This window comes from Helianthus annuus, chromosome 11 (genome assembly GCF_002127325.2).
Source record: "Helianthus annuus cultivar XRQ/B chromosome 11, HanXRQr2.0-SUNRISE, whole genome shotgun sequence".
NCBI lineage: Eukaryota > Viridiplantae > Streptophyta > Magnoliopsida > Asterales > Asteraceae > Helianthus > Helianthus annuus.
The window spans coordinates 82184545-82253276 of NC_035443.2; the positions used below are offsets into that span (position 1 = coordinate 82184545).

At 39.0% G+C, this 68732-nt stretch overlaps 1 protein-coding gene and 1 long non-coding RNA gene across 2 annotated transcripts; one reads left to right on the forward strand and one right to left on the reverse strand.

The window, feature by feature from the left end:
- Positions 1-41975: 41975 nt before the first annotated feature.
- Positions 41976-49421, reverse strand: LOC118483767. The gene is made up of 3 exons (XR_004871447.1): positions 49139-49421; positions 42668-42748; positions 41976-42110 (listed from the first exon to the last, which is right to left on the reverse strand). It is a non-coding gene; the product is annotated as an uncharacterized LOC118483767 (long non-coding RNA).
- Positions 49422-59909: 10488 nt separating this feature from the next.
- Positions 59910-60631, forward strand: LOC110901602 (zinc finger protein ZAT12). The gene has a single exon (XM_022148415.2). The coding sequence runs from the start codon at positions 60086-60088 to the stop codon at positions 60530-60532; it is 447 nt and encodes a 148-aa protein (XP_022004107.1). The 5' UTR covers positions 59910-60085; the 3' UTR covers positions 60533-60631.
- Positions 60632-68732: the final 8101 nt, after the last annotated feature.

Sequence of the window (68732 nt, forward strand, 5' to 3'; positions counted from 1 at the left end):
TTGAACTGTTTGAAGCTGAAAACAGTCTTGGCAGCATCCTTGGGAGCTTCAGTTCTCGACTCCTCAGATGATTTGCTGACGTTTTCGTAAACATCGCTCACAGCTTTAGCTACTTGTTTGGCGATGATAGCAGCAAGACGTCTGTCTCTCTTTTCTTGGCGAGTAAGTGGGGTTCGGTGTCCGGATGACGACATGGTCTGCAACAGACATCGTCGTAGGTCTCAGACACATCAAAATCGAATCTCACCTCACACGTCTACTACTTACTAAAGCTCAGGAACACGTCGAAACACGTATCACATAAACACATGGGCACATAACCACAGATACATGTAAGCACAGAAGCACATAGGCACGTAGGAACTTAGAGCACAAAGTCACATAAACACAAAAGCACGTAACCACTTAATCACAGAAGCAGTCAGGAAACAGAAACCTATCCTTCAAAGCTCGCGTGTCGTTCGTATAGCGATCGCGTTTAGCATACTGGATAGCATCGTATAATATAGTCTACCTTAGTCATAGCATAGCATAACACCTGTCTAGATCGTAATTGGATATCGAATTGAGATAGATTAGCAATGCGAGTCGTGTGTGTTGATTGAAATGGCAGCAAAATCGAATAATATCCAGGGTATAAACACACAAACAGATAAGGCACATATAAACACATAAATCAACGAGTCAAAACACCAAAAATCGGAAATTGGATCGTCTGCGGCTACTAGACATCGACTACCCAAAGCGATTCGACTATTCACATTAGACTTGTCGTCACTTTCGACTGTAAGGGTCATGTTTCTGCCTCGATTCTTGGGCATTCCACACGCATCCTCTAGGTCATACTCGTGAGTTCAGGTCGTTGGAGTCCGTCGAAGCTTTGGTGAGATGAAAACACACCTGGAATCAATTGCCAAGGTTAGGGTCTCACCCCTGGCTTAGCAATTTCTTCCTTGTTTTTAGAAATCTAAGGAGAATTTTCATCAAAATGGGGATTTCACTCCTGATTTGGTATAATTCTCCTCGTATGTTATTGAAAATATCAGGATAAGCATGAGTAAATGGATAAAATCAGCATAAGTCAGACAATTTAGTCGAGAGTTTGCGGTTTTCACACCTATTCCTGACCAAATTGCTTAACTTTTATTGAAAATTCGAGTGCGGTGATAGCGAAGAATTACGGATTAAGGCACATAAACTTGGTCTTGATGGTTCCTAACTATAGTCTAGGTCTCTATGACAGCGACCCGGACGAGGTTGTGTCTTACCTAATTCCCTATAGTTATGGCTCTGATACCAATCTGTCACACCCCAACCGATGGCGGAATCATCGGGGCGCGACACTGAGCGAAACAGATTGTCTAGAAGTTTCCACAACAACTATTAATACAAATTCAGTTGAAAGTGATACGTCCCATACCGTATCCCGAATAAATAACAAGTTATTAAAGATAACATCCAAACAATTAATCCTGTTCCGATAACTCAGATTCAAATATAAATACAGCAATTGTTTATCTGCTTCTAGACCCCTATTCTGTTGACTTTCTGGCTGTATTGCCAGAGGACAAGATCTACAGACAACTATGCCCCAGACGCTTGTTCTTGGCAGACAACTATTTGTTGGGGGCTTCTAGAAACTTATTCTAGCTTCACTTCCCTAGCAAGCAAATATCCTAAACACCTGTCACATACGTTGAAATAAAGTCAACACATAAAATGTAAAGGTGAGCATACAAGTTTGATAATAGCATATAGAGTTCGAATAGTTTACGCATAACCAGCACATACACAGAGGGAAATGATGCATGTTAATTATCGACATGGACCTATCGATACCAACGACTGCGGGTTGACTGTCCGAGACAGTTCGCAATACATGATTACCACCGTAATCCATGCAAGTAATTGTCCTTAACAACCCCCGTATGAACGGGTGCTGAGTCCAAACTATAGTACTACGTTGCTAAGGCAGGTAGACAGCATTCCACGTGTAAACATAACAACAAGCATACATTTAGTCACGTAGTACATGCAATCGGTGAGCGTTCAAATAGTTTTGAATAGTGTGTTCGATTGTGATTTTGATAGGTAACGTATGTAACACCCAAAAGTGCTAAAGCAAAAAGGGTTCGAGTACACTCACAGTGATTGGTTATGGATTGAAGGGAGCGCTGAGAGTAGGGTTAGCCTGAATAGTTTGATAGCATAACGATGAGTAACGCGGAAATGCAAACAAGTGTAAATGGATCGAATAGCCTGGTCAATCGAACAGCAGGTTCGATCGAACGGGCTGTTCGACCGGCTTGAAAGTCCGTTTGAACAGTCCTGTTCGATCGGCCGGTAGGCTCGATCGGCTGGTCCATTCGAGTGGATTGTTTCTTCCTCAGATGTGTTTGTGTATGATGGTTTGAACTTTTGAAGTTTTTGTTGTAGCATTTGAGAACACTGAAGTGTTCTTACCTTTCAGTTCGATCGATCGAACGGTCTGTTCGATCGGCCGGCTTAACCGATCGGTTAGGAACTTCAGAAATGGTTCTCAGTAGAATGTTACTCGATCGAATAGCCTGTTCGATCGGCTGGCATTCCATGCTACGAACGAGTTGCAAAATCGATTAAGTGTTGAAGCATAGTATCTCATGATCCGAAGAGTAATGTTTACCAATCGAGTAGCATATTCGATCGAACATCAATTCGTCAATAGCATACTTCATGAAATTTGAAAAATGTGGAACCATGTGCTAGCCGATCGGCTGGCCCGGCCGATCGGCTGGTATGTTCGATCGACTGGGCTGTTCGTTCGAACAGCCTAGCCGTTCGGCCAGCGGTTCTGACCTGGTCAGCCTTTCGTCTAACACTTGGCTGTTTGATTATTTGTCATGATTTTTAAGGTATTCTGATAGCGAGTTAAGCCATAGAACGTGGGTCCTTACTTGCTTCACCGGTTCGGACAGGAATCACCCAAGTCCGGCCGGTGAACTATTCGGAACGGCAGTTTGACGTTTAACCCGAAATCGGTGAACCTTGTAGATAGTATCCGAATCTTGAACCTTTTAACCGTTAGAATAATTAGTTAGTTAGTTTGAGCTCCATTTCTATCGGTTTAAGGTTTTGAGTGTAAAATGTTGAAGAAAAGTTGGAAATCCTTCCATGAAAATGTTAAGATTCTTACAAATCTTAGTTTGTTTATGTGGAAATCGGTCAGATCTAAGCTATTCATGGTTGAATGAGGCCAAGGCACGATGTTCTTCAAGAACACCATGATGACATCACCCAAGAACACTTAGATCTTGGTGATTTCACGGTTAGAAATCAAGTTTTGAAAGATAGAAAGGTGTAGAATCATGTAATGATAAAAAACGTACAAGAATTAGAGTGAAAACTTACCGGAGTTGAGAGAAATATGAGAAATGGTGAAGAACAAGGCTGGTTCGGTCAGAGCTTTCCAAAAGTAGAAAGAGTGACAATGACAGGGCTATTTATAGGCTCCAAAAGAGGAAAGTGTCAACCGATCGGCCAGGACCTCCGATCGAATGGCCTGCTCGATCGGCTAGGAAAGTGCTAGCCGATCGGCTGGCCTGTTCGATCAGGATGCTTCTTGTTCGATCAGCAACCCTTTTTGAGTGTTTCGCGACGGTTTTCGATATTTCGATTTCGGTAGACGGGGATACGAATACGATGGAGTTCCTAGTCAAATCACTTTCAGTCCCAACTACTATATCTAACATACAATGATCAATAAGTCACGTTCCGATGTCGATTTCGATTGAGTTAGATGCTTTTCGAGTTTCGATTCGAGTTTCGATTGAATACCACAAAACATAAAGTAAACATGCACAAGTAGCACATAAGGCACACACACACGTAAGTATTACCACACCAGTTTCGCATAGTTCGAGTCTCGAGTTCGATTGATTGATTTGGTTAACTTGATTATTGATTGATTAACTTTATCGCATTGTTACTTCCTATCATTCACAGTCGTAAATCGGTCGCATTGATTAAACGTTCGATCATTTCATTTAGACAACACTTACTCCACATAATACAAATAAAACACAAAATCGACTAATTACAGTCAAGAAGTCAAAGTTGACTTGGACTTTGACTTTTACTTTGACATTCGAAAACACGGGGTGTTACACCTACGTATTGCATACCTAGTAGGACTCATAACCTCCGTTAGGCAAAACGAGACTCGTGAAGCCTTTTGCCTAACCAGTCTCCTCACTATACTTGGTCTCATATTTGTGGTAACAATAGTTTGCAAGGTAATATTTTAGCTAATATTGTAATTTTGAATCCACTAATAATAATGATTTGATATTGGGTGTTAATTTTTGTGACAGTGTAGCCACTAGTAAGCAACTCGTGTGCCCACGCACACATGTATAAAAGGTTTAAATGGTCGTGCAAATGAAAGGGATGCTAGACAAGAGTTGGAGCAAAGAGTGCAATAGTGCAACATATGGAGAAAGAAATGAAAGAAAATAAACAAAGGAGACAAAAATAGTTTGAAGAGTTTATTAAAAAATTTCAGCATCCTGTTAGTCATTAGTGGTAGTTTTTTTAATTATTCCGGATCTTTATATTTAACAATGATGGTTTTTTGATTTAAGCGGGCTTAGAAATTTTGTTATTGTTGGTGCATCTAGTGTCTGTTAACTTCGTCTTAATCGAGTCTTATGTCTAGATAGGATAGATCAGGGCACGGAAAACTAGAAAGTGGTATTTAGGGGTGATTCCGCTTGAAAGTGACATTGGTCATTTCAAGCGAAATCAGAAACATTGTAATTCCGCTCGAATCTTACTTGATGATTCTGCTTGAACGGTTTGGAGCGGAATCAGGATCCGCTTGAAGCTGCTTAAAGCGGAATCATGTCAACTATAAATAGGTATTATGTGTTGTCATTTCAAGCGGAATCTGGTCATTAGTTCTAAGTTGAGGTGATGTCCGTTTGTCATTCGAACATGTAAAAGCTCAGGAAATCATTAATAGAAAAGGAATTGAAAAGGAACAAGTTGTTTGACATTGTTTGCATTGATTCTGCCTTTGTAAATGATGATGAACTACTCAACTTGACTGTTTAGGGTCACCGGAACGATCCAACAAGTGGTATCACAGCTCAGGACGAGGAGTTCATACCAATTCAGCTTGATTCTACCGGATTCTCTCACTTCTACTCATTCTTTTCTGATTTGGACAAAAGTTAGTGGTTAAAATGGCCTGATTTTGATGTATAACAAGCGAAACATAGTTCTAACTAATCCTTGAGAAAACTAGACATTAATTCGAACAAAATTGGACAAAATTGTTTAATTTCGCTTGAAATTCATTCGAAATTGCTGACATCATCATCTTATTCTGCTTGAAACACTTGTGTAATTTCAAGCGAAACCTGCATAAAATCATATTCCGCTTGAAAAATAGTGTCTGATTTTGCTTGAAATCAGATTTCGCTTGAAAGTATTGTATGATTTCGCTTAAAGACATATTCCGCTTGAGAGTTTAAGCGAAATAAGAGATTTCGCTTGAAAAGGCTTATTCCGCTTGAAAAGTCTATTTCCGCTTGAGCAGTATTTCGCTTGAAAAAGTGATTTCGCTTGAAATTGTTGTTTTCAAATTTTCAAAAATTTTCTAAGTGTTTGTTGATTGTTTCAGGTACTTGGAAATGGATGATTTGTTCATGAATCCGTTCTGTGATGTGTTTGCTTATACCAGTGGATCGGGAGATGGTACGACGAACAACACGAATGAAACTACACCAATACCGAGTGTGAAGAAGATTCTTTCTGATGCAATGAGCGTAGAAAGTGCTTATGGTACATACAACAAGCCTCCTAAACTGATGGCAATCGAAGATTATAATCGGTGGGCTACGAGATTTGAGGAGTGGCTTAAAGCATTCGCATATTTAAGCTGGAAAAGTTTAAAGAATGGTTATACTTCAGGAGATCAAAGTGGTCAAAGTCTAGTAGAACCTGATGATATTGAAAGATACGTTGCTGAACAAAAATGCATAGCGTTGATTCATCAGTCAGTCAGAGATGATATAATTTCGTTGATCGAATATGAGAATTCAAAAGATCTTTGGGAGAAACTGAGGGTTAAGTGTGTAGGTAGTGCTGAGATTGTGAAAAACAAAAAGAAATTGTTACGTAAAGAGTTTGATTTATTTGGTTGTATGAAGAATGAATCTGTTTGTAAAATGATCGAGAGATTTGGGCATCTGAAGATGGAGCTGGCTAGACATGGAATCACTTATACTCAAGAGGTGTTGGTCGACAAATTGTTTGATTCGTTGCCAAATGATCAAGACTGGCAATACTTTGCTTTGATGTTGAATAACACTATCAAGCCGCCAGAAGAGTTGACTGTGGATTTGCTTATTGAAAAACTAGAAAGCCACGAGTTGGAGATAAAGAAATCTAAAGTCAACAACCCAGCTTAACAGCAGAATGTGGAGCTGTACTACAGAGGAAATCTACCGAAGACTGGGTCTCCAAGAACAGCGTTTTCTGCAGAAAGCTCAAATACTGTGAATCATGAAATTCCTTATAGTGGTTTTCACAGTGGATCTTCTTTAACAACTTCAAACCAATATGCATCAAAGAACCTATTTTAATGCAACATCGTTGTAGACTTGAAGAATGGTCAAAATTTCAGCGAAGAATCTGCAAAGCAGCAGATGGTTTTCTTAGCTCCTGTGCTTGAATCGTATGAGAGCCTTGTGGCAGGCAAGATAGGCAACACCAACCTAACAAAGGAAGACTATGATCAAATAGATCCTGAAGAGATGGAATTGATCGACATAAGGTGGTGTATGGCCAGTGCAGTGAGAAGGGCACAACGTTTCATGGAGATCACAGGAAGACAGTCTATTGGTGGACCTTCTACCAAGTTAGGCTTTGACAAATCAAAAGTGACATGTTTCAAATGTAAATAGAAAGGTCACTTTAAGTGAGGGTGCAGAAATGCTTACACTGATGATACTGCAAATCCGTTTCGAGAGGATTATTACAAGAAGGCAATTTATCATCAGAACAAGGCTGAACCCCCCAGATTAAAGCAGATTGAAGACAAAGAAAAATCCAGAGCTCTTGCCGTCATTCATGACGATGAAGGTTTTGACTGGAGTGAGCTGCTACCTGAGGAAGACGCAGTAGGTTATGCATTTGCAGCAACAACAGAAATTAAACCCTTCAGAGACACCAGAACAGCAGCAGAGAAAGCAAATGATAGACAATAGAGAGCTCAATACAAAATGATCAGAATTTCTCGTGTATACAGTGAAGCTAAAAATGCAAAAAGATGGGATGCGGATAGAGAGTGTTACCTAGATCCTGAAGGAAACATTGCTATTGATCCAAACACTCTTAGTCTTGAAGCTTTTGCTGAGGAATTTACTGAACTAGAAGAGTCTCAACAGAGAGAATGGTGGGGAGGTGGTGAAGAAAAAGAGAAAAAGAAAGAGAAAGAAAAAGAGCAGGAACAAAAGCCAAAGAAGATTGATGAAGGAATCGTTGATACGTCACAAAAGTTGAACGCTGAAAATTTGGGAAAGATGGCTGACAAGGTGCTGGCTGCTAAGGAACTTGAGGTAGACTCTAAGTCTGTATCTGAGTCTAAAAGCCAGGTCAGTTCAAATGCGTCGTCGAGTGAGTCAGGTAAGAAAGTCAAAGGTGACAGTGACTGCAAACATTGCATGAAAAACTGCGAAGTTTGTAGTACACAAGCTTACCTCAATGATACGAAGGATAATGATCTGACAAAAAGAGTCAGAAAGGTTGAAGATCAGATTCTTGACCGTGACAAAATGCTCAAATATTCAAATGATCAAGTTAAAAAATTGACTGAGAAAATTTACAATGATAAAATTGAAGTAGAAAGAATTAGGAAACAAAATGAGAAACTAATTCATGAAAATCGTCAACTCTCAGAAAATTTTAACAAGTTAAAACAAACAATTCAAGATTCTGATGAACGAAACAATAAAACAAGAAAAGAAAATGAGCATTTAACTTTAGTTCTTAGACACAAAGAAGAACAAATCAACAAGCAACTAGATGAGATTGCTAAGTTGAAGCTTCAGTTTGAAGAAGCTAAGATTGAGAATGAGCGCATCCATCTGAAATTGACCAGTTACAACTCCGCAAGCTTTGTTTTGCAACACATTGTTCCCAAACCTATCGGGAAAAACAAAGCAGGCGAAGATGTATTCTCTAATGGAATAGGGGTGGGTTATCATCAAGTTCCACCACCAGTTCTAAACAATTTTTCAAAGAAACAATCAGGGTTGGTTAATGATGATAATGAAAATGAGGTGAAACTTCCGGACACGATTGATGTCATGTTCACTTCATCTTCCGATGACGATAATGACCAAACTGAAGTGGTGAAAAGTGTGGTTGAGAATGTTCTAAAATCTGAAAGTGACACTACTGAGGAAGATGAATGTTTCTTGGACAAATACATTCCGAAATCACAGTCCAAGAACAACTTAAATGAAGGACCTAATCTTGCCATGTACAAGATGTTGGGATCGGATAAGTTGTTTTTGGATTCTGAATTTCCATTGGAGAATGTAAATGTTGCTAAACTGACAAATGTGTTCAAATTGATTGAAGTTGATCTGTTAGAAGTGAACAGTTTAAAACAAACAAAAAGGCAAATGAATTTTGAAAAAGATAAAGCTTACTACAAGAAGCCTGTTGTTCTACCACGTTTTTCTAACAACAATCGAAACAAATGGTCGGGTGGATATCAGGGTGGTAAGACTTATCAGAAAAAATGTTCAAAACAGAAGGTTTGTTGAGAAGAAAGTGTTTGTAACAAGTTCAAGTTCACTTTCTGATGAAGAATCAAAAATCTTTTCAAAATCAAACAAAGAATTCTTTGAGAAGAAGGCCTCACAGCCTCAGTCTGAAGGCACAAGTCGAGTAGTTGACACTCGAACATGCTTCAAATGTAATCAAATTGGACATATTGCACTAAAGTGTACCAACTTGAAGCCTAAGACTGAAGTCGTTTAAATTCAAAAGAAGAAAGTTGATGGAAAAGGAAAAGCTCCATTGGTTGTTGAGAAAAAGATTTTGAAAAATTAAAATATCAAAGTCAAAACTGAACCTGTTAAAAATGTCGTAACTAAAAATGACAAGTTTTACAAGTGGGTTGCGTCACCTCAACAAACATGGAAGCCAAAAGTGGTTGAAAAGAAAGCAAGTGTTCCAAAACCAAAGGTTTCTGAGACTGAAAAACAGTCATCTTCTACCACACCGGTAAAGATGAATGTTCCTTTGGATTATTATGTGAAACTTGAGAAAGAAATGCAAAAATCTGAGAAGAAAGATGTTCAAAAGAAAGACCAACCATCTGGTCAACCTCAAAAAGATGAGTTTTTCTTATATAAAAAGGTTGAGGTTGGGTCTGAAGAAAACCTAAAAATGAATGACAAAAATTTTCCTCCACTTTACACTACAAAATCTCACATCAAAATTGAACTACCTGAGTCAAAAGAGGCTTGGGTAGCAATTAAATCTAACTAAGTGTTTGTGGTATGTGCAGGAGCTTCGAAGATCCGTTTCAAGATGGATTATGGATAGTGGAGCTTCTCGGCACATGACAGGGAAGACAGCATTGCTGTACGATGTTAGAAATTTCAATGGAGGTTATGTAGGGTTCGCAGGAAATCAAGGTGGTAGGATTATTGGTGAAGGAACGTTATCCAATGGGATTGTGACGTTTGAAAGAGTTAATTATATTGCTGAGCTGGAGAATAATCTGATGAGTATCTCGCAGATTTGTGACAGGATGTATACCACTCACTTTACTGACAAAGAATGTCTGATCTTGAAGCCAGGATTTGTTATCCCTAAAGAATGGTGTAGGATCGTTTGCTGACCCGATGAGTCGATCAGAAGAGCACTTAGACTAGTTCAGAGGCGGAATTCATTGAATTAGTCTTCGTAAAGCTTGATTTCACTATTTAACTGTCTCCTTTATTGATCCGCTAACAAATTACAAGAATGTGGAGACAAACGGACAGAGCTTTGCCTTTTTTACACACACATCCGTACCCTCTCTATGTTCTCTATCTGGAACCGCTCATTGGGACCACTTATATAGAAGTTATGGGCCGCTCATATGGACATGTCCATATGAGCGATCCACATGACTACCATATAAGCGGTTCACTATGATGACCACATAAGCGGTCCATCATCATGCACTAAAAGCGGTCCTAAACCTAAATGGACTAATAAGCGGTCCAATTACTTTAATTCTATACAAACTTTTCTCACTCTCCTATTCCTATACAATTAGCTCTGCCGTAAGACTCGAACTAAGATGTAGTCGACAGACAACTGCACCAACAGACTCCCCCTTGAATGTTGACGGAATCTTCAGTGAGAGTCTTCAATCATTTTCAGCTCTTCACTCTTGTTCGGTCTGCTTCAGGAACTCTGCCTGGAATTAACTCTTTTTCTTCAGGAATTTCCTCCTGGAATCATATGCCTGAATCATTCTCTGGCTCTAACTCTCATCAGACTCCCCCTATCATCATACTGGGATCTCTGTCTGGAAATCGTTATCACCATTGAAATCAACTCCTGGCTTTCTCCATTTCAGATCTTCTCTGGTTCTGATTTATCTCCTAGCTATCCGAAGCAACAGGATCAGAAACCTGCAAAACTTAACCACACTATCACAAACTAATACAATTTGCAATTCAACTTAATGAATCAGCAAATCATATAAGAAAAATTATGAAGATCAAACTGTTGATTAACATTAACTATAGTCATCAAGTTAATGAACCACTTTTGCATTTTAAATCTTCACAATCTAACACTCTCTCCCAAACCAAACTGACTGTTCATCAAGTTTAACCTTTGAGATTTTGACAATCAGCTCTTCACCATCAGTTGTCGAAAATCTTTTTGGATTTTTGAAAATATGAAACATAAATGCAAAAACAGAAATTAAATGCAACCAAACATATTTTTGTGAGTTTGTGCAAGAGGATCATATCAGTTTTTGAGACATAACACAAACACCGTTAAGCTTTTAATCGTTTTAAGTTCTAAACGATTCACGTTGATTGACGATATTGTTGTCCACTTAAGCTCAATCTAAAAACTTTCGAAATGCTTACCGATACATTAAGGTATATTAATTATGCACTAAGTTCTTATGGACCCCACGATCTCAGCATATCCCCTCATCATGCAATACACTAACTCAAGTAACGCCTTTAAACTTTCAACAACTGTGATTTGTGCGAAAACAAAGCAGAATGTTTAAACATTAACAATCAGGTCGATACTTCCGTATACGCAGAGAAAGTCCAATGTTTAAACAAAATAAGAAAATAAAACAAGTTGAAGTTGTTTAGGCTTTAACCACCAGGTCGATACTTCCGTATACGCAGAGGAGATCCAAAGCTTAAACGAAACACCAAAGAAAATAAAGCAGAACGTTTAGGCAACAACATCCAGGTCGATACTCACGTATACGCAGAGGATGTCCGATGCTTAAACAAAATAAAAAAAATCAAACAAGTTTAAATCTTTGCAAAATGAAATGCACAATCACAGCGACTTTTCAGCAAAGTTGTGAAAGTTCACAAACTCAACCAGTTTTATGCTTTTTGGCATTCAGCGATTACCGAGTAGGCACACAGTCAAGAAGGACAAAACTAAGTACTATGCTTTCAACCATGTTTCCCACTAGAACTAGGCTTTTATATTTAAGTTTGTATCGTTATCGCAAATCTACTAGTCTAGCTGAGCCTATCATCACATCTTTAGTGAGATCGTTTATCACCTTTTGCATTACATTTCTTTAGCGTGCTGTGATAGTCCAACTGATTTACTATCATTTCCTCCTTTTTTGCAACAAAAACTCATTTTCATTTTTTAATTTTTTTTACATTTTCAAATTTTCTAATTTTTTTAAAATTTTACTCCCCCTAAAATCAAAATATGTTTCAATTTTGATTTTCTGGGAAAATTTGAAACAAACTGTACAAACTTGACAACCTGATGAGAATCACTTCAATTCTCTATCCACCTGGCATAAACAATCAGAACTCCCCCTCACAACAAACTATTTTCCCATAATGATTTCAAAACACTTAAGTTTGTTTTAATCAGAATGGTTTTTCCGGAAAATTAGTTTGTGTAACAATCATTTGTAGATTCGGGGTTATCTCTTCATCTTGTTTTTCTTTTGACCATATATAGTAAATCAAGTACAACTTAATGTCCCTGATTTACCATTTGCAATCAAGCCATAAAGCTAATCACTTGTAGGAATGTTACGTCTACATCACCATTTTACCAATCAGGATGCCGATTCCTGCTTCGCACTTACCAACCTGGAAGCTCCGGCGTTGACCTTCAACCTGTAAAATTTTTACAATATTAATCACTTTCAAATCATCCTAATTAATCATGAAAGATGCCGATTCCTGATCCACGATATAAACTTGGGATCTCCGGCAAGTCAGATTTTTCATTTAAACAGTTTCACCCAAGCCTGACTGTTCTTGGGTGATTTTGAATTCTTGTTCAACAATGGTGGAAAATTTGCATCATCCATTGCTAAACCCGAATTCTCCTTTTTTACCTCAACCAACGGCTCCTCTGGTTTTACCATACCAGAATCATTGCCTGAATGTGGCTTGTCTGACTTTGACCTGTCAGATTCATCGCCGACATTTGGCTCCTTTGTTTCCGAAGAAACAGATTCATCGCCGGGAAGTAAAAACTTCACTTTCTTCTTTTTCTTCTCCTCTTTTGTCCCCAGATTTGTATCTGATGAATTCTTTTTGCTTGTCTTTGCAACTGAGGAAGTAGATTCATCAGAACTGTTATTCTGTTTGTCTCGTGAACCCGAGGACAAAATCTTCTCGAGATACTCTCTCGCCTTCTTCCTTTTCTTCCTCAGTCTGTCTTTCTGCCCCTGTGAAAGCTTGACTTTCTTTTCTTGCTTTGACTTATCTTGAACTTTAGGTTTCAGAACCTTCTATTCCTGGGGCTTGACTTTGACTGGAATTTTTGCCAATTTCTGAGACTTAGCCCTCAATCTTTCACTTGATCTCCTCGGGCAATCTCTGGCAATGTGACCTTTGATATTGCAATTAAAGCACCTTCTGGTCTCATACCTCCAATACTGGCAGTTAACAGCAATATGCCCCTGATAGCCGCAGCTGTAGCATACCCTGTTATCGTACCTATCACCATCGTTGTACCAAACATTTAAGTCGTAACATTGTTTGGCCTGGTGATATTCTCTCCTCCAATTTGCTGGATTTGGCTTTGACGCACTGTGGTCCGACCTGCACCACTTATTACCAACAATTTTAGAATTTTCATTTTTTACTTTTTCTAATTTTTTCTTTTGATTGGACGATCGACCCGATGAACTTTTATTATCTTTTTGTTTCTGTTCCACTTTCTTCTTCAAAGGTTTCTGTTTAGAACATTCACCTTTTTCAGTCGATTGTAGAACAGTTTTCTGAAATTTTTCTTTCAAATTTAAAAACAATTTTTGTTTTTCTTTTTTAATATTTTCATCATCAGGTGTCTCATCACAATCTTCAACTTTGACAGTGTCAAAGTTTGTGACATTGTCACTTATTGGAACTGAGTTGATTGGTTTTGGACAAGGAATATTCAGCTTGTCAGATGAATTCACAAAACCGATCAACTTCTTTTCAAGTTCATCAATCTTGATCCTCGAATTCTTAGCTTCTTCCTCAAGCTTAGATATTCTCTCAAGATGAGACTTGATTGAATTTTCATTTTCACTTTTCAAAATTTCAAGAACAGACTTTTCATTCGTCAGAACTTTTATCTGTTCCTGAAGCTTTGATTCATTTGTTTTCAGATTTTTGTTTTCCAATTTTATCCAGAAATCTTCATTTTCTGATGATTTCTGTTTGTTTTCAAAACCATTTATATTTTCTATCAAAACTTTGTTTTCTGAAGTCAAACTGTTCAAACCATCCAACAGTTTGTCATTATCAGCTTTCAACATCTCACTATTTTCCTTCAGAATACGAATCTGTTTATCATCAGTCTGTTTCTCATTTCTCAACTTCTCGATCTCCAGTGCCAAACTTTCCGCATCTTTGACAAGTTTGTCATTGTCGGTCTTCAAGTTGTCACATTTGAAACACACTGAGGCAGAACTTGAAGAGTCATTCTTCACAGATTCTTTTTCTGTTTTCTGTCCTTCAGCTTTCTTAATCTCAGCAAATCTTTTGTCTTTCTCATCACATTCTTTGCAAGATTCGGAGCACTTCTCGCAAGGCTTAACAACTTCAATTACTTTTTCAACTATTTTTTCAACTTCCACTAGTTTCTCGACTTCAACAATTTTCTCCACTACTTTTTCTACAGCTTCAGTTTTCACCTTTTCATCAGCCAGTGACTTTGCTGCATCAAGCTCTCTCTGCAACCGAGCAATCTTCTTTTGATTCAGCATCTCAACTTTGTCTGCATAGAAAAAATTAAAACTGTTAGGATCAGTGCTTTTTCTGCATTTGTTGAGATACTCTTCCTCATCATCAGTATCAACATCACTTCCGAGATCTGGAAATATCGGAATTCTTTTCATGTTTTCAAAAATACTGTTCGGATAAACGGATGTCCAATAAGCAATCAAACAATCTGATCAACAAGCGAACTGAATGAGCAGACCGAAACTCAATCTACCGAAAGAACGATCCAGATTACTCAATCAAATAAGCGGTCCAGACAAGTTTGTTGAATAAGCGGTCCAAACAAACTGACCAATAAGCGGTTCAAATCACTAATCCAAATAAGCGAATTCAACCGTCTGTATAAGCGGTCCAAGCTGTTCGTTCGAGCGATCTGAGCTTGTTCGTTCGAGCGGTTTGAGTTTGTTCGTTCAAGCGGTTTGAGCTTGTTCGGATGAGCGGTTTCAACTGTTCGTTCGAGCGGTTCCTGATGTACAGATTGACGATTCAAATATATCCGAATGGGCGGTCCAAGAACACTTCGACCGAATAAGCGGTTCTAAATCCGTCCGGATAAGCGGTTCAATCAATGTATGAATGAGCGATTCAGAACTGTCCGAATTAGCGGTCCAAGGTCATTCGAACGAACGGTCCACAATCAATGCCAATTTTAACCCACTTAAACTTCGAGTTTTGATTTGAAACTTTCCAGGGTTTGTCACAGTACTATTGCGCACAATCCCTGAGATTTTGAACAAATTTCGACCGTGAAATCTTATCGAACCAGAAAAGAAAGTGTAGAAGTGAGAATTTCAAGCGAAAATCGAGCTAAACGGCAAGAACTCTTCCTCCTGAGCTCTGATACCACATGTAGGATCGTTTGCTGACCCGATGAGTCGATCAGAAGAGCACTTAGACTAGTTCAGAGGCGGAATTCATTGAATTAGTCTTCGTAAAGCTTGATTTCACTATTTAACTGTCTCCTTTATTGATCCGCTAACAAATTACAAGAATGTGGAGACAAACGGACAGAGCTTTGCCTTTTTTACACACACATCCGTACCCTCTCTATGTTCTCTATCTGGAACCGCTCATTGGGACCACTTATATAGAAGTTATGGGCCGCTCATATGGACATGTCCATATGAGCGATCCACATGACTACCATATAAGCGGTTCACTATGATGACCACATAAGCGGTCCATCATCATGCACTAAAAGCGGTCCTAAACCTAAATGGACTAATAAGCGGTCCAATTACTTTAATTCTATACAAACTTTTCTCACTCTCCTATTCCTATACAATTAGCTCTGCCGTAAGACTCGAACTAAGATGTAGTCGACAGACAACTGCACCAACAGATGGATTATCATGAGGGCACCAAGAGTCAATGATCTGTACGTGTTGGATATGAGTGTTGCTACTACAACCACGGGTCAGGCTCATTGTTTTGTGTCAAGAGCAATGGAGAAAGAATCGAGATTGTGGCACCGGAAAATGGGCCATATACATCTGAGGAAAATGAATCACCTGGTGCACAATGATTTAGTTACAGGTGTTCATGTGAAAGGTTTTCATCTTGAAGGGGAGTGCATTAGCTGTGTCAAAGGCAAGCAGAAGAAAAAGTCACATCCTAATAAGCAAGTCAATTCAGTCTCAAGACCTCTGGAAAGACTTCACATGGATTTGTTTGGTCCTGTGAATGTCAAAAGTATTACAGGAGATTATTACTGTCTTGTGGTTACTGATGATTATTCAAGATTTTCGTGGGTATCATTCTTGAAGTTGAAAGATGAAACGTTTGACAGTTTGATGGCGTTGTTCAAGAAAGTTGAAAATCTGTACCAGAGACGTATAAAAAGGATCAGAAGTGATAATGGTACTGAATTCAAGAACAACAGGATGGAAAAATTTTGTGAAGAAAGAGGTATATTGCATGAGTTTAGTGCTCCGTACCCTCCACAGCAGAATGGAGTCGCAGAACGCAAAAACAGGACACTAACTGAAGTGGCTAGAACTATGCTTACTGATTCAAAGCTTCCTATAAATTTTTGGGCAGAAGCTGTTTCCGCCGCATGCTATACCATCAACAGAGTTCTCACTGTCAAGATATTCAACAAAACATGCTTTGAGTTGCTCAATAACCGCAAACCTAATCTGAAGTATCTCGAACCGTTTGCGTCACCCTGTACTGTTCTAGAGCCTTTTGGAAAGTTTGGTCCGAAGAGTGTTGAGGGAATATTCATTGGTTATGCTAGTCCTCTACGACGTGTCTTTGTTCCAAGTGAGAAGCGGATTATTGAAGCTCCAAATGTTGAATGTCAAGGTAATACAATGCCGTCGCAGAATCCTGGAGATTCATGGCGTTATCATTACGATACTTTATGGGATTCGTTTGACATGATGGAAGAACCATAAGAAGAAGAAGATTTCTTTGACGAGTTGGATATTTTGCGAGAATATGAGTCATCGCAGGAGAGGTTTCCAGCTGATTATTCTACGCGACCACGGCAAACGTCGAATGATGATGAAGCCGGTCCAAGCAATGCTGGTGAACATGATGATGTCCAACAGAATGAAGTTGCTCATGATAATCAGACGGAACAGAATGATAATCAAGAATCTGAGAATATGCCAATATTCGATCGTGGTGATTCAGATTCTGAGGGGGAGCAAATTCAAATTTTAAGTCAAACAAACCCTATCAGTGAACAAGGTGCAAATCAGAATGTTACTAATCTGGAAGGCGAGGTAGATGTTCCAGGCGAGGTGATGCCAAGAACTCTTTCATACCATCCAGAAGAGCTGATCATTGGAGAATTACAATTAGGCATTCGCACTAGACGTCAAATTGACCAAGGCCTTACTTGTTTTTATTCTACAGTAGCACCTTTACAAACTGAATTTTCATTAAGTTGTTTTATTTCGCAGATCGAACCGCGAACATACAAAGAGGCGCTAACTGAAGATTCATGGGTCAATGCGATGCAAGAAGAGTTAAGTCAGTTCGAGAAGTTAGGAGTGTGGAAGTTAGTAGATTTGCCTGATGGTCATAGGAAGATCAACACGAAATGGGTATTTAAATGCAAGAGAGATGATCGAGGAGTTGTTGTTCGTAACAAAGCTCGACTCGTTGTCCAAGGCTTTAGTCAACAGGAGGGGATAGATTTTACAGAAGTTTATGCTCCTGTGGCTCGACTAGAAGCAATTAGGATCTTTCTGGCATTTGCATCGTGGAAAAACTTCAAAGTATACCAGTTAGATGTAAAATCGACGTTTCTCTATGGGAAGGTTAAAGAGGAGGTATATGTCGGACAACCACCGGGCTTCTCCGATCCAATCCACAAAAACAAGGTTTATTTGCTGGATAAAGCGCTGTATGGTTTACACCAGGCCCTGAGAGCTTGGTACGAGACTTTGTCTCAACACCTACTAGCCAACAGCTTCATTCGAGGTAAAGTGGATGCCACTCTCTTCACCAAAGAGGTCGACATACATCTTCTGATTGTGCGGATATACATGGACGACATAATATTTGGGTCAACAAATGAGAATTTGTGCAAAGATTTTGAACAAGTTATGAAGCAGAAATTTGAAATGTCATCGATGCGGGAGATGAAATTTTTCTTGGGACTTCAAGTTGATCAATTACCTGAGGGAATTTTCATTCATCAGACAAAGTGCATTCATGATATTCTAGAGAAATTTGGGATGTCAGGTTCTACTCCAACGTCAACCCCTCTAGCAACGAATCATGGGATACACCTAGATCTCACCAGAGACAGGGTAGATGAGACGCTTTATCGTTCCATGATCGGTTCATTGATGTACTTAACTGCTTCAAGACCCGATATTATGTACCCAATGTGCCTCGCAGCAAGATTTCAATCTAACCCGAGAGCTTCGCACATGGTTATTGTGAAAAGGATATTACGCTACCTGAAAGGAACTCCATCATTGAGGTTGTGGTATCCTAGAAAAGGCGATTTCACGCTCGAAGGGTATTCCGACTCAGATTTCGGATGCTGCAAAGTCAATGCAAAATTAACAACAGCGGGATGCCAGTTCTTTGGACCTCGTCTGGTCACCTGGCAGTGTAAGAAGCAAACTTCTGTGGCTGTATCCACATGTGAAGCAGAGTATGTATCTGCTAGCAGTTGTTGCTCCCAGATCTTGTGGATCCAGCAACAGATGCGCGACTACGGTTTGCAATTTCTTAATACCTCTCTTTGTTGATAACGAGGCTGCTATTAATATTACGAAAAATCCAGTACATCACGCTAAAACTAAACACATAGAAATTCGTCATCACTTCATCCGAGATTGCTTCGAGAAGATGTTGATACGAATTGAGAAAATCCACACTGATAATCAGAAAGCTGATTTGCATACCAAAGCTTTTGATAAAACACGTTTTAAATATCTTTTAAAATTGAACGGTATGATGTTTTTCTCGGTGTCAGATGGAATTATTGGCATTGATGAAGGTATTGTTGTAGATGACGATTAGAAACAATCTGCAATGGTTTGTCGATTTTTTACTTGTTTTGATATTTAGGGGGAGTAAATATTTTCAGAAAATACAAAAACAGTAAAAAATTCAAAAATCTAAAAACATGAGAAAATTTCAAAATCTAAAAACAATAGAAAACTGAAAAAGAGCTTGTGTAAAAAGGGAAAATGATAGTACATCGGCTTGATAGTTACAGTATGCTAAAGATTTGTAAAGTTTAAAAGCGTTAAACAGTCTCGCTGATGATGTGTCGATAGGTTTTTACACATTTAGTAGATTTGTTCGGGATATAAACATAAAAATTCAAACTTTCTTATTTCGTGGGGAACACTACTTGGATATATAGGTAACCCCTGAAATCTCGTTTGAAAGGTCCCTCTTTCTGAAATACTAGGTCTTTATACTTAGTGATATCTGCGGTATTATTCTGGGACTTCTGCTGAATGGAAGTTCTGACCTAGTCCCCGTATAATACTTTCCGCATTGCTTGAAACATAGCATCACCCTCAGCATTAATTATGATGAAACATTGAAAATTGCTAATCATGTAATGTTGAAACAAAAGATCCTCTAAAGGGGACACACCGAAAGTCGAACCGTCATCTCTCTGCTGAACGGAAGTTCTGACCTGAGCTCTCACGGTTTCGCATCTAACCCCTTACAGATATCATCGGTGGTATACTCACCTGTAAGATTGAATATTGGGATACTGGATATGGGAGTATATTCAAGAGGTAGGAGACATGAATGAGTCTAAGTTCTTAATTCAACTAATTCGTATCCTGAATAGATGGAAAATTGTGTGAGAATTTAAGTGGATCAGCATATCGACAATCTAAGTGAATTGTTTAATTCTGAGTATGAAATTAAAGCTTAACGGTACTAGTGACTTGTCTGATAGCTGATATGATTCCCTAACACGCTTATCAAAAATATGTATGCAAATAGTTTACTTTCATTACATTCTGCATTTAAGTTTCTGTAATTCATTTTCTAGTTTAGAAACTTTGTTGAAAATCCAAAAAGATTTTTCATTTCTGCTTTATTTTCCGACAAACCAAAGTGGAGAGTTGATCTTCAAATTCAGAACATTGGAGCAGATGCAGAAAGATTCTAGTTGGATGATGAGTTGGGAGCTTAATCTTGTTTGATTGAGAAATTGGAAAATCATAACAAGTTCATTAACTTGATACTTGTAATTTTCAGAAAATGTTTGAAAATATTGAACAAAAATCAGTTTGTTTTGTCACAGATCAACCAAGGTTATTAAGTTGGACTTGGTAGATAAATTGAGTAATCAGGGTCATTAACTTGGACCTCAATACTTGAGTGGATTTCTAAAACTGATGAACAGTTGAAATTTTTAAGTTTGTATAGATTGTAATGTTATATGTTTGAGAAACAGGAAACAGGATTCATATCCCCATGGAAGCAAAATGTTAAAGTTTGAACCAGAAATTCAAGTCCCAGCATACCGAGAGGGGGAGTCTGTGAACGGGGGAGTCAGAATTCTGGATCAACACTCAATGGGGAGTTTGAATATAGAAGATTGAAGAGAGCTTTTATATTGACAAGAAGATTCGAAAAGAAACAAAGACTGAAGACTCGACGCCGAAGACTTCGTCAACATCCAAGGGAGAGTCTGTTGGTGCATCTAGTGTCTGTTAACTTCGTCTTAATCGAGTCTTATGTCTAGATAGGATAGATCAGGGCATGGAAAACTAGAAAGTGGTATTTAGGGGTGATTCCGCTTGAAAGTGACATTGGTCATTTCAAGCGAAATCAGAAACATTGTAATTCCGCTCGAATCTTACTTGATGATTCCACTTGAACGGTTTGGAGCGGAATCAGGATCCGCTTGAAGCTGTTTCAAGCGGAATCAGGTCAACTATAAATAGGTATTGTGTGTTGTCATTTCAAGCGGAATCTGGTCATTAGTTCTGAGTCGAGGTGCTGTCCGTTTGTCATTTGAACGTGTAAAAGCTCAGGAAATCATTAATAGAAAAGGAATTGAAAAGGAACAAGTTGTTTGACATTGTTTGCATTGATTCTGCCTTTGTAAATGATGATGAACTACTCAACTTGACTGTTTAGGGTCACCGGAACGATCCAGCAGTTATTTATTCCGGATCTTTATTGTTTAACAATGGCGATTTTGTAATTTAAACGTGTTTCGAATTTATGTTAAATTTATGTTCCGAATCATATTTATCATTATACATTTTTTAGCAGGAAAAAGCAGGTATTTTTTGTTTTTTCTATTTATTGTTTTAAATGTATCCGTAGGAAATGTGTATGAAAAAGAATAAACAGGTTTCGTCACATTACGTTGGAATTGTGTAAGAAACAAAGATAATTTCGTAGGAAATGCGTAGGAAAAAAGAATACATTTTGTTGGAATTGTGTAGGAAAAAAAACTAATTTCGTAGAAATTGCGTAGGAAAAAGAATACATTTCGTTGGAACTGTGTAGGAAAAAAAATATTTTCGTAGGAACTATGTAGGAAAAAAGGAATACATTCCGTTAGAATTGTGTAGGAAGACAAAAATTTCATAGAAATTGTGTAAGAAAATTAAAAAATATATAACATATATAATAATAATAAAAATAATTGATTTTAAACTCAAAATTTTTGAAAAGTAATGTTTCGTGGGAAATGCGTTGAAAAATTAAGAAAATTAATTCCGTAAGAAATCAGTATTGGGAGAATTCTAACAAAATATTTGTGTGGGAAATGAGTAGGAGTACTTGTAGGAAATGCGTCAGAAAAGGATTACCCACGAGCAAAATTCCTACAGCCAATTTTCATGGGAAATCCATGACGTGGGAATAGTAGTATATTTAAGTAGTCCATATTTGTCACACCCCCAAAATACCACATGCGGAAACCCCCGCGAGGCATGTGACGTACCAGGATCTGGCCACCAATCACATTGAACTTATAAAGATATTTCAAATAAAACTTTCATTTATTAAAACAAGTGTTACAATACAAGATCTATTATAGAGCGGAAGCATATTACATTTTGTTTTGAGTTTCATTAAGCAGGTGTATAAAAACCATCAGACTTGTCTTGTGTTTCCTTGCTACTTGACACATGACCACTCCAGCATCCCAGACAGCAAGTTACAACATGTACCTAAAGGCCTGCAAGCATGCAGAAAAACGTGTATCAGACAACGCTGGTGAGTTCACTGTTTTGTTAAACCGTTCGTTACCGATTACTGATTCATGTTATGTTATGCTGTGTTATGTTGATAATAACTCGATACCGCAGACGGACCTTTTTGCCCTTCCCCAATGCTCTATCAAACATTGGTCATGATTTCAAAGTTATTAGTTCACGCCCGTCCTATCCAGGTACGTTGTGAGGGTGCCAAACCTAATAGCGTTATCAGCTAATAACCCCGTTGCCCTACAAGCAACAACCCGGTAGTATGATGGGACTTAAGTGATAGAGAGTGAGTGTATTATCTAACCATAACGTTTACCAAAAACCGTTGCATATCCCCTGTAAGGATAGCGTTGTGAAATCCGCCTCACATCCCCTACAAGGATGTGGGTATTTGAAAACCGCCTCATATCCCCTACAAGGATATGGGTTTACGAAAATCCGTTTACAAGTTTTATCAGTTTGATTGTCCCCACCGGACGCATGCTTGTTTTGAGAGAAGTGAACTCACCTTTGATTTGCTCGGTAAGACTAGTTACATGTTCAAGTTGCCCAAATCAATCCTAACATGGTTACCATTAACGATCAGTTCTATGATACATAAACACACATCCCTTTATTGTGTTTCTCAAATAGCACGCACATAACATCATGCAGTTAGTAACAGTTGATCATGCAATACACTTATCCATAACGTACACCATAATCATCACAAGTGTTTGGTTTCCAAAATAAGTCTACATCCCATAATCATGACACATAGCAATCTTCACAAATGTACTGTTCACTCACACGGGTTAGGTCAGGGTCCTCATCTTGTTAACATTACTACCATGCGGCAGGTAGACTTTCATAATTCAACTATTCTATTCACAACAGTTTCATTTAACATCACACATATCATACAGCTCATTAAACATCACACATATCATACGGTTCACATATCATACGGTTCATTCAACCCCACATATATCATACGGTTCATTTAACCCCACATATATCATACGGTTCACATAGCATACGGTTCATTTAACCCCACGTATATCATATGGTTCATGCACACATGACGTACCCCACTGTTCATGCTCCTCGGCAAAGATTACCCTCGACGAAACACCATGATTCGTCACAAGAGATGGCGGCGAAAGACCTGGATGAAACACTAAGTTTCGTCTAAGAGATGATGGCGAAAACCTGGACGAAACACTAAGTTTTGTCGGTGGCGAAAATCCTGGTATTTTGTCGGAAGCCTGACAGTGGGTTCTTCTTCGCCATAGTTTCTCTGTGGGTTTCCTAACAGATGGTTACCATCTCTTTTGTTTCGTGACAACAGTTAGTATTAATGTAAAGCACAGATCACACAACATCTCATAGTGTAGTTACGTTCACAAAATCAGTTTCGTAAACATGCTGGCTGGATCGTTAATACAATTATTACAATTTCAACAGGCAACCCAAATTCATTGATTAACATCACAACATTCAAATCTAACCTAATCACATGACTATCAACTAGATTAGACAAAACACATTTGCAAACAATCAAAGGATTCCGATCATTAAAGTGGAGACGTACTAACCGAATTACGATGGTGCCGCAACCAAGGCTTTGAAGAGATGGAAGGGCTGTCGTCAAAGGAAGAGGAGTAGGGTTTGATATGTCTCTCCAAATCACAAACACCCACACCTATCCCCTTCTATACGCATATAAGGAAGGGATTGGGCTGGGCCGGTTGGGTTTGGTGAGGGATCCATTGTGGGCTCTCGGCCAACATAGCCCAAGATTATGAAAGTGTGAGATCGGGTTAGGGTGTGCGACTATACTACCCAAAAAACCTTTAAATCATAACAATACACGAACTATATAAACACGTCACAGCTTATAGAAGTATCACCGGACATACTAGCCGTTTCACATATCGAACACATAAGTTATACCAGAGTATGAAAGAACTGCAGAACCCGAGTTGTCACATCATCCCCAACTTGAAAGAAATTTCGTCCCGAAATTTGATAGGTAACCCAAAAGTAGTGAGGTGATAGATCAGGATGACTGTGGATTTTCCGCGGGTACCACATCATCCCCAACTTGAAAGCGAATTTCGTCCCGAAATTCACTAGTGACAGCGAAAGTTGATTTAACCGCCTGAATGATTGAGGATACCAGAGCTTTATCATATCTTTGCTTTCCCATGTGGACTCCGGTCCACGTCTTGAGTTCCAGCGAACTCTCACAATTGAAAGTCGACTGTGTTAACGATGGGTTCCTCAACCAGGGTACCACAAGCGTTTCATCGAACAAACGCTCCTTTAGGTTCGGGCATTAATTGATATTGTGAACATACCTAATTCGTCAGGTAATTCGAGTTTGTAAAGCGTGCTGCAGATTCTTTCCAGAATTCTGAATAAGTCAACGTAACAAAAATTGAGTTTGCCACGCTTGCCAGGCATACCACACCATCCCAGGGTGAAATTTTCAACATGATACGATCGCCTACAGCGAACTCCCAGTGTTTCCTAAGCTTATCAACTCTCCTGACGGTCACTCGTTGTCGCCAAACGATTTCCGATATAAGCAATCTCCCCAAGAGTTTCGAGTACAAGTCCTGGACCTGTGATTAGATTGATATCCACCTCGGTCCACAAGGAGATTGGCATTATCATCCATGCAATGCCTCAAACAGAGCGGCATGCATACCAATACAGTAACGGCTGCAGTAGAACTCAACCAAAGGTAAGTGTCCCTCCAAATGTTTACTAAAGTCAATCACGCACATGCTCGCAGCATGTCTTCGTGTGCCAGGATGGTTTGTTACTCTATCCGGTTATCCTTCAGTGATAAGCGGCGCTCATGTCTAGACGTGAGCCAAGGGTGTTGTGTATTGCCGGTCATAAATCAGGTATAGCTCAAAATCAAAGGTAACAGGAGTTGGCACCTCGTGCCTAAAATCCGCCTCTCTCAGAGGAACATTCACAGCTGTGAAGACTCGTCAGTTTCCTTGATTGCAAGAAAGTGTACTGGTAACGTGATACAATCAACGATCAACCAGGTGATATTATTTCCGTTCTGAGTTTCAGGTAGTCCAGTGACAAAATTTCGTGGCAGTCTGTTCCCATTTCCATATGGATGATTCCGATTGCTGATACTTCCTCTTGACTTTCCCACAAGTCAAACATCATTAACATGCATGGCTAGGTGGGCCTTCATGCCCGATTACCAGTGCAAGATTTATAGATTCTAATATCTCTCATCAAAACTCGGACGACTAGGATATCGGGGCCGGTGTGCTTTGCTCAACACAAATTCCCTACAGTTGCCGTATAATGAGATCCACGTTCGCTCCTTGGGGTATCGAATATCGTCCGACCTGCCAAAGGTTGCTTCTCCATGCCCCACATGGGTTTAACTTGAAAATCCTCTTCCTTCAGTTCTTCAGTTTGAACAAAGCGAGTCTGATCAGGTGTATTAGAGTCGATAGCGAGCTGTAAAGCTCGCGCATATTCAAGTTTCACAGTCGTAATCATCCAAAAGTTCCATCCAGCGATGCCATTAACTGATTTAGCTCTTTCGAAACCAGGGTACACGGGAGGCCCTTGTGATCGGTCTAAGTAGTGCATTCGGTACCGTCGAAGTAATGCCTCCAATCTTAAATCCAAAGACCACGGTTTCCACCGCGGGTTGTGTGTCATGCAGTTCCTCTTTGTAACTCCATTACGTAAGTCATCACTCTTGTTGGACCGTGTTCCGACCCTAAACAGTCAGTGTAAGGACGTTCATCTTCACGTATGAAGGCGGAATCAACATAAATGAAGTTACACAGCTTTTCCTATTCAATTCCTTCTCTTTTATTGCTTTCTGATGTAAATTTGACAGAGTTCGGTTACACAAGCAACAATAAGATCCGCTCCAATGTACACAAATGATCAGGTATATATAGTGCTGGAGGTTCGCTTATATGGACTGACATAAAAGCGGATCTACCAACTTGACAAATAAGCGAACCATACCTGATGACTAATAAGCGAACCTGTTTAATCCCTATGAGCGGACCTCTTTCTAAACAATGTTCACATAAGCGAAACTAATCAACATATAACCTAATTTTGACTTTCTAGATCCTATGTTGACCTCACTTGACCTAAGACTTCAAATAGACGCAGTCAACAGACATTCTATGCAACAACAGACTCCCCCTTGGATGTTGACGTAGTCTTCAGCTCTAGAGTCTTCAGTCTTGGTCTTTTCTCCAACTCTTTGTCTTCTCATCAAAAGCATTCTTCTTCACAGGCTTCAGAATCGTTATCTGACTCTAACTTCCATCTTCCTTTTGACTGTTGATCCAGACTCCTTCTTTCACAGACTCCCCCTCTTGATATGCTAGAATCTAAGATATCTGGTTCAAGCTTTGACAGTTAGCTTCCTTTGGGAATAATGAAGTCCAAACCTGTTACTCAACCAATAACATTACAATCTATCTTTTCAAAATAAATCACAAACTCAATCAGCTTTAGAAATCCACTCAAGTATTCAGGTTCAAGTTAATGACCCTGATTACTCAATTAATCTACCAAGTTCAATTTAATGACCTTGGTTGATTATTTGACGAATCAAACTGGTTTTGTAAAAACATTTTCACATTTTCTAAAAACAAAGTAACAAGCATCAACTTAATGAACTTGTTTTATCTTTTGAAAACATCTCAATTCCTGACAAAGTAAGCTCTCCTCATTCTTCAGCTCAGAACTTTCCTGCATCTGCTTCAATTTTCAAGAATCCAACAATCAACTCTCTACTTTGGTTTGTCAAAAATAAAGCAGAAATAAAATCTTTTTGAATTTTATATTGTGTTCTAAACTAAGAAATGAAATACAGAAAACTTAAATTGCAGAAAATAAACTATTTACACACTTATTTTTGGCGAGCGTGTCAGGGAATCATATCAGCTTTTCAGACAAATTACTAGTACCGTTAAGCTTAATTACATGCTCAGATTCAAACAATTCACCTCGATTGTCGATATACTGATCCATCTTAAATTCTCACACAGATTTCAATCTATTCAGGATATAATTTAGATGACTTATGAACTTAGCTCAATTCATGTGTCCCACCTCTTGAATATACTCCCGTATCCAGAATCCCAATATTCAGTCTTACAGGTAAGTATACTACAATGATATCTGTACATAAATTAGGTATGCGAGGGCTGAGGGATCTCAGGTCGATACTTCCGTATGCGCAGAGAAATATCAGTTTCGACTTTTCAGTATGTCCCCTTTAGAGGATCTTTTAGCTACAACAGCAGCGACTATCAATTTTATTGTTTCATCTGCATGCTGAGGGTTTATGCTATGTTTCAAGCATTTGGTGAAAGTATTATCCAAGGACTAGGTCAGAACTTCCGTTCAGCAGAAGTCCCGGAATAATACCCCAGACATCATTGAGTATAAAAACCTAGTATATCAGAATACGAGACCTTTCAAACGAGATTTCAGGGGTTACCTATATATCCAAGTTGTGTTCCCCACGAATTTCACAGGTTTGAAATTTTACATTTATATCTCAAATAAATCTACTAAATGTGCGAAAACCTATCGACACATCATCAGTGAGATTGTTTAACTCATTTAGACTTTTCAATTCTTTAGCATACTGTAATTGTCTAGCCGATGTACTATCATTTTCCCTATTTACACAAGCTCTTTTTCAATTTTATCATGTTTTTGTATTTTTGCATTTTTTACTGTTTTTGTATTTTCTGAAAATAAACTATATACAACTATCTACTCCCCCTAAATACCAAAACAAGTAAAAAATCGACAAACCATTGCAGATTGTTTCTCGTCTTCATATGCAACAGTACTCTCATCAACGCTCACAATTCCATCCAACACCGAAAGCAATTTCATACCATTAAATTTTAACAAATATTGAAACCGATTTTTATCAAAAGCTTTGGTATGCAAATCATCTTTCTGTTCGTCAGTGTGGATTTTCTCAATTCGTATCAACTTTTTCTCGAAGCAATCGCGAATAAAGTGATGACGAATCTCTATATGTTAAGTTTTGGCGTGATGTACTGGATTCTTTGTTATATTTATTGCGGCCTCATTATCAACAAACAAAGGTGTGTTAAGAAACTGCAAACCGTAGTCGCGCATCTGTTGCTGTATCCACAGGATCTGAGAGCAGCAACTGCTAGCAGAAACGTACTCCGCTTCACATGTAGATAACGCCACAGACGTTTGTTTCTTACACTGCCAGGTAACCAATCTAGGTCCAAAGAACTGGCATCCTGCAGTTGTTGATTTGGTATTGACTTTGCAGCATCCGAAATCCAAATCGGAATACCCTTCGAGCGTCGCCTTTTCTAGGATACCACAACCCCAATGTGGGTGTTCATTTCAAGTAACGTAATATCCTCTTGACAATAATCATGTGCGAAGCTCTCGGGTTAGATTGATATCTTGCTGCGAGGCACGTTGGGTACATGATATCAGGACGTGAAGCAGTTAGATACATCAAAGAACCTATCATGGAATGGTAGAACGTTTCATCAGCCCTGTCTCCGGTGAGATCTGGGTGAATCCCATGATTAGTTGCAAGTGTGGTAGCAGCTGGAGTAGAACTTGACATTCCAAATTTCTCTAGAATATCATGCACGTACTTCGTCTGGTGAATGAAAATTCCCTCAGGTAATTGTTCCACTTGTAGACCCAGAAAGAATTTCATCTCCCCCATTGATGACATTTCGAATTTTTTCTTCAACACCTGTTCGAAATCTTTGCACAATTTCTCATTCGTTGACCCAAAAATTATATCGTCTACATAAATCTGAACTATCAGAAGATGTCCGTCGACCTCTTTATTGAAGAGAATGGCATCCACTTTCCCTCTGATAAAGCTGTTAGCGAGTAGGTGTTGAGACAAAGTCTCGTACCAGGCTCTCGGTGCCTGATGTAGACCATACAACGCTTTGTCCAGCAGATAAACTTTGTTCTTGTGGATTGGGTAAATAAAGCCCGGCGGCTGACCGACATAAACCTCCTCTTTGACCTTCCCATAAAGAAACGCCGATTTTACATCCAACTGATAAACTTTGAAGTTCTTCCAAGACGCAAATGCTAGGAAAATTCTGATAGCCTCTAGTCGTGCTACAGGAGCATAGACTTTTGTAAAATCAATCCCTTCCTGTTGACTAAAGCCCTGAACCACGAGTCGAGCTTTGTTCCTTACAACCACTCCTCTGTCGTCTCTCTTACACTTGAATACCCATTTCGTATTGATTTTCCTTTGACCATCCGGTAAATCCACTAGCTTCCACACTCCCAACTTTTCAAACTGACTCAACTCTTCTTGCATCAATGACCCAAGAGTCTTCAGTAAGCGCCTCTTTGTAAGTTCTCGGTTCGATCTGCGAGATAAAACAACTTAATGAAAATTCAGTTTGTAAAGGTGCTACTGTAGAATAAAAACATGTTAAGCCCTGGTCTATTTGACGTCTTGTGCGAACGCCTGAATGCAATTCCCCTATGATCAACTCCTCTAGATGATAAGAAAGAGTTCGCGGCATTACTTCGCTTGGAACATCAACATTTCCCTCCAGATTAGTAACATTCTGATCTGCATCTTGTTCACCAAATTGGTTTGTTTGACTTGATATCTGGATCTGCTCCCCCTCAGGATCTGAATCACCATGATCAAATACTGGCATGTTTTCAGCTTCTTGATTATCATTCACATCCGACTGATTACCAGGAGCAACTTCATCATCATGTTCACCAGCATTGCTAGGACCTGCTTCATCATCATTTGAAGTTTCCCGAGGTCTTCTAGAATACTCCGCTGGGAACCTGAGCTGCGACTCATACTCTCGCAAAATATCCAGCTCATCAAAGAAATCTTCATCTTCCTCTGATTCTTCTCTCATGTCAAACGAATCCCAAAGTTTGTCATAATGATAACGCCATGAATCTCCAGGATTCTGTGGCGGCATAGTGTGACCTTTACATTCAACATTCGCTGCTTCAATAATCCGCTTCTCACTTGGAACGAAGACACGTCGCAATGGATTGGCATAACCAACAAATATACCCTCAATGCACTTCGAACCAAATTTTCCATTAGGCTCTATAACTGTACAGGGTGACCCGAACGGTTCTAGATACTTCAAATTCGGCTTGCGGTTATTGATTAGCTCAAAGCATGTTTTGTTGAACTTTTTGACAGTATGAACCATGTTGAGCGTATAACATGCGGCGGAAACAGCATCAGCCCAAAAAATTATCGGTAACTTTGAATCTGCAAGCATAGTTCTAGCTGTCTCGATTAGCGTCCGGTTTTTGCGTTCTGCGACTCTATTCTGCTGCGGAGTGTACGGAGCAATAAACTCATGCAAAATACCTCGTTCATCACGAAATTCTTCCATCTTACTGTTTTTGAATTCAGTACCATTATCACTTCTAATTCTACTGATAGGCCTTTGGTACAAATTCTCAATTCTTTTAAACAACGCCATTAAACTGTCAAACGTTTCGTCTTTCGTTTTCAAAAATGAAACCCACGAAAATCTGGAATAATCATTAGTTACGACCAAACAGTAGTAATCTCCTGTAATACTCTTGACATTCACTGGACCAAACAAATCCATGTGAAGTCTTTCCAGAGGTCTTGAAACTGAATTGACTTGCTTTGTAGGGTGTGACTTTTTCTTCTGTTTGCCTTTGACACAACTAATGCACTCCCCTTCCAGATGAAAACCTTTGACATAAACTCCTGTGACCAAATCATTATGCACCAAATGATTAATTTTTCTAAGATGTATATGCCCCATCTTTCGGTGCCACAATCTTGATTCTTTTTCCGTTGCTCTGGACACAAAACAATGAGCCTGACCCGTGGTTGTAATAGCTACGCTCATGTCTAACACGTACAGATCATTGACTCTTGGTGCCCTCATGATGATCCATTCCTCAGGTATCACAAATCCCGGTTTCAAGATCAAACATTCTTTGTCAGTGAAGTGAGTAGTATACATCCTGTCGCAGATCTGGGAGATACTCAGCAGATTGTTCTCCAGCTCAGCGATGTAGTTAACTCTCTCAAACGTTATGATCCCATTGGATAATGTTCCTTCACCTATAATCCTTCCTCCTTGATTACCAGCAAAACCTACGTAACCACCATTGATATTTCTAACATCATACAGTAACGTAGTCTTCCCTGTCATCTGTCTTGAAGCTCCACTATCCATGATCCATCTGGATACAAGTTTTAGAAGATCCTGCACATAACAAACTTTGACTTAAACAACTTCAAGAAAGATGCCGATTCATGCTTCGTAATCCAGGAAGCTCTGGCAATTCAAACTGCTTAGTCAAACATGGTGTCCACCCAGGCCTCATCAACCTTAGGTGTAACCTTGACTGTTTTAAATCTCGCAACTTGAATTTTAAAGTTTTCAGCCTTCAGAGGTGGAAAATTCGCATCATAATCAACTTGAATTGATTCCTTAGAAGGTGAAACCTTTTTCTCAGTTTTCGGTTTCCAAACTTGTTGAGATAATGCAACCCTTTTGTAAAATTTTTCATTTTTAGTTACCGATTTCTTTACGGGTTCATTTTTCACAATCTTTTTCTCAACAACGATTGGTGCTTTACCCTTCACATCAACTTTCTTCTATTGAGTCTTCATAGTGTCAGTCTTAGGCTTCACGTTGGTACACTTTCGTGCAACGTGACCAACTTGATTACATCTGAAGCATGTTCGAGTATCAGCCACTCTACTTGTGCCTTCCGACTGAGCCTGTGAAGCTCTTTTCACAAAGAACTCTTTGTTTGATTTTGAAAAAATTTCTTTTTCTTCATCAGCAAGTGAACTCGAACTATTCACAAACTTTTTCTTCTCGACAAACCTTTTGTTTGGAACATTTCTTTTCTGATACGATTTACCCCCCTGATAACCACCCGACCAGTTGTTTCTGTTGTTATTGTAAAAACACGGTGGATTAACAGATTTCTTGTTGTGAACTTTTTGTTTCTCAAACCTCATTTTACTTTTCTTTTGACTCAGATTATTCACTGCTGACAATTCGACTTCGACCAGTTTGAAAACATTTGTCAATTTGTTCATGTTTACATTCTCAGTCGGATACTTTGAATCCGAAAACAACTTATCCGAACCCAACATCTTGTACATGACAAGATTTGATTCTTCATTTAAGTTGTTCTTGGACTTTTGTTTCGGAATGTATTTGTCCAAGAAACACCCATCTTCCTCAGTATTGTCACTATCTGTTTTAAGCACATTTTCAACAACACCTTTTACAATATCGTTTTGGACACTATCGTCATTGGAAGATGTGAACGTGACATCAATGTTCTCCGGAAGTTTAACTTCACTTTCTTCCTCAAGTTCAACCAACCCAGATTGTTTTTTCGTGTAGTTATCAAGAACAGGTGGTGGAACTCTATGAAAACCCACCCCGGTTCCATCAGAATACACGTCTTCGCCAGCTTTGTTTTTGCCAATGGGTTTTGGAACAATATGTTGCAAAACAAAGCTTGCGGAGCTATAGCTGTTAAGCTTCAACTGGATTCGCTCGTTTTCAATTTCAGCCTCTTGAACTTTAAGTTTCAAATTAGCGATTTCATCCAGTTGTTTGTTGATTGATTCTTCTTTTACTCTCAGCACTGCTTTTAAATGCTCTTTTTCTTTAAAAGTTTTACCATTTCGATCATCACTATCTTTCACTGTGCTTTTGAGTTTTTCAAATTTTTCAGAAATCTGACGGTTTTCAAGAATTAACTTTTCATTTTCTTGTTTAACTTTTTCTTGTTCAATTTTATCAGTTTCAATTTGAGCAGTTAATTCTTTAATCCGTTCAGTTGAAGCTTTAACGGTTTTGTCGTGCCCAAGAATCTGATTCTCAACACTTCTGACTTTTGCTTTCAGATCCTCAATTTTCCTCCCGTTGAGATACGTGACAGTATTACTCTTTGTTGCAATTTTTGCAATCAACATTTCCTTCGATCTTTTTACCTGACGCATTCGTTGACGAGTTTGAGCTGACCTGGCTTTTTGACTCAGACACGGAGTTAGAGTCTACCTCAAGTGCTTTAGCAGCTAGCACTTTGTCAGCCATTTTTCCCAGGTTCTCTGCAGTCAACTCCTGCGTTGTATCGATAATTCCAGTATCAATCTTCTTTGATTTCTCGACTTCTTCTTTTTCCTTTTTCTCTTTCTCTTCTTTCTCTTTCTCTTCTTCTTTCATTTTCTCGGTTGGAGTTCCCCACCATTTGTTTTGCCAATACTCATCCTCTTCTTTTAACTTCTTGATGATGGCTTCCAGATCAAGCGTTTTGTCATCGATTGCAATATTTCCATACTCATCAAGATAACACTCCCTGTCCGGATCCCATCTTCTCGCTCTCTTCGCTTCCAAATAGATACGAGAAATTCTAATGATTCTGTTTTCAGCAATCATTTTCTTATAATTATACTTCTGCTCTTCAGTACGATCGTCTTTCCACAGAATAGGTTCATTTTTCGCCATGAATGCGTAACCGACCGCATCTTCTTCTGGTAGTACCTCTTTGCTCCAATCATACCCTTCATCATCATAAATCACCGCAAGAGCCCTAGATTTCTCTCTGTTATCTTCAGCCTGCTTCAATCTAGGCGGCTCAGATTTATTCTGGTGATAAATCGCCTTCTTGTAGTAATCATCTCTGAAAGGATTCCCCGACTCATCAGCATACGCGTTTCTACATTCTCGCTTGAAGTGACCCTTCTTCTTACACTTGAAGCAAGTCACTTTGGACTTATCGAACCCCAACTTAGTAGATGGACCACCAATTGTCTTTCTGCCCGTTATTTCCATGAAACGCTGAGCACGACGAACAGCACTTGCCATAGCCCAACGAATATCGATCAGTTCCATTTCTTCGGGATCTATCTGGTCATAATCTTCCTTCGTTAGGTTGGTATTGCCGATCTTTCCAGCTACTAACCCTTCGTATGATTCGAACACCGACGCCAAGAAAACCATCTGCTGTTTGGCCGACTCCTTGTCAAAATTCTGAGCATTCTTCAAATCTATTGCGATGTTGCACTGAAACTTTGCATCAGAATGACTTGCAGATGATGAAGATCCACCGTGATAATCACTGTGACTTCCACTGCTGTGACTACTTTGACTTTCTTTGCTTGCTGTCGACACATTCTCAGCAGAAAACGCAGTTTTGGGAGAAGTTGCTTTCGGCATCATGCTTTTCGGATAGTACAGATCCAAATTCTGTTGATAAGATGAGTGATTGACTTTGTACGTCTTCTTCAGTTCCAACTCGTGACTTTCAAGTCTTTCAATCACCAAATCTGGATTCAACTTTTCAGGAGCAATAGTGTTCTTCAACATCAGTGCATAATATCTCCAATCCATCTCGTCTGGTAATGAATCGAACAGTTTGTCAATAAGTTCTTCATCAGAATATCTGATATCATGTCTTGCTAATTCCAGCTTCAGGTGACCAAACCTTTCTATCATTTTACAAACTGACTCATTTTTGAGACAACCAAACATATCAAACTCTTTCCTAAGAAGTTTCTTTTTACTTTTCACAATTTCAGTACTTCCTAGACATTTCTTTTCTAGCTTTTGCCAAAGATCTTTTGCATTTGAATAATCGATCAAAGAGATTATGTCCTCCCGAACAGACTGAAATAACAAAGCCACACATTTTTGCTCAGCTACAAATGCATCAATCTCTTCAGCTGATCTTAACGTTTCACCATTTTTGTTTCCATTGCTATAACCGTTCTTCAAACTTTTCCAGCTGGGAAATGCGAATGCCATCAGCCAATCTTCAAACTTCCTAGACCACCGACTGTACTCCTCGATAGCCATTAGCTTTGGGGGTTTATTGAATGTTCCGAAGGCACTTTCCGATTCCCAAGCTTTCTTTTTCTTTTCTTTCGGTGGATTCTCATTTTCTTTGCTTGATGAAGTATCATCGTTTCCGGAATTTCCCGTGAATGCGTACATGTCGCTGAACGGATTCAAGAAAATATCATCCATCGTGAATGTACCTGCAAAATCAGCAAACACTTAGACAAATTTTCAAAGTTTTTGAAAAATGTGACAAATGAGTGAAACTGAGAATGTCTCTATAAGCGAAACACCCAGATGACCAGATAAGCTAAAGTCAATTGTCCGGATGAGCGGAACTCGAATTGTCCGGATAAGCGAACCTGGATATGATCAAATAAGCGGACCAGGTTATATCTGGATAAGCGGAACTGTCAATTGTCCGTTCGAGCGAACCTACTTTGTTCGTTCGAGCGGAACTACTTAATGTCTGTTCGAGCGAAAGTGTCTGATGTCCGTTCGAGCGGAACTACAAGGTTCGAATAAGCGGAACTAACACTTTCGAGCGGATCTACTGAGTAATTTCAAGCGGATCTAGGTATTTTTGAGCGAACCTATCAATGTACGTAAAAGCGGATCTCACTTTTTACCCAATTTTAACCATTTTTAAGCCGAGTTTTAACCTAAAACTTTCTAGGGTTTGTTAATTGTATGTTTCACACGTTATACTCAATTTTCAGGCCAACCGTAGGAACCACTTCAAATTGAAAAAGTATGAGAGAAAGAGATTAGAAATCAGAGAATTCGGTAGAATCAAGCTATAGTAGTATGAACTCCTCGTCCTGAGCTCTGATACCACTTGTTGGACCGTGTTCCGACCCTAAACAGTCAGTGTAAGGACGTTCATCTTCACGTATGAAGGCGGAATCAACATAAATGAAGTTACACAACTTTTCCTATTCAATTCCTTCTATTTTATTGCTTTCTGATGTAAATTTGACAGAGTTCGGTAACACAAGCAACAATAAGATCCTCCCCAATGTACACAAATGATCAGGTATATATAGTGCTGGAGGTTCGCTTATATGGACTGACATAAAAGCGGATTTACCAACTTGACAAATAAGCGAACCATACCTGATGACTAATAAGCGAACCTGTTTAATCCCTATGAGCGGACCTCTTTCTAAACAATGTTCACATAAGCGAAACTAATCAACATATAACCTAATTTTGACTTTCTAGATCCTATGTTGACCTCACTTGACCTAAGACTTCAAATAGACGTACTCAACAGACATTCTATGCATCAACAACTCTCTCATGTTGCATCGGTGTGTAACTGGGACTCTGATTCGGAGCATCATGGTATACCACTAGATCACCCGTACCCTTAGGAAAAGACGATGCTTAGTGTGTTGCAGAGTTGGGATTCGAAAGCTGAAAAGACGTCCTCCTATTTTGTCTTCCACGAACACAACACCCTGCTGTGCTAAAGAAATTTAAGCTACGTGATCTTCGAAAATCTGGTGATGAATCTGCGATAGCATCTAGTGAGACCAAGAAATTGTTGTATCCTCGAAGGGATCTTTGGTGTCGATCAGTTTCTAACAAAATGGATCCTAGCGAGATCCACGTGTATTCCCACTTCGTTGTCTATATGACCAAAAGTGTACCTCTCAAATCCAGAAGTTAAACTTCACCAGACTTCGCATGTAGTAGCTCTAAGATAGGATACAAATGCCGCCTAGCGTGTTCCTTCCTCCTGAAAATGATTCAAAACGTCTTCAATAAACACGGTAGATTCATGTGATCTTGTAGTATCGTGTAGTTGACCTGAACGAGTCGTTCAGAGAAGTTTTGATCTATTTCAGGTGCGGAAAACAAGAAATAGACTTAGAAACAGCTTAATATTTACTTTAAACACTGATTTGATTGATATAACAGCTATTACACCCAAGAATTAAACCGGCAGCACCTCGATATGATTTTCAAGAACATACACAACTGATTTCGCTTGAACCACATCTAACCTATATATAGTAACACTGATTCCGCTTGAAACAGGTTCAAGCGAAATAAGAAACATGGTGATTCCGCTCCAAACCGTTTCAAGCGGAATCTCTCCTTTTTGCACTTTCAAGCGAAATCTCCATCTAAAACACATAAACATCCTATTTTCTCATACAACGAGCCCTGATCTATTCTATCTAGTGTAAGACTCGAGACAAGACGAAGTCGACAGATGCATGCACTAACAGACTCCCCCTTAGATGTTGACGAGTCGTACGTGTCGAGTCTTCGCATCTTCAGTCTTGATCAGTCTCTAGGCTTCACTCTCTTTAACAATATCAACAGACTCCCCTTAACAATGTGCTGGCATTCCTTAAGTTCATCAGCATCATCTACTTCAGGATCGACATCTGGCTTTCACAGGTTCAAATCGTTGCCGGGCTCAAACTTTGTCCATTGAGTTCTCATGTATCGGAACCTGACTCTTCAAGCTCAAGCTTCTCAGGATCGATCGATCTGGCTCTACTAACACTCAGCTTTGACGTTGTTCCAAGATCGTCACCTGGCTCACGTTCAGCTCAGGTTATCTGCACAATCTCTACCCCACAATAAATTCCTCATTTAATCTTAATATGTATCTATTAACTCAAACTCTCCCTCAAATCAAAACAAACCTCTGATGAACCATATGTAAATTTGGTTAAAAACACATTCATTTAAGAACAAACTCCCCCTCACAAATTGGTCATCATGTTTAGCACTCGGAATTTTGAAAATCAGCTTTTCAATACCAGTTGTCGAAAATCTTTTTGAATTTTTCAAAATTTATGCTAAAACACACTAAAAATCTTTTTGGATTTTTGTAATAAGAGAAATGTAATGCAGTAAAGAAATATTTACAGACACTATTTTTTGTGAGTTTGTGTAAGAGGATCATATCAGTTTTGAGACAAATCACTAACACCGTTAAGCTTTATTTCATTTTAAGTTCTAAACAATTCACCTAGATTGTCAGTATACTGGTCCACTTAAATTTTTACACAAAGTTCAACTGATCCGAGATACGATATTAATGTCTTAAGAACTAAAACTTATTCGCGTGTCCCATTACTTGAATATACTCCCGTATCCAGATCCCAATATTCAGTCTTACAGGTGAGTATACCACATATGATATCTGTAAAAAGGTTAGGTGCGAAACCGTGAGAGCTCAGGTCAGAACTTCCGTTCAGCAGAGAGATGACGGTTCGACTTTTGGTGTGTCCCCTTTAGAGGATCTTTTCTTCAACAGCAATGATTATCAATTTTATTGTTTCATGATTTTGCTGAGGGCGAGCTTATATTTCAAAGCATTTGCAGAAAGTATTATATGGGGACTAGGTCAGAATTTCCATTCAGCAGAAGTCCCGGGATAATATCCCAGATATCACCAAGCATAAAGACCTAGTATCTCAAAAAGAGGGACCTTTCAAACAAGATTTCGGGGGTTACCCATATATCCATGAAGTTGTTACCCACAAAATAAGCAAGTTTGAATTTAGGTTTATATCTCGTCACAATTTACTAAATGTGCAAAAACCTACGGGCACATCATCAGTGAGATAGTTTACCACATTTTAACTTTCCATTTCTTTAGCATGTTGTGACAGTCCACTGATGTACTATCATTTCCTCTTTTATACAACAAAACTCATTTTTGAATTTTATCATATTTTTTTCTTTTTTAAATTTTCTAATGTTTTTGGATTTTCTGAAATTTATTAAGAAATTTGAAAACAAATTGAGCTCTTGACTCACTTAGTAGAAACAAATTTTGAAAAACAAACTATACAGTAAGTTGACAACCGATATCAAATCGCTTCAAAACGCCATCCACTTGGCATAAACAATCAGAACTCCCCCTTTCAACAAACCATTTTCTCATTAAGATTTCAAAACACTTAAGTTTATTTTAATCAAAATGATTTTCCGGAAAATGAGTTTAGTTGATTTTATCACTAGTAGGGATTGGTTCATCATCTTGTTCATTTTTAATCACTAGTAGTAAATCAAAGACAATTTAATGTCCCTGATTTACCATTTGCAATTATGCAACCTCTGTACCTCTTGTAAAAATATCCACAACATTTAATCACATGTAGGAATAAATCTCTACACAAACCATTTTACCAATCAAGATGCCGATTCCTGCTTCGCACTTACCAACCTGGAAGTTCCGGCATAGTCCTTCACCTGTAAAAATTTACCACATGAAAATTCATTCACACAATCTATTTAAACATGAATGCTGCCGATTCCTGATCCACGATTATAAACTTGGGATCTCCGACAAAGTCCTGATTTTCAGGGAAAGAGAATTTCCACCCAAGTCTTACCAACCTTGGGTGTTTTCAGTTCTTGTTCAATCGGGTTATAAGTTTCCTTTTTAGTTGCATAAAAATCTTTAACCCCTTTTGCTTTCCCATCAATCATTTTCCCAAAAATTTTCTTAACATTCCCATTGAATACTTTCTCAATATCAAATTCCTTCTGATCAGAAAAGAATTGATTTGAGATCTCAACTTTCCAACTTTTTGTTTAATATTTTCAAACTTCAAAGATGGAATTTCAACATCATCTTCTGAAGACACAGATTTTTCCTTTTTATCCTCAACTTGTGGCTCCACTGATTTTGTGGAATCAGATTCATCGCCAACATTCTCATCACCCTTCTTAACAACCCACACTTGGTTGTCCCTTGGCTTTCTTTTTGTAAAAATTTTTCTTCGAACACTCACCAACTTCATGAGTCGAATTTTCAAAAATTTTGAATTTTTCAGTTGGTGGTTCAACATCGATAACTTTTTCTTTCAGTTTTTCAGATACTCCCTGTTTTGATTTTGCCATTTGAGAACAAATTGATGCAATATGACCAATTTCATTGCACTTGAAACAGGTTCGAGTCTCTTTAGGATGAAACACTCCAGTTCCTTTCCTTTTCTTTTCAGCAAGAAACTCCTGGTTTGATTGTCTCCAGAAAGGTTTCTTCTGTTATTCCTCAGTACTTCCACCTGAAACAAATTCTGTTTTGGTTTTAGAATTTTTCTCATTTTTATAATTTTCAGGTGGTGTAAAACCCAATCCTTTCTTTTTGTAGCTACCATTATGGTTTGGTTTCTTTTGAAAACTAGAACCAGAATTGTAACCCTTTTTCTTGTTTAATCGCTGTTGAACTCTTGAAGTGTATTTTTTAGGTTTTCCAGTAAGATTTAAATCTTTTATTTTAGAAATATTAATTTCTGTCATTTTGAAAACCTTTTTGATCATGTCAATACGAAGACTTCTTATTGGAAACTCTTTGTCAGAGTATAATTTGTCAGAATCATTCAAAGTATATGTAACTTCGAATGTTTCATCATTCAAATTTGATTCTGATAACAAAAACTCTTTACTGTACGCCCGTTTAACCATCGGTTTTGAACTGTTGACTGACGGACATGAACCTCCAGACTTAGACTTTGACTCAGACTCCTCATCAGTATTCAACACCTGATCGACCACCTTTTTAATTAACTCAGACTCATGATCAGTGTCAGACGATGTAAAAGTAACGTCAATGTTTTCTGGTAAATCATCAGTTGTGTCGGTTTTTAGCTTTATATTGACTGCTTTTTCGACTTGCTCCTCCTTTGGTTTTCTGGGAGAATAACCTTCCCAAATTGGAGGCGGACACTTGTTATAGCTAACAGTCGGTTTCTTACCAGTATCTTTCTTCTTTGACTTGTCGTCTTTGAATACTTCGAAACCTGCAACAGTCGGATAAATTCGATCAATTAGATAATCAGAACTAGAATAACTTTGTAATAAACGTCTGATCCTCTCATTCTCAATTTTCTCAGACTCCAACTCTTGCTTCAGCTTAGCATTTTCTTCAATATAATGATTGATTGCTTTTTGCTTCGTCATCATGTTTCGTTCATCATGGTCAAAGCGTCTTCTCTCTCAGAATTAGTCTTCTGAAGACCAGTTATTGTTCTGTTTAAAACATCATATGAGTCCTTTACATAGTTAAGATTGAACAGTAATTGCTCTTTCATCTTCTCAAACTCAGCCAACTTTTCATCTTTAGCTGCACATTCTTTGCAAGTCTCCAAACACTTTTGGCATGGCTTGATAACCTCAACAATCTTTTCTACTTTGACTGTTTTCGCCATCTCAACCACCTTTTCTGCTTCAGTCACTTTCTCTTTTTCAACAGTCTCCTCAGCATCAACTTTAACTTCTTCATGTTGAACAGTCTCATCTTTTTCAGCATCACTTTCAGATTTCATTTCTATTTGTTCTTTTGCAGCTTGTCTCTCCTTCAGTTTCTCCAAGCGATCTGCAAAATAGAAATGAAAACTTTCAGGAGAGAGATGAGATTTTGCAATATTAATATGTTTTTCTTCTTCATCATCATTGCTGTTATCAGTTGGTGATTGATCAAACTCTATTGACTTGTCGGAACTATCATCAGAAAAACTAGAATCAGATGGTGTTTGATCATAAACAACTGCCTTATCTGAACTTTCATCCGAACTGAGTGAGCTTTTGTAACATCCATCAAAATGGGTTTTCCAAAATCGGACCCGCTTTGAGCCATGAGAAATTTTCGCGAATTATATAACCGTTGAAGGATTTTAATTATTGTTACTCATTTATTTTGTTAATTAATTAATCAAAATAATTTAAATTTATATATATAAAATCTAGTTAGTTAAGTTTTTTTTTTTAATTTATGGGACTAAAAGTGGTAATTTTGAAAACACATAAATCCTTTATGTAATGAAAAGATGAAGTTAGGTGGTAAGTTAGAAACTTTAGGGACTGTTTGTGCAATACCATAAACTTCTTTTTTTGAAAATTGCTCAAAACAACATAACACTAAATGTGACAATAACTTATTTAATTCATTTTCATAAATTCTAAAATGTCATACATCGTGCAAATAAACAAAACAGGATTCCAACATAGTTTATTTCTAGGTGTGTTTCTAATCCACCCTAACTTGATTCTTGAATTCTTCATCTATCAACCTGCAACATGTATTAAAATAACATCAACAAAAAAAATGTTGGCGAGTATACAAGTTTGATACATAGCATAGTAGAATAAAATAGTTTAAGTACTCATATCCAACATGAACAACGTAATACAAGTTACTAATATGCTGAAACAGTGTCACTATATGTCAAACCCAAGTTTCAAATGCAAACACCCCAAGACTCACTCAAGGGCGATGCGTAATTAAGTATAAGAAGTTTCACAAGTCTCACAAGTTTCCAACGCAAACACCCCAAGACTCACTCAAGGGCGGTGCGTAAATAAGTATAAGAAGTTTCACAAGTCTCACAAGTTTAACAAGTCTAACAAGTTTAACAAGTCTAACAAGATTAAATAAGTTTAACAAGGTTAATGAGCATATAGACACGAAAAGTTTACCTAGCATACGAGATTAACAAGCATCAAATTGAGTCATGTTTAAAATGGATAGAGTGTGCATATAACAAGTTTCAAGTGTTGTGTAATTTGAATATGGAATACATGTTGCACCCAAAGTGTTTAAAACGAAAATGGGATCGAGTATACTCACCTTAGTTTGCCTTGCGTTTCTTGGTAAAGAATTACGAGAGTAAAGATTGGGAAACCAAGAGGATGAACGAAAGTGATTAACCTAAATATTAAAATTAAACATACCGAACTCTATTATTTATTGGTTAAAATATAACCCTTTATATTTAAAGTTTACATATCTTTTTTTTTAATTAGAATCCTCTTTTAATATATTGCATCATAAAAAGATTAGTGTGAATCCTTAAATATTTTGATTAAAGGATTCTAGATAGAATTTCATCTTACTATTGCTATGACAAAAAAAAAGGTTAAAAACATACGTTTCTTTTGTTTATCAATAGTTATTGATTAAATTGATCATCTAAGTAAATTGACTTATTCGATTAAATAAATTGTTTTTTTTTTACATCTCATGATCTATTTCTAATAAACATATAGTGTGTGCTTTTCAATAGCTAAATGGCATTTGTTGTTTATGAAAAGAAATGCATAGTTAGTTTATGATGGCTCGACGATCACGGTAAGGTCTGATTTAGCGTGCGGGGTCGCCGGAAGTTTCTGGCTTGACCCGTCATTCTAAATCCCCTGCTGTTGTTTCCATTCGCCTCCGGGGTCGGGTTCTCCTTCGTCTTGCCGTCTTCTTCTACGGTGCCTTCGATCGCTCTTCACCGGTTGGCTTAGCGGGTCTGATATCGGTCGCGACTATCTTGAATAGGTTCAGCTAGACCGGTTCGAATCCCGTTAACACTTCTTCGTGTGGAGTTCTGGTCGTGGTGCTTGTCCGGTTCTCTCCAGTATGGCTGATAGAAGTAACCTGTTCGGTAGTATGGTCAAGCTCTTCGTCACGAATCTCCCTGAGGGATGTACTCCTTGGGACCTCAGGAAATGTTTGGAAAATTTTGGGGTGATAGCTGGCACGTACGTCGCTAGGAAGAGGGATAAGCATGGAAACAGGTTTGGTTTCGTATCGTTTTCAGGAGTCAGGGACATACAGGAGTTGTTAAGGAGCCTTGGTGGAGTTAGGATGGGGGAGTTCAAGCTCAAGATTAATGTGGCGAGGTTTGCTGTGGAGAATTCGGGAGTAACAGTCGAGAAGGAAGGACCGGTGCATAACAATAATAAATATTCAGTCGGACAGAATATTGGAGGGGGTAAGTTCTCAGTCAGGGGTGGTGGTAGAAGCTACAGGGATGTTGTTGGAACGTCCAATCTTGGGAGTGGTCTCAATGGGAATCATGTGGATAATTTGGCTTCCGTACCGAGGCCCGTGGAGAAGGTCATTGTGGTTCCGGATAGGGTGGAGGCGTTTAGGAATTGTCATGGGTTGGCGGTGGTGGGTAGAGCAGCAAATCTGGAAACCCTGGTGGACATGGATAGGCTCCTCAATATCGCCAAGATCACTGTTGCCAATGTTCAATATCTTGGTGGCTTATCTCTGTTAATATCGTTTCATGATGAAGAGTCGGTGAACCGGTTCTTGGAACACAAGATTATCTGGGAGCCTTGGTTTACCAAGCTGGATCCTTGGAGAGGTCAGTCGCTTCCTCTCGAAAAGGTTGCATGGTTGAAGTTGAGTGGGGTTCCTCTGCACTTATTAGATTCCGATGTTCTGAGCCAGATAGGCGAGTTGTTTGGAAAGGTTCTACACGTGCCGAAGTCTTTTGATGATGATTTCGATCTGTCGTTCGTCAGGATTGGGGTGCTGGTTAGCCATTCGCGTTTGACGGAGGATGAGGTAGTTTTGAGATGGAAAAACAGATCGTTCAGAATTGGGGTCGAGGAAGATCATGAGGTCTGGGTGCCAGACTGTCTTCGGCGTCTCTCCGAGTCTAGCTCTGATGGATCTCCGTCCTCGGAATTCTCTCCGATTGACGATATGCTTTATTCCGGCGATGATGAGAATGTGGAGAATCACGCGTCGGATGGAATCGGGGAAGCCGAGCAGTCACCGGTGGAGAAGGCTTCGAGTTCCCATGCAAATGGTTCCAAGGTGCATGGGAATAATGAATGCGACGTTGAAGGTAATCATGAGGGGAGAGAAGATTTGTCGGTTGATGTTCCTGGTCCCCATTTGAAGTCTGCTGGGGTGGGGCCCGAGGTTGCTGGGGTTTTTATTAGTGGATCAGGTGAGAAAGTGGGCCGGCCCAGAAGGAGACATAAGTTGGGAGATAGAGCTTCGAGACCTCAAGCCCAAGCGCTGAATATTAGCCCACCGGTGGATTCAAGACCCAAGAAAAGGTCTAGGGCCCTAGTTGATGACGAAACCCCTGGTTTTGGTTTTGTGGGTTTTACCTCTAGATTGAATCGCTCTCCCCTGGATCTTAACTCTCAAGCTCAGTCTTCGGACACTTTGGCAGACGATTTGCTAGCTCCGGGGTGCCAAAGCAAGGGTTTGAATGAGGAGATACGGGTTTCAGGTAATGCAGCGGAGAAAGAGATTGAAGACACCATCAATATCGGTGTTCAGTTGGGAGTTGAATTCGGTCAGATGCGGGAGCAGGCCAGTAAAGTCATGGGTTCCTCAGGTATTAATGTGGTGGAGTCATGAATTTCTTATCGTTTAATATTCGTGGGATTGGGGGTATGGAAAAACAAAGATGGGTCAAGAATTTGAAATCCAAACACGGGATCTCTTTTATGGCTTTTCAAGAGACGAAAGTTTCTTCTGTCAATGCGGATGTGGTTGCGGGATTCTGGGGTAGCAGGTCGTTTGGTTTCGAGAGTGTTGATTCTGTTGGGTTATCTGGGGGTTTATTGTGTATTTGGGACTCGTCTATTTTTCGGCTTTCTGGTGTGGTTAAGAATAGGAATTTCCTTCAGATCACTGGTCAACTGTCAGGTAGTGGTTTGATGCTGAGCTTCATCAATGTGTACGCTCCCCAGAGTGTTGTGGCGAAAAAAGCTCTGTGGGACGAACTTACTCAGGTTATATTGGGTTGGAATGGGCTGTGTGTTTTGACGGGCGATTTCAATGCGGTGAGGTATCGGGAGGAGAGAAAGAATTGCTCTTTCAAAGCGCTCTGTGCCTCCAACTTTAACGGTTTCATTTTTGATGCGGGGCTTATTGAGTATAATATGAGAGGCAAAAAATTCACTTTCTCATCGTCGAACGGAAGGAAACATAGCAAGCTTGACAGATTCCTTGTTAATACAGGGTTCTTTAGTTCCTGGCCTGAAGCGTGTGTGGAGGCGGTTTCGTCGTTCCTTTCGGACCATAGCCCGATTATTTTGAAGACTGAGTTAGCAAATTTTGGGCCTAAACCTTTCCGGTTGTTTGACTCGTGGTATGATAAATCGGGTTTTAAGGATGTGGTGGTCTCGGCTTTGTTGAAGGATCCTGGGGTCTCAGGTCCTCCGGACATCCGCCTCATGAAAAAATTGGGTGTTCTTAGAGCTGATGTTAGAGTTTGGAGGGATGAGATGTTGAAAAAGAATTCGGAAGATGTGTCGGCTGCCTTGGCGGATCTCGAAGATATTCAGGATATTTTGTCGGGTAGGAATCTTACCGAAGAGGAGGAGTGGATTCTTATTGAAAGTAAAAAAGTTTTAAAGGAGGAAGAAGAGCGAAAAACCAGTGACCTTAGACAAAGATCGAGAGTTAAGTGGGTCAAGGACGGAGATGAGAACTCGAAATTCTTCCACGCTATGATCAATTGCAGGAAAGCTTCCAATTCTATTCACGGGTTAGAGGTTAATGGTTCTTGGGTGTCTAAACCGTCGCTTATCAAAAAGGAAGTCTATAGGTTCTTCAAATCAAAATTCGTGGAGGAATGGGTCAATCGGCCACGTCTTGTTTGTGAAGATATAGGTAAGATCTCGTATGATGAATCATCGATGTTGGTTGCTCGTTTCAGTAAGGAAGAAATTAAAAATGCGGTATTTGAATGTGGCGATGATAAGGCTCCGGGTCCAGACGGCATTAATTTTCGTTTCATCAAGCGGTTCTGGAATTTCTTTGAAAATGACTTGGTTAGTATAATGGCTGATTTTCATTCCAACGGAATTATAAACACGGGGTGCGGTTCTTCCTTTATAGCTTTGATTCCCAAAGTTAACGACCCTATCGGGTTAAATGACTACCGACCGATCAGTTTGGTGGGAATAGTTAACAAGGTGATTTCGAAGATCCTGGCGAATAGGCTCAAAAGGGTGTTGGATGCGATTATAGCAAAGTCCCAGTCTGCTTTCATTGGTGGTCGGTCCATTCTGGACGGCCCTCTCATCGTCAGTGAAATTCAGAACTGGGCCAAAAAGACGAAGAAAAAGGTTTTCTTTCTCAAGGTTGATTTTGAGAAAGCGTATGATAACATTAACTGGAACTTCGTGCTTGATGTGTTAGACCAGATGGGATTCCCCAGCAAGTGGTGCTCTTGGATTAAGGGTATTTTGTCTTCGGCCAGGGCTTCGGTGCTAGTTAATGGATCCCCGACTTTTGAGTTCAATTGTCACAAAGGTATGCGTCAGGGCGATCCTATTTCCCCTTTCCTCTTTGTCGTTGTCATGGAAGCTCTTTCATGCATGGTTAATAAAGCTTGTAGTTTAGGGGTTTTCAAGGGAATTTCTCTCCCGAACGGGGGTCCGATCGTTTCTCATTTGTTTTATGCCGACGACGCGATTTTAATGGGGGTTTGGGACACCGAGAATATCAAGAATTTGGTTAGAATTCTCAAATGCTTCCACGTGTGCTCGGGCCTTAGAATTAATTTAAATAAGTCGAATTTGGTGGGGGTAGGGGTGCAGCCGATTGAAGTTGAAAGCATGGCGGAATTTGTTGGCTGCAAAGTGGATTCGTTCCCGTTTAAATTTCTGGGTCTCCGTGTGGGGGCTAACATGAATCGGACGATAAATTGGCAACCAGTGGTCGATGTTTTTGAAAAGCGTCTTGCGCTCTGGAAGGCTTCGCTCCTGTCGATTGGTGGTAGAGTCGTTCTAATCCGCTCGGTGCTAGAAAGTCTCCCGTGCTATTATTTTTCTCTGTATCGAGCCCCCGTCAAGGTTATTCATGATCTAGAGGCTCTTATCAGAAAATTCCTTTGGGGAGGAAATTCGGAGGTGAAGAAAGTCCATTGGGTAGCTTGGGAAAGGGTCGCTTCGCCGGTTAACATGGGCGGTTTGGGTCTTCAGAATCTCAAAGACATCAACACGGCTCTTTTGTCTAAATGGGGGTGGAGATTCAAGAACGAGCAAGGCAGTTTGTGGGTTAAGGTTATTAGCGCTCTTCACGACGGTAAGTCGGATTGGGATTTTCTCCCAGTTAAAAAGGTGTACGGTGGGGTTTGGAATATCATTGCATCAGTCTTGAAACGTCCGCTGTTCGACAATGTTCCGTTGCGGAGCTTATGCAAGGGAGTGGTGGGAAAAGGAGACAGTATTCTTTTTTGGCTTGACCCATGGATTGACGATGTTCCATTAAAAGAAAAATTCCCTGCTCTGTTCAAGTTAGAGGTGGTGAAAAATTGTAACGTCTTAGATCGTCTCGGTGGCGAAGGCCTTTGGCTCTGGAGACACGATCCAGACTCCATCGAAGAGATGGTTGAGTGGGAGTCGCTTAGGGCGGCTGTGTCTGCAGTCACACTTTCGGCTGGGTCCGATAGATGGAAATGGCTCGGTTCCGGTTCGGGTGAGTTCTCGGTGGCAGCGGTGAAACGATCCATAGTGTCCAGCCGTGATTTCAGCAATCGATACGTTATGAAGTGGAGTAGATGGGTTCCAAAGAAGTGCAACATTTTCGCGTGGCGTGCGTAGATGAATAGGATTCCTACGGTGGAGGCTCTCGAAAAAAGAGGTATGTTTTTGTTTGACGATGGGTGTAAATTCTGTAATGAAGGCCTGGATTCGGTGACCCACATATTCACGGCTTGTCCCCTTGCTTTGGGTGTGTGGGAGAGGATTAGTTTTTGGTGTAGGATTCCGAGGTTTTTTATCTTTTCGTTTAAAGACCTGGTCGAGATTCATAAGTCCGGTATAAGAAGGTCGGTGGAGCGGAAAGCCATTCACGGTATCATTCTCTCCGCGTGTTGGATGCTTTGGAAGGCTAGAAACAACTTGAGGTTTAACGACAAAAAAAGTAGCATTGAAGAAGTGTTTAGTGAGATTATGGTAGTTAGTTTCTATTGGTTTAAATATAGGGTCAAGAAAGGTAGTTTTGATTGGGGAGATTGGTGTAAATTTGTGAATATGTAAGTTTTGTTTTGTTTGTCCGTCCCGGTTTTCGGGTTCGGCTTTTTAATGAAGTTAGCCTTTCAAAAAAAAAAAAGTTTATGAAAAGAATAGTAAATAAAGTATATTATAAACAAATGTAATTCAACGTGATTGTATTTCTTTTAAACCAAACAGAATGTTATCTTCTTTCTTGTTTCTAACCCAGCCGAACCAGGACCCATCCCCACTGTTTCTTTTTTTTCTTCCTTTAACAAGCTTACTTCATATTACAAGTACGTATGATGAAATAAAACGATCAGAAATAAAAAGAGACGTATGGAACGTATACCGAACAAGCGAACAATCTCTACGGTGATCCCGTACGGCTCCGGCGTCGTCTACGAGTTCCGAGGCTGCGGCGAAACAAAATAAGGAACGGAGGTTGTTCCGGTGAGCTTCGGTCACTCCGGTGGAACTCCGGTGACTTCCAAGTGATTCGAAGAGAGTGCGAGAGGTCCGTATATCTCCGGGTTGCGAAGGGGGGTTGTGAGAGGTGTGGGTGTCGAAAGATGATTGTGTGTGGCTAAAATGGTGATGAAGGTTCGATTATATAGTGTTCAAGGGTCTCGGCATATATGGAAAAAATGGTGATTGGGTGTTTATTAGCGGAAATGCGGATCAATCCCGGAGAATCCGTTCAATCAAAAGAAAAGGAAAGGTCAACTGGATGTTGCTGGCAATTGTTTGGGCGGCAAAAAGAAAAATATTGAACGAACGTGTCTTCTGTTAGTTGTTTAGAAGCAATTTTCAAAAAAAGAAGTTTATGGTATTGCACAAACAGTCCCTAAAGTTTCTAACTTACCACCTAACTTCATCTTTTCATTACATAAAGGATTTATGTGTTTTCAAAATTACCACTTTTAGTCCCATAAATTTAAAAAAAAAAAAAACTTAACTAACTAGATTTTATATATATAAATTTAAATTATTTTGATTAATTAATTAACAAAATAAATGAATAACAATAATTAAAATCCTTCAACGGTTATATAATTCGCGAAAATTTCTCATGGCTCAAAGCGGGTCGGATTTTGGAAAACCCATTTTGATGAATGTTACAGTCTCCCTACTTTAGGAGATTTCGTCCTCGAAATCTAAAAACTTTTGAAAAGATGACATCGAAAGATTTAAAAGAGAGCTAGATGAGATTTGATCATTTTGTTTTGTTTAGGTAAATTGTTTTCATGAATGTATCACATAGCATATAGTTTCACGTAGCATATAAAATGTTCAACTAGTTTCACATAGCATAATTATGACTTTCACGTAGTGTAACATAGATAATGAAAGTATCGTAAATTTACTTTGTTTACGAGATTATTATTATTTTTTTTTATTGCGAAGACAGTGATATTCGTGTCTCTAAGCTTGAAATGAAAGTAACAACGTTCAAATATAAAGTTTCATTGAGTACGAAGAAGAGTTGGCAACTACCTCTGAGGTAAGGAAATCACCCCTAGCTCATTGGTGAAGTTGAAAATTGAGCGAAGCTAATCGTCAAGGTAAGGAAATCACTCCTATCTTGATGATAAACTTGGGAATACGAGTATTAGCATAAAATTTACAACAATTCACATGACATACTTAGTTAACCCCTAGATCAAAATATTTAAGGATTCACACTAATCTTTTTATGATGCAATATATTAAAAGAGGATTCTAATTAAAAAAAAAGATATGTAAACTTTAAATATAAAGGGTTATATTTTAACCAATAAATAATAGAGTTCGGTATGTTTAATTTTAATATTTAGGTTAATCACTTTCGTTCATCCTCTTGGTTTCCCAATCTTTACTCTCGTAATTCTTTACCAAGAAACGCAAGGCAAACTAAGGTGGGTATACTCGATCCCATTTTCGTTTTAAACACTTTGGGTGCAACATGTATTCCATATTCAAATTACACAACACTTGAAACTTGTTATATGCACACTCTATCCATTTTAAACATGACTCAATTTGATGCTTGTTAATCTCGTATGCTAGGTAAACTTTTCGTGTCTATATGCTCATTAACCTTGTTAAACTTATTTAATCTTGTTAGACTTGTTAAACTTGTTAGACTTGTTAAACTTGTGAGACTTGTGAAACTTCTTATACTTATTTACGCACCGCCCTTGAGTGAGTCTTGGGGTGTTTGCGTTGGAAACTTGTGAGACTTGTGAAACTTCTTATACTTATTTACGCATCGCCCTTGAGTGAGTCTTGGGGTGTTTGCATTTGAAACTTGGGTTTGACATATAGTGACACTGTTTCAGCATATTAGTAACTTGTATTACGTTGTTCATGTTGGATATGAGTACTTAAACTATTTTATTCTACTATGCTATGTATCAAACTTGTATACTCGCCAACATTTTTTTTGTTGATGTTATTTTAATACATGTTGCAGGTTGATAGATGAAGAATTCAAGAATCAAGTTAGGGTGGATTAGAAACACACCTAGAAATAAACTATGTTGGAATCCTGTTTTGTTTATTTGAACGATGTATGACATTTTAGAATTTATGAAAATGAATTAAATAAGTTATTATCACATTTAGTGTTATGTTGTTTTGAGCAATTTGTTCGTCTCATCCCGATGTTTCCGCCATCGGTTGGGGTGTGACAGCTTTCATCAGATGAAACAAACTTTTCTTCTTCATTCTTCACAATTTCACCAATAGACTTCATCCATTCTATAAACATATCTAGTTCTCTCACTATCTTCGCAATAAAAGCTTTAAACTCTCCTTTATCATCCACAAACATATCCCAGCTAAAACCTTCTGGTAACCTTTCATCATCTTGATTGATTAAGCATGCTTTGCTGTCGGATGAAATGTATTTGTTCCAGTTAAAACTTTCTTGATTCCCTAAACATGCTCTCTTTGAATCTTCAATCACTTTTCTACCAAGAGCCACTTGTGGTTCTTGTTGTTGTTGCTGACCAACTTGTTGGTATATGGCTTCTGGTAGTAGTCATCTTTTCCGAACGGATTCTTTGCATCATTCGCTTCTCTATTCTTGCATTCCCTCTTGAAATGACCTTTCTCCCTGCATTTAAAACAAGTAACTTTAGATTTATCAAAACCCAAAGTTGAAACATGTGCATCAAGAAAGTCATTTCTCCCAGTAATCAGTTTAAACTTTTCTGCTCTTCTAAGGACACTAGCTAGACACCATTTAATGTCCATTAGTTCCATCTCTTCAGGGTCTATCTAATCGTAATCCTCCATTGTAAGCATAGGATTTCCGATCCTCCCTGCAACCAAACCTTCGTAGGATAATAACACAGAACCAAGTAAAGCCATGTGATCTTTCGCAACTTCTTCAGAAAAACTTTGACCATCTGGAAGATTCAAAGCAATGTTGCACTGTATCACATAACCATTTCCAGTCTTTGTGCTTTGAGAATGAAAACTTGATGTTGTATCTTTTGGATTAACGCTTGGGAATGAAGAGAAACCACTGCTTTTGGTTAAACTCTGATCAACTTTTTCTGTTGAATCTCCAGCACTAAAAGCAGTTTGTATCTTCGGGCTTCGTTCAACTTCTGGAACATTGCCTTTGTAGTACATTTTCACATCCTGTTGACCACTTGGACTATTCATCCTTGCAATCTTTTGCTGTTCCAGATCCTAACCCTCTATCTTCTCAATAACTTGAGAAATCGTTAACCCGTCATAAACCCCAGTGTTCTTCAAGATCATCAAATAAGTTCCCCACTCTTTTTGCGGTAAAGCATCAGCTAGCTTGTCGACCCATTCTTCACGATCTTTGGTTATACTAAGCATCGACGTGGATCGCACCAAGTGGCAGTATCTTTCAATTAGCTTCTTCGTATCTTCCCCGGGCAAACTCGTGAATAGATCAAATTCTTTCTTAAGCAATGTCTTTTTACTCTTAATCATATGTTCACTACCCTCAAACTTGACTCTAAGAGCATCCCAAATTGATTTTGAAGTTTTGTCGTGCTGAAGCAATATGAAGATATCTTCTTTGATAGCTTGCTGAAGTAGACTAATCATCATTTTTTAGCTCTATACATTTCTCGTTCTTTGTCATTGAATTCTTAGATTTCTTTTTTAGTTTGTAGTTCAGTACGAGGTAGAACATATCTCTTCAAAATGCACTCCCATGATCTTAGATGGTTAGCCTGAACCCAGTTTTCGAATCTGTCTTTCCATCCGTAATACTCTTCTATGCTCATTAGCTTTGGGGGTTTTTGAGTAGTTCCCGTTTCGTTTTCCAGGTTCATGTTCTGAGCAATGACAGCCAGAGTAGACGGAGTAGCAAACGCGTTGTAGAAATCGTTATCCATATTTCAGTAATCAAATTTCCAAACACAGTCAAATTCAAGCGGAATAACCCAGACACAATTCAAGCGAAATATCCCACTAATATTTTCAAGCAGAATCACTGAATTTGCAGTTTGAAGCGGAATCACCAAAAACTTTTCAAGCGAAATCTTATCAAATCTTTCTGAAGCGAAACCACTAATTTCACTTGAATATTTTCAAGCGGAACCCCAAACTTGAAGCGAAATCAGACAATTTCGAGCGGAATCTGTCAAGTGAAAAACACAGTCTCGAGCGGAATCAAAAACTGTACTTTCGAGCGGAATCACTTCTCGAGTTCATTTTTGCCATTTTTAATGTGAATTTCGGTCTGTAACTTTCTAGGCTTTGTTAATACGTATTTTTACACAATCTGTGAAAAATTCAACCGATTTTGACCGTGAAATCTTGCTGAAATGATGAAAAAAGGTGTAGAAGATAGAAAATTCAATGAAATCCAGCTGTAAACTGCAGAACTCCTCCTCCTGAGCTCTGATACCAGTTGTAGGATCGTGTAGTTGACCCGAACGAGTCGTTCAGAGAAGTTTTGATCTATTTCAGGTGCGGAAAACAAGAAATAGACTTAGAAACAGCTTAATCTTTACTTTAAACACTGATTTGATTGATATAACAGCTATTACACCCAAGAATCAAACCGGCAGCACCTCGGTATGATTTTCAAGAACATACACAACTGATTTCGCTTGAACCACATCTAACCTATATATAGTAACACTGATTCCGCTTGAAACAGGTTCAAGCGAAATAAGAAACATGGTGATTCCGCTCCAAACCGTTTCAAGCGGAATCTCTCCTTTTTGCACTTTCAAGCGAAATCTCCATCTAAAACACATAAACATCCTATTTTCTCATACAACGAGCCCTGATCTATTCTATCTAGTGTAAGACTCAATACAAGACGAAGTCGACAGATGCTTGCACTAACAGATCTATAAAGCTGCCAGTGTGTTGATTAACCCAAAGGTCATGGAATACATAGTCGCAATGGCCGTACTGCGTTTGATATACTGTTGTAGGAACATTCTCCCCTTGGACTTTCACCTGATGTTAGTTCGTTCGTCTGTCATCCCTCGAATAGGAGCTTAACCCACGCAGTTGGTCAACAGGTTGTCAATACGCGGCCGAGGCAAACGGTTCTTGACTGTCACCTTGATAAGTTCTCGATAATACATACGAAAAGGCTTATCTTTACGGACATAACCGAGGCTCCCCAAAGCGAAAAGCTAGGTCCGTTAAAACTACCGTCCAACAGTTCCCGAAGTTGATTAAGCGGTTCCTGCAACCTTCCTGATGTGAGACAATAAGGAGTACTAGTAATAAGGGTTGCTTCTGACATGATACCGATCTGATATTCCACCTGACGATGTGAAGGTAATCCTAATAGTTCTTTTGATAGCACATAGGGAGAAATCACGAACAATTGGTGGATCCTCGATCCTCTTTTCCTTAGCCTTAACATCAGTATCGAGTGCTAACATAACGAGGTAATCCTTCCGTGGACACTTCTGGCCTTCATTGTTGAATTGATGCTAACCTCTGCACCACTCGGATACTTTATGACAGACGACAACTTTCCCCTCACAGGGTATATCTGCGCGATACCTGGTTAACCAATCCATACTGACCACTGCATCAAAACCATCATGGATAGTAGAAGGAAGATCGATGTCGAAAACTTGTCCCACACGGTCGAATTCGCATCCCAACAAACATATGAGGTTTCATTTGACTTTCCATCAGCCAAGTCCACAACAAGTTCAGTTCCAAGGAATATCAGGGTTAAACAAAACAGAGACGAAGCGATTAGTTACTAAGAACGTGCAAGCCACCGTGTTGCTATAATCCTGGTGTCACCCATGCCGATCCTAAATGCCCTTCCATGAGTACCACTACTAGTGTTGTTACGGTCACGTGGATTCCCAATACTGTCATCGTTCCCTTGGTTGTTGACACTTTGACTTAATAACAGTCAATCCTTGCCGAAGTCACCTTTGTTTCCATACAGTAGGCCACGATTACGAGTACCTTGATGTCTCCGTGACTGTTGCCTCTAATGCCGTTGCTTGAAACGGAGCCCTGCGATCTTTCACCGACAAGGTCCATCTTTTGCATTCCGTGTCACGTCCTAAAACACTACTCGTGCTGGCAGTTATGCACCATACCACACTATAGTCAATTGTCACCGTTTTATGTCCCGATTATTTTGTGAGAGTTGACTCCCATAAGTCGCTGACTAGGGTTAAGGATTCGGTTGAAGTCAATCTGCTGGTGTTCGTTGCCGGTAACCAGGGTTGTGCTAATACTGATGTCGGTATGGCACTACGTTCATCCTCTTGTCCATCGTTCTTGCAAGTTGATTGAGTAATACACGGTATGTTACGAGAGTGTTGCAGAAGTGATCGCACTTCGGGATCTAAGACGTCAATACGTTAAGTTCCAGCAAATGAAGAAAGGTGGGAAAGGTATAGACTAATCATTGACGCTGCAACATCCAACTCAGGGACGTTTATACAAGCACCTAACATACTACACAGTTCGCTAGTCGTTCAGTTGGGTGTTCAGGTGATACTCGATAACATCGAGATTCGAAAGGATCCAGAGAGGAGTGAAAAGATCACGTTCGAGGGGGAAACAATCACTGCTATGACCCCTATAGGTTTGTTACGTTTCTCATTGATCAAACAACAGAACAGAACCCCTTCTTCACTTGTTAAGGCTCACTGGGACTCACATGCACCCCACATTATTATTATGTGTGCACCCACAATAATACTGTGACTTGCATGCTCATCTCAGCTCCTCCTAACTCATGTCAAATGGTTCCTCAAACTCTAGTAGCAAACAAAGAGCATCACGAAACGCGAGTCATGAATATTTAGAGGAATACCACCCTATCAATCACATAACACATGCAAGTAATACAGGAATTCATACTGTTGTGCTAAACGTGCAATCACATGCAATATCATATGTAAGTGTTCAATAATTATGCAGTACAATGAGTATACGAGAGACGAACCTTGCAGTCTGGAGCTGAGTGTCATGGTCGTATTCAGAACTTGTTCGGTTATAGTCTAGTTTTATAAAACGTTTTAAAACCTAGTTCACTATAACCAGTGGATTTGATACCAAACTGTCACACCCCCAAAATACCACATGCGGAAACCCCCACGAGGCGTGTGATGTACCAGGATCTAGCCACCAATCACATTGAACTTATAAAGATATTTCAAACAAAACTTTCATTTATTAAAACAAGTGTTACAATACAAGATCTATTATCCAGCGGAAGCATATTACATTTTGTTTTGAGTTTCATTAAGCAGGTGTATAAAAACCATCAGACATGTCTTGTGTTTCCTTGCTACTTGACCCATGACCACTCCAGCATCCTAGACAGCAAGTTCCAACAACATGTACCAAAAGGCCTGCAAGCATGCAGAAAAACGTGTATCAGACAACGCTGGTGAGTTCACTGTTTTGTTAAACCGTTCGTTACCGATTACTGATTCATGTTATGTTATGTTGTGTTATGTTGATAATAACTCGATACCGCAGACGGCCCTTTTTGCCCTTCCCTAATGCTCTATCAAACATTGGTCATGATTTCAAAGTTATTAGTTCACGCCTGTCCTATCCAGGTACGTCGTGAGGGTGCCAAACCTAATAGCGCTATCACCTAATAACCCCGTTGCCCTACAAGCAACAACCCGGTAGTATGATGGGACTTAAGTGATAGAGAGTGAGTGTATTATCAAACCATAACGTTTACTGAAAATCGTTGCATATCCCCTGCAAGGATAGCGTTGTGAAATCCGCCTCACATCCCTACAAGGATATGGGTTTACGAAAATCCGTTTACAAGTTTTATCAGTTTGATTGTCCCCACCGGACGCATGCTTGTTTTGAGAGAAGTGAACTCACCTTTGATTTGCTCGGTAAGACTAGTTACATGTTCAAGTTGCCCAAATCAATCCTAACATGGTTACCATTAACGATCAGTTCTATGATACTTAAACACACATCCCTTTATTATGTTTCTCAAATAGCACGCACATGTTATCATGCAGTTAGTAACAGTTGATCATGCAATACACTTATCCATAACGTACACCATAATCATCACAAGTGTTTTGTTTCCAAAATAAGTCTACATCCCATAATCATGACACATAGCAACCTTCACAAATGTACTGTTCACTCACACGGGTTAATTCAGGGTCCTCATCTTGTTAACATTATTACCATGCAGCAGGTAGACTTTCATAATTCAACTATTCTATTCACAACAGTTTCAATTAACATCACACATATCATACAGTTCATTAAACATCACACATATCATACGGTTCACATATCATATGGTTCATTCAACGCCACATATATCATACGGTTCACATAGCATACGGTTCATTTAACCCCACATATATCATACTGTTCACATAGCATACAGTTCATTTAACCCCACATATATCATATGGTTCATGCACACATGACGTACCCCACTGTTCATGCTCCTCGACAAAGATTACCCTCGACGAAACACCATGATTCGTCACAAGAGATGGCGGCGAAAGACCTGGATGAAACACTAAGTTTCGTCGAAGAGATGATGGCGAAAAACCTGGACGAAACACTAAGTTTCGTCAGTGGCAAAAATCCTGGTATTTCGTCGGAAGCCTGACAGTGGGTTCTTCTTCGCCATAGTTTCTCTGTGGGTTTCCTAACAGACGGTTACCATCTCTTTTGTTTCGTGACAACAGTTAGTAGAGTATTGATGTAAAGCACAGATCACACAACATCTCATAGTGTAGTTACGTTCACAAAATCAGTTTCGTAAACATGCTGGCCGGATCGTTAATACAATGATTACAATTTCAACAAGGAACCCTAAATCATTGATTAACATCACAACATTCAAATCTAACCTAATCACATGACTATCAACTAGATTAGACAAAACACATTTCCAAACAATCAAAGGATTCTGATCATTAAAGTAGAGACGTACTAACCGAATTACGATGGTGCCACAACCAAGGCTTCGAAGAGATGGAAGGGTTGCCGTCAAAGGAAGAGGAGTAGGGTTTGATATGTCTCTCCAAATCACAAACACCCACACCTATCCCCTTCTGTACACATATAAGGAAGGGATCGGGCTAGGCCGGTTGGGTTTGGTGAGGGATCCATTGTGGGCTCTCGGCCAACATAGCCCAAGATTATGAAAGTGTGAGATCGGGTTGGGGTGTGCGACTATACTACCCAAAAACCTTTAAATCATAACAATACACGAACTATATAAACACGTCACAACTTATAGAACTATTGCCGGACATACTCGTCGTTTCACATATCATAAGTTATACCAGAGTATGAAAGAACTGCAGAACCCGAGTTGTCACAATATTCTTCACTTAGGGGAAGGGGGTTGTGATCACTCATCACTCACTCATTACTCACAACATCCAATCAAGTTCCGCCATGTCAACCATTATTCCATCACTCACAACCTTTTTTTTTGTGGAAATGGTCATCACTCACCACCACACCCGATAATTTCCCCCCAACCAACAATTACCCTCACCACACTCAAATAATCACGCGTGAAAAAATGCACGCGTTATACAGATGGTACCGTGAAAATTGGAGGTGGCGGTGGGGTTTTGTGATTTTCCATGCGTATCACGTACAAAAGTTTGTCCACCCCGGGTGGCCTTAGGCCACCGGGGGTGGTTCCGTGATGGCCAAACATCACAAGTGATGGCATGCAACATTCCACCGCCACCAACTAATTCCACGAGTGATGATTAAGGTTCCGTGATAAATTCAACGAGTGATGGAAGTTGAGTGATAAATGGATGTGAGGGGGTGTGAGGGTTTATTATGGGGTGTTGTGAGTGATGACCATCGCCACTAAAAAGGTTGTGAGTGATGGAAAAATGGTTGATGACATGGCCGAACTTGGTTGGGTGTTGTGAGTGATGAGTGAGTGATGAGTGATGACGACCCCCACCCCTTTATGTTTACTTGTATTCATCCTAAAAAATGATGTGTTACTACTTACTATGTAAATAAACTTCAAGTGTACGTATTCACTAGTGTTTGTTTGTATTCAACAACTGATATATCGTGTTTTCACGTTAGCTATGAATATATCATCATGTAAAAAGAAATAGAGTAAACTGTCATTTTGGTCTCTGAGGTTTGGTCACTTTTGCCACTTTAGTCTAAAACTCAAATATTTTGCATTTGGGTCCCTGTGGTTTCAGTTTTATTGCCATTTTGGTCCAAAAATGAAATCAGGTCATATTTGTCTTATAAAATCCTGCAATTTTGTCATTTTTCTCAGCGGTAAATCAGGTCATATTTGTTTTATAAAATATGATATTTATTTATAAAAAAAAGATATGATCATTTTGCCCCTGCGGAAAAGGACAAAATAGCAGGATTTTATAAGACAAATATGACCTGATTTCATTTTTTGACCAAAATGACAATAAAACTGAAACCACAGGGACCCAGATGCAAAAAGTTTAAGTTTTGAACTAAAATGGCAAAAATAACCAAACGACAAAGACCAAAATAGCATACTCAAAGATTCATCAAGTTGACCGCCAGTTACAAAGTTATTCTTGTTTTTTACGCTATAACAATTATTCATGATTTTTTTATATAAAGATACATAAACGGCATTTTTTCAGTCTAATTTCCCTTCTTCCTTAACTCCAGCAATTACCTCATCTTTTACTACGTACGCGTTCTCATTTACTCCAGTTTTCCACAACACACCACATACAACTTGTATATATACACGTACACAAAACAAAACATATATAAACAACTAACCATTCCAACATCAAAACAAACATATATTTAATTTCCATACAAATATACAATGGTCAAGAGAAGCTGGGACAACGTCAACACGGAGGTCGAAACCTTAGCCATGGCAAACTGCCTCATGCTCCTTTCACGAGTCGGTCAATCAAACTCGTTACCCGATCGGGTCTTCACCTGCAAGACATGTAACAAGGAGTTCAAGTCATTCCAAGCTCTAGGCGGCCACCGCGCGAGCCACAAGCGGTTGAAAACAACCGATGGAGACAAGATACAAACTCCCCCTAAGCCCAAGACACACGAGTGTCCGGTTTGTGGGTTGGAGTTCGCGATCGGGCAGGCGTTAGGCGGGCATATGAGGCGGCACCGTGATGGTGGTAGTGAGAAAAGCGATCGGGTTGAAAAGGTTATGGAGAAGAGAGGTTTGTGTATGGATTTAAATTTGACGCCATTAGAGAATGACTTGAAGTTGTGGAGTGGTGTTAAAACGGCTCTTGCTATGTAATGACGGCGTTTGTGGAAGTAATGAAATTGAAGTTGATGGCTTTGATCGCCATTATTGGATATATTGTACATACATTGAGCAAATTTAATTTGAAATTTACGTATTATTTTGTTCTTTTACTTTTGTTTTATTTATTTATTATTTGTTTTACACTGCTTTCTACTTGTTTTGAACTAGTTTGAACACAAAGCTAAAAGTATATAATATTTTTTTTAAAGATTTGCGTTAAAAGAGTTGAATGAAATTAAGCATGTAACCATATTCACACCTATAGTTATAAGATTATTTGATTAATGCTTTCTACCTGTTTTGAACTAGTTTGAACACAAAACTAAAAGTATATAGTATTATTTTAGGGATTTTGGATTTTAATAACCCCAACTTTCACCAATTGGTCAATAACACTCACAACTGGGTTAGGGTTCTGTTAGTTAGAGAGTGTTATCGGCCAATAAGTTGAAAGTTGGGAGTGCTGGTGTACAAATTGAAAGTTGGAAGTGTTATTATGTTAAAATAATGCTGCACTTATAAAAAACATACGTGCATAAACACTAGACAAAGGAGTATCACCGATGAGTGAGTATTTATCCTGAGGTGCAGCTTTCTTGTGGCTCGGGAGAGCCCCCGGCTATTTTTCGCTCGTAGTGTTAATTTTATCAAAACTTTCTGAAATATTTTTTTGTAGTGTAAAATATTGGATTTTTAAGAGTCCTGTCCCCGCTGATTTGTTTTTTAAAAGTCCGGGCGTCACTGATTTTTCATTTAACCTCTTTATTGAACGATGAGATAGTATTGATTGATGGACTGAATCCCTGAGTAATTTTCGATTGAAAAAAGAAAATAAAATTAAAATGTTACAATTGGTAATTCTGTGGGTATTTACCATCTGATTACTGAAAAAACCAACGTTGCCTTATACATGATTTATGCATACAACACAATTTTTTAAAGCATATAAAACAAAGGTGAGTCACATTAGCTCATTTAAAACTAACGTCCAAGTTGGACATGGTATAGTTTGTAATTAATACCTTCGAGTTATCTTTCAAGTTTGAGCTTAAGAGTTAAGACAAGTTTAAACTTAATGTGAATAAAGACAGTTCAACCTCGGTTAGTTTGAATTATCGTATGAAAGTCGAATAGTCACGTATAGTGACGAACCTATGTTTTTTAATTGAGGTATGTACGTTAGGATTAATTTTCTCTATTCTTTAAAGGCAAAGCTTACTTCTACCCTGTATTTACATAAATTAACTAATTAAAGAATCTCTCATTTAAATGGCATAAGTGGGCCAACCCACATTGACAACATTAGGATGAAATGTATTTTCATTTTTTCCTTTACTTTTTTTTTTTATTTTACAACACTAAAGTTATTGGCATGTATCCCTTCATGAACGGGTGCTTTTATTGCATCTACATACACTTAATTCGTATGTGATATCGTTTGTGTGTCGTCTATAGAATATTAATTTAATGCTTCCAAATATGGACTTGCTGATTGTTTGAATTTTCAAGTGATAAATGATCGAAAACGATTGTCTCATTTGACCTTCTTAAAGTTTAATATTCCGGCATTTGTATAGCCATGGTTTCATCCAGTCAACTTTTCTAGATGGCAATCAGTTTGCTAATGGAACTAGAAATTTTTCACATCCTTTTTTACATTGGACACTACCAACAACAGTCAGACTTTAAAAAAACGATGATATTAGATTCCTCTTTTGACAAAAGATTCGTTAAATTGGGGCACTCTAGTTCTGCCTAAGGATGCTAAACGAGTAGTGTGCGCGAGTAGGTGGGTCAAAGCCGAAAATTTAACACGTACCTGAAAGTCGTCACACGTATGAATGCGCAAAGGACACGTGTGTTCGTGAACCGACACGGACACATATTTTTTACTTACTAATACTATGAAATTCTAAATTTACATCTTATTTTACTTTTGTAAACAATCATGTTTATACTATGCTGATATATTAATAGAATTTCATTTTGACACAAGAATCTAAGTTATTATATGAAACACGTTCTAAATAGTAAAAGAATAAAGAAAGGGATTAATAAGTCAACCTGCAAACCTGTATGGTTGACACAAACACAGTCTGTTTAATTAAACGTGTTAGCGAATTCGACACGAAACTCACCCGAACCCATGCAATGTTAAATCCAAATCCACGAAATTCATGTTATATTCTTATCGTGTCAGAAATTCACTCCTTTAGTTATGTGTATCAAAATCATATTATTGATTTGTTTGAAAATTCATAACTACAATCAAATTTAGTTACTAAACCAGTTGAAATGAAGACAAATTGGATAGAAGTTAATTAATGAGTTGTGAGTGTAGCCTGTAATTAAAGAATAATTAAAGTCAAATTAGTACGTGTATATCAGGCTGTTGAATTAATCACTTTGATCTGTTTATTATCAAGAGCATATTATTGTTTTTTCTTTTTTTTTTTTGAACGGTCAACAAAATCATTTATTAACTTTCTAGTCAGCGGCTAACACCAAAGTTACATACACCAGAACAACCAATTACATCCAAATATAAACCAAAAAACAGTCCCAAGAAACACAAATTCAGAAAACATCAAATGCTCTCCATTGTTCCCATGTCATTGTCGGCTCCTTCGAATGATGTTTCACCCATACAAAGCTTTTTGCCTTTATCTCTTCCACAACGGTCGTGACGGACTTTGTTTTCCCAGCAAACATTAGTTCGTTTCTAAGGTTCCAAATGCTCCATAGTATAACTAAACACACAGCATGAAAAGCCTTCTTCTTCTTAGCCAAACCACCGAAACATATTATTGCTTTTTCTTCTTAGCCAAACCACCGAAACATATTATTGCTTTTTCTAGATTGTTTTTCTAGGTTGTTGTGAGTGTACTCTTCCTTTTCTCACGTGCTTTAATTCACAGTGATTTTGTTTGATTTTGTTTGGAAGAAAAAAGAAAACAATATTATTATAGATAATGACAAAAAATCAAATACAAATACACTTATCATACAAAACATACGAAAATTGTGAAAAATGTAAAAATAAAAAAACACAGTAGCATTTTCGTAATTATTTACTCGTAGAGTAATTATCAAAATTACTCTACAAAGGATCTTGTAGGGTAATTTTGATATTGTATAGTAATTTTGTAAAATGTTCTTATAGGTTTTGATCTTGTATGTTAATTATCAAAATTACTCTACAAGTTTATCAAAATTATACTACATCAAAATTACTTTACAAATGTATCAAACAACATACAATTCAAAATTACCCTACAAAATTATTTGTAGAGTAATTATTATACTCTACAAAATTACCTTACAAGAACAAAATTACCATAAAAGATCATTTGTAGAGTAATTATGATACTCTACAAAAATTTTTTTTGAAAAGTAAACTTCATTATAAACACACGCCGAAAATGGACCTCAAACGGGGACCACCGGCCAAACCGATTACAACGCATTCAAAGGACTATTACACCACGTATTCCACTCTACCCTTTTAATTCTCGATCTATGTCTAAACCAAAAAAACGACACGGTTTTTATATTCGCTAAGAGTTCCAAAGGGCGCCGATGTTTGCCTTCAAACACTCTCGAGTTTCTTTCGATCCACAACATCCATATAGTAGTATAAATAATACCTCTAAGGATATCCTTCTCCTTCTTCGAGTATGGTTGTAGGTCCGCTAACGCAAGAAGGTCCTTGACATCAAAAACGATCGGCAGGGTAATGTTACACCAAGATGATACTCTAGCCCAAATCTCCGTGGAAACAATACAACCGGTTAATAAGTGCATTAGCGTTTCATTATCTTCGCCACACATGGGACAAACCACATCTTCTATCAACACCCCGCGTTTCAAAAGCTCCATTTTTGTAGGAAGACGATTCAAAGCAGCGCGCCATACCATAATCTTACACTTTAGTGGTGTCCATGTCTTCCATTTGATAAAAACCTCACTCTGCGCTGCTGTACCAGGATCAGCTAACACTTGTTTAGCGCCTCGAACCGAAAACAACCCATTTTTATCACCTTTCCACGACCATTTATCCGCACCAGGCTTCCACCTATACTCGAACAAATCTGATAGCAGCTGAAACAATTCGCTCACTTCTGCATCAGACGAAGGTGTTTGTCTCCAGCTCCAAACCATCCCAGTCCGTGACCCGTTAACGAGCTGCACGCGCTGATTAACTGCTGCCCATTTATTAGATTCCAGGCGAAACAAGGCTGGATAAATCAAGCGCAAAGGCTCGTGACGCAGCCATGTATCCGTCCAGAAGTTAACCGCCGAGCCATCACCAACCTGCGCTGCAAATAAAGTATTAAATTCCGACCCGTTAGCAAGCTTTTTGGAGCCTATTTTCACAATCCTCCTCCAACACCCGCTAGCGAGAGGACCACAAGGAAGTAACGACCAAGCTCTTGTTGCCCCATTACAACCTTCGATAATCTTTTTCCATAGGCTCACAGCATCACATTTGTACCGCCACGTCCATTTAAGCAAAAGCGCTTCATTTGTATCTTGTATACTAGCCACTCCCAACCCACCTTTATTTTTTGGTCTTGCTATAACCTCCCAAGCGACCCATGGTATCTTATTAACACCCGAAGAACCGGCCCAAAAGAACCGTCTAAAGATCGTCTCAATACTTTGAACCACCGCTTTAGGCGCTTGATACAATGAAAAATAGTACACCGGAAGGTTTTCAAGAACCGACTTAATCAAAACCAAGCGCCCTCCTATAGATAACGTTCTCGCCTTCCATGTTTCTAACCTTCTTTTAATCACGTCAATAACCATATTCCAGTTATTAATTCTGGACATATTTGCTCCCACTTTAATCCCCAAATACACAAACGGAAAAGAACCACGTTTACAACCCAAAATCGCCATCATATCGTCTACTTCAAAATCCTCCGTACCAATCCCATAAAGATTGGACTTATGGATGTTTATTCGAAGGCCCGAACAAATATAAAATATTCTCAAAATGCGAGCCGTGTTTTGAATGTTCTCTTGCGACCATTCCCCCATAATAAGCGCATCATCCGCATAAAACAGGTGGGTAATATTGGCTTCACTCTCAGAAAAATTAATACCTTTAAGGACCCCAATCTCTTGAGCTTTTTTCAACAACCAAGACAACGCCTCCATCACTATAAGGAATAAGAATGGTGAAATAGGGTCGCCTTGACGAAGACCCTTTTCACAATTAAATTCGAAGGTTGGAGACCCATTCACAAGAACCGCGGATCTAGATGCCTTCAATATTCCTTCTATCCACTTACCCCATCTTGATTTAAAACCCATTTGGTGCATCATAGACAACAAAAAATTCCAATTCACATTATCATACGCTTTTTCGAAATCAATCTTTAGGATAAACGACTTACGGTTCTTTTTCTTCAACCATTCCATGAGCTCATTTACTACCAAAGGCCCATCAAGGATAAATCTACCCGCGAGAAAAGCCGACTGTGACTCGGAAATAACCGAGCCCAACACCTTCTTAAGACGGTTAGCAAGGATCTTAGACTTAACCTTACTAATCATCCCAATAAGAGTGATGGGCCTATAATCTTTAAGACCCAAAGGGGTTTTAACCTTCGGGATTAAAGTTATAAAAGACGACCCGCAACCCAAACTAATGTTACCTGTCTCGAAGAACTCATCCATAATATGTCCAAAATCGTCTTCAAGCAAACTCCAAAAAGACTTGACAAACCTGAAATTGAAGCCGTCTGGACCCGGAGCTTTGTTCGAGCCACAATCAAAAACCGCATCTTTTATTTCTTGCCTCGAAAATGGTTGTACAAGCATCAAACTATCGTCATCCGTTAATCTTTTCACACCGCTACACACTAGCTCCGGCCGAATCTTGTACTGTTCTTTAAAATGATCTCTAAAAAACCTCATAACTTCTTTTTTCACCAAAGACGGTTTAGACACCCACACCCCGTTAACATCTATCCACGGAATGGCATTTCTAGCTTTCCTCCCATTGACCATACCATGAAAAAACGCCGAGTTCTCATCCCCAAGAGCCGCCCACTTAACTCTAGATTTTTGTCGAATATCCCGCGACCTATCATATTCAATTTCATCAAGACTCTTCTTACACTCCGACCAAACCCATAACTCGGACTCTTCTAAATCTTTTTGCTCCATCAAAACATCAAGCTCTTCTTTTTCTTTTCTAAGTCTCGTCTCGTCTTCAAGCTCTTGATTTTTCCACTTTTTGTACCAAGTTTTTAATCGCTCTCTAAGCCGCTTCAACTTGCGAGTCAACACCACGTCCGAGGGGCCATCCATAACCAAATCCGTCAGAGCCCCTTTGACCACTTCCTCACACCCATTTTTATCCCTCCACGAATCAAACCACCTAAAAGGCTTATACCCAAAATTCGATTCGACCATAGTAAATAACAACGGTGAATGGTCGGATAGCTCTCTAGACAATGCTCTAACACAAGCGTTCGGCCATTTATTGAGAACATTCGAGCATACCAGAACTCTATCAATGCGACTCAGCTTGCACACACCATTCCGGGTCACTGAAAATGTAAACTCCATCCCCTTTAATTCATATTCCCGCAAACCCGCCTCGTCAATAAAATCGTTGAAATCCTTAGCGCATATGGGATCGAAATTAGAATTCCTTCTTTCAGACGAGTCTCGCACTGCATTAAAGTCACCAAACACGATCCACCACCCTTGGCCTTCTTGCATAAGTCTCAAAACCTTGCTCCATAATATGCGCTTATCACAATTTTGTTGAGGAGCATAGGTATTAAGCACATTCAGACGAACCAATCCATCTACTAACAAACCAGAAACAAGCAAAAAATTGACATCTTTAACAACTTTATCTTTAATAAATACCTTTGGGTCCCAACATGAAACAAGACCTCCCGATTGACCGCTTGCATGAACAATCTCACAATCAAAGCCAGCACCACCCCAAAAGCTAGACACTGTACCCGGCTTTAGACTACTAGCCATCGTTTCTTGCAACCCAATAAATGAAATACCGTACTCGTTTTTAAGTCTTTTAATCCATCTAACTTTACCATCAACCCCAATCCCTCTTACATTTAGAGATAAGCAATTCATCGCTTCACTCCTTGTAACCCTTCAATAACAATCGACTCCCGAATAATGTTATCATTAACACCTACAAGTGCACCAAGTTTAGCGGCCAAGCCTTTTGTAGCTTCCACTTCATTCGCAATATTAACAGCTTCACCATTCTCCTCAATATTACTTGGACCCATGTTAACATTTTCGTGTTCTACCCCGTGCCTTTCTAAAATCGGATTAGAGTTCAAATCAATACTTTCCTCTACTTCACTAACCTCTTCCGTATCCCCATCAACATTGTCAACACGGTTGCCATCCAAACCCAACATCCCATCCAAGCTAAATAAATCGTTCTCTATGGCGTTCTTCGTTCTCTTTGTTACCTTCAAGCTTTCGTTGCTACTAGTATAGGCGTTGCTCGGTCTATCCACCCCTTCCATATTCTTAAACTTTTTCCGCTTAATGGATTTCAAAGCCGAAGCTTCTCCATCCTCAAATTGGAACGTAACAGCCGGTACAAACATATCCTCATCAACATTGGCATCAACCCCGTTTCTAGCATTCGGCTTCTCCATTGAATTCATGTTAAACTCTTCTGAACAAGGAGTAGAGTTCTCCTCCTCGTCAGACCCGTCCTCCTTACTACTCCCACCTCCATTCTCAGCATTCTCGGCACTCTCAACTATCTCAGGCTCAATGAAATCCGGAACCCATTCGCCCAAATCCTCCGTGACCCACACCTTGAACTTACGATCTCTCCAATTCACCAATACTTCCTCCGACACTCGTTTACCATCTCCTACTAGAACGCCGATATACTCAAACGACAAATCTTCATCAGTTAGTGACTTATTCGCTTTGTGTACCACTCTTCCAAACAAACCAGCCACTGTATTAATGACTTCATGATCGAGTAAACAAAGAGGCAAACCTTGGATTTTAAGCCATGCAAGACGTTCAAACCCAGCTACTTGTCCATTCCACACGCATGATTTCGAGAACGCATCCTCAAACTTACTAACTTCATTGTTAACGGCAGTTGCCGTCTCTTCATCTTCAAACGTTATGAGAATATCCAAACCGCCTAAATATTGAACCT

Bases quoted from the DNA above. Each gene is read 5' to 3' on its own strand.
- LOC110901602 (XM_022148415.2), top strand. From the start codon at position 60,086: ATGGTCAAGAGAAGCTGGGACAACGTCAACACGGAGGTCGAAACCTTA.